Here is a 61,172-nt window from a genome sequence, read left to right as displayed (position 1 = left end):
ATATGACGTTGACAGCCTTTGCAGCTTCTTTTTCCCTTTCATGTTACCCGTCTGTATACGAACTATTTTGTACAGAAATTTAAAAAGGGAAATGCAGGTTTAGCTGATGTTTACCAAGCCTTGTATTGTCAACTGTTGTATATTTTGTATGTTAAAAGATTTTTTTTTTTTTTTTGTAATTTTTAAGACTGCAGTGCTTTTTGAAATTATTCAAAGGGAATAACTTGCATCATGCTGTAGGTTTTCAAAGTAGTAACTATCAATAAAATTAAAAAAAAAAAAAAAAGTTAGCCTTGTCTTTCTATTTCTTTCACTGACTTCCTCTCTTATTTCTATTTTTGAAATTACTGTTTAAACAATTTGATGGTCTGAGTCGTGTCACATGGGAGGAGTTACAATGCATGTGATTGGTCTGTGTGTTGCCTTTATATTTGCAAAATAAGTCCCCTGCTAATGGTGAGAATAGAAGAGTTTGTGCCTAAATTAAATATAGATTAAAATAATTATGAAATCTAAATAATTAAAATGCTAATAAATACTTTTCAGATATCAATTATAAATTATCTGCAATTTATATTCAGTTGAATTGGATTTTTTTATCATTGTGAACTATTAACCTTTAGTTGTGAAATATTGACAAGCGTTAATATATGTTTGTTATTTCAAATCAAAACTATTAGTCACATTGAACACATCTATATCCATTTTGTGCTGAGTATTTATGTATGCATCCCGCCCCCCCAAAAAAACGCCACACAAGAAAAATCAAGTTAAATTAAGACAATACCAGCTGATTTACACCCTGGACTGGTCGCCAGCCAGATGCTGAAATAAAATTACAAGATAGACGAACTTCTGAGATTATTTTAGCGTGCCACAAGACGCACTACACACCAAAATAGAAGCACGCACACACTCACTCAATCATCAATAACACTTTTTTATTGTTTACAGTCTTATTCACAATTCTAATATATATATGTATATATATATTTAGTTGACAAACAAAAAATGAAACAAAAACATATATCCTTGACTACTGGAGGTTTAACAATGGGAGCGCCAGTGCTGCTCTCTGGTTAATCTTGGCACATTTTGGGGGAAAGGGAACACAAAAAAAAAAAAAAAAAAAAAAAAAAAAAAAAAAAAAAAAAAAAAGAGAGAGAGAGATATACCCGTCAGTAGTTTTGTCACAGCAAGTCAATAAGTTGCCTTGTTGTCCTTAATGTTTTCATTGGAGTCGTAGAGTCCGAACGAAAAACAAAAGTTATCTGGAGATAAGGTCAAATGTATCCAATGACAGAAAAACGTGCGTTCAAAATTCCTTTCTCCTTCCATTTGAGTAATTCGATGGCGTTTAGCTGCCACTCTGCTCAAGATGGGTCAAAAGAATTATTGATTTGGACGAAAATTTAAAAATGAAACGTTCAAGTGCGGACAAATGCTTTGATAGGAAGGAAGCAGCCATGTACACGCGCTGGCCGTTTGGAGTCAGCCAGTCAGTTGCAGAAGGTCAAGTGGACCTGCTGGCCGTAGAAGACGTGGCTGGAGCGCTCGGCCACGGCCCGGCACGCCGCCTCCTCGCTGGGGAAGGTGACCAAGGCCTCGCCGCTGCACTGGCCGCTGAAGTTGTACAGGATGAGGACGGCGTCCGGCTGGAGCTGCACGGCGGAACAAAAAAAAACAAACAAAAAAAAAAAAAACACTCAAGAGAAAAGAAAAGAAAAAGGCTGCGTGTGCCTTGCCAGTGGGCTTCAATGTGCCAAACACCAGGAGACGCCCACGAGTCTAGGGAGAACAAGATCACACTGCTCTAGTCTAGATAAAGAAAGGAAGAAGGTGACAAGGTTAATATTTAAAAAGAAAAAAAAAAAAAAAAAAAAAAAGGAGGTCATTTTGATCCCAGAAGAACACAGATCTCATTGGTTGGTTAGTTTGGTTAGCTAGCTAGCTAGCATGCTGTCTGCAGCTGCGAAGAGGAAAAATGAAGCTGGAGAGGCGACAGGACACAAACTGCTTCAAAGTTGCTAAAAATTAGTGTAAGAGTGCTGAGTCATGACTAACATGCTGCCTTCTCCAACTTGGTAGGAAAAGGTAACTGGTATTATAAACTACCGGTACATATAATTATGCATGAAAATTGTAGTGACGTATTGAAATTTACTGAGAAAATAAATGCAGTGTTTGAGGTGAGGCATTGCCTCAAGTGATTCATTGTGACACGCCTCGTATTTCAAGACATTTGGTTGAATTTGTTGAAAACCTGCACCTGAATAAATTACACTGAAATAAAAGCAGAATATGTTTTTGGTCGTTTTTGTATAAGTTTCTGATTGACGCTTTTCTACCTGGAAACATTCCTTGCTGTATTAATGGCAGTTAATAATAATAATAATAATAATAATAATAATAATTAATGCAAACTGCATTCTTTCAAATGGCCAACAAGGGGCGACACCTGTTTGCAGTCGCATAGCATTGAATGGAAGGAAGGCTCCTGCTACTGAATCACCTCTTCAGCAATCAACACTCAGAATTCCTCTAAAAGGAAGCCAGGATTCATTTGGGGAACATGCAGGCCGAAAAGCCGAGTCAGACAGTGTGAAGAGCGAAGCAATGCGGCGTCTGCGTCCCGTCCCCAGGGGGTCGGCGGTGGGGCCCGGAGCAGCTTACCTTGGGGTCAGCCCCTACAGGCAGAGCCATTCTTTGGGCTGAATCAGACTCCTGGCCTGTTCGCTCATCTGAACCATGCTGCCGTACTCCTCGGGGGCGTACTACACATAGCATGATAACCAACATCGTCAGCCTGACACGGTTACATTTACTATTACACACACACACACACTATGTTCTCAGACACCATCACACTGAAAGAGGCCACCCAAATGAAGCAGACAATGCTAACGCAGTGTTAACTTGACTTACAAAGTGACTCAACTTAAGAGTTTGAACGATAGTGGACAATTCTTCAAAAACGAGGCCGAATGTTTGCGTCAAAGTGCGTCAAACAAACAAAACAACCCCTCCACCTAAGAATCCAGCCAACTCTCTCTAGCAGGTCACGTCAAGTCAAACCTCAGAGCTCCATCTCATTCGACCTGGCAGCAAATGATTATGGGAGGCAAAGAGCGACTTGAAATGAAGAGTGCAGCGACACGGCAAAAGGGCGCGTGGCCACTGTTCACACCAATCTCCCAGTGTCAGCATGAAAACATTTCTGGGGACTGAGACCCTCGCATCTCTTCAAAGCGAGCATACGCCTCCATGTGGTTGCGGCAGGTACTGACCTGGTAACCCTGGAAAAAGCTGAGGATGTCCTTGACGCCGGTGTTGTAGGGAAGGCCCTGCATCCGCACCAGAGCTCCGGGTTGGGGTAGCACCGGGGACGAGGCGGCGGCGGCTGCTGCAGCGGCGGCTGCGGCCGCATGGTGAGGCTGGGCCGCTACCGCCACCGAAGGTGGGGCTGCGAAGTAGCTCACCGTGGAGGGAGACACTGGGGGGCTGCGGAGGGAACCAGATAGGTGATGAGCTTGTTTTTAGAATTTGATTGAAATTGTTGTGATGGGCATAACGGTCCACCAAGAGCAATTTAGTCCATCAGGGATTCGTTCGTGTTGAACAAGTGGACAGTCCTTTTCGAGCTACCATAAAGCCTTTGGTGTCACTGTTCTGACAAAATTTCTTTCCCCTAGTGTTACTAAATTGTTCCAAAAATTATTTTTAAAACCTCATGTGCCTTTCATCAACTTGATCAATTTGTTTGGTGGCGTGCTGTGGATGTTTTCTAATGGAAAATAGTCACCTTCCTAAAATAATGGCCTAAAGATTTTTTTTCTGAAAACTGAATATAATTAATTAATTTATTTAAGGGGTAGAATTGCTTGTTCTGCTCATCTGACGATGTAGGTGATTTTCACAGTGGTGGCCTGAAAGGATTTCATGAAAATATATAATAATCATTTGTCGAACAATGACTACGGCCATTATCTGAGTCTCGACTCAAAAAAGCTTGGGAAACACTGGCGCGGTCAGTAAAACTCTTTTATAGCAAACAGTAGAGAATGCTGTTGATTGAGTCTCCATTGCTGGCCAAAGAGGTAATAAACTCACATTAAATTCAATATTTTTCATATAATGATGTCTTTGCGGTCAAAACACTTGCTTTGGTGAAATGAAATGACTAAAACAAGTCTTACTCTATTAAAATTCAACCAAACTAAAATGTATACGTTTTGCAATGACAGTCCAAGAAAATTGAGTCATAATTGAGCAAACAGGTGATGTGCATACCTGGGATAATAAGCTGTGTAGTTCATGTTCATGTAGAGATGAGGTTGAGGGGGGTAGTAGGCCAAGGCCGGGCTGTGTGTGGCCTGATGAGGTCTGGGAGCGGCCAGTAGGGGGGGCTGGTAGAGGGCAGCCTCTGACAAGATGGCGGGTGGGGTAGGGAAGGCGTAAGCTGTCGGGGGAGATAAACCTAAAAGGGAGGGACGAACGTCATTAGAGCGCACATCAAACAGACAGCAAATGTAAAGTATATCTTTAGTGAAAAACAATTGATCATTTCGTTTCACTTTCAAAATGTGACAGTCGATTTGAGCATGGCAGGTCTTTTATTTACAAAGCTGACTTTGTTCGTGAGGCTCTCATTGTTACAAAATAAACAAAGCTAAATGGCAGCATGGACATATTTACATACAAACAGCCTGTATCGAGTCAGAGGCTGTGGGCACCTAAGCAGGGAACACAATGAAAGGACGCCAAAGAACTTTTTAGGAGAAAGATTGTTGAGGGGGGCGGGGGGGATTCGTAACTGGCTACCAATCTAATCTCTACTGATAGAAAGGAAAGCGCAAAGGGCGAAGTGCAGGTTCCCTGCATGCAGTCAAAAGTGGCATCCTCTCTTCAAACGCATTCATTCCGACAGTCGCAGCCAACGCGCACACAAAATCAGAGATGAATTATGAATCAGTTTAAGTATGCCCAAATGATTTCTGTTGTCAAGGAAACCGGTTGAATTTGTCCCAAGTAGACTCGACTTACAGGGGAGTTTGCAAGGTGGTGGCGAAAGGCCGCTGCGGTTCAAGGTCCCTCCCATCAGCACGATGCTCATCTCCTCCGTGGAGCACTGGAACACCTCCACGTAACGGTCCTTCATGGTCTTCTTGTGGCACTTCTGGGACACCATAAAAGCCTTGTCCGGGGACTTCATCTGGATGAAGGCGTCGCCCGAGGGTCGCCCCTGAAAAGGGAAGCAAGCAATCAGCTTGGTTCAGACGTTGTGGACGTATGCTGCCAAGGTCTGGCCGTGGTCTCGCCTGCTGGTTGAGGACCATGTGCACTCCGTGGGGCTTGATGTCAGCGGTGTGCTCGCCCATGAACTCCAGGATGTCTTCGATGCCGGCCGTGTAAGGCAGGCCACGGAGGCGGACGCAGTCGCGAGTGCTGCTGGCCGTCGGGAGGAAGGGAGGCGTGGCGAGGATGGGGACGATGGGCGAAGCGGGCAACGTGGATATCAGAGGAGTGGACAGGTAGCGAGTCAGCACCTGGGGAAAATGGCTTAAATCAGTCCTTCCAAAAACGTACCAATCTAATGTCTTCCGTGACCAAGTTTGGATGCATCTGACGATGAATCGGTAGTGGTGCTTGGTGGCTGCGTTTAGACCAGGGGTGGGCAATTCCGGTGCAACCCACCTGATTCAAATGATCAGGATCGTTATCCAGCTTCTGCAGACCTTGCTGATTATATGATCATTTGAAAGGAGAGATGGAAAACAGGCAGAGGGCCGGAATTGCCCACCCCTGGTTTAGACTGTCCCAACTGACCTGTTGCACCTCAGCCGCGGTGCTGCGAAAGAGCTCGATGTAGCGCTTGCCCAGGATCTGCCTGTGCTTCTTCATGGCGTTCTGGGCGTACTCGTCACAGGAGAAAAGCACAAAGGCATCGCCGGTGGGTCTTCCGTCCGGGTATTTGACAAACAGCAGTCCCTCTGCGCCATCTGTGACCGGGCTCTCGGGACCCAGGAAGTCCAGCACTTCCTGTGATGTGGCAGTGAACGGCAGACCCCGCATGCGGATGATCACCTGGTTCTCCTTGGACAGGAACTGTGTCACCTCGTTAGACGTGCCTGGTGTCAAAAGGGAGATGAAAACAAAACACAGAAGCATCTGGACTTAGCTCTCAGATTCACCATCTGAATGAGTCCAGAGAGTAGAATGCCCCTTTTTCCACTGTACATCAGCAGCTCAGCTGTACTTGGCGGCAGTTGCTTCTGTTTTACTTATCTGGTTTTACACTTCAATAATAGTACTGCTAAAGTAGTTCTTTTTTTTTTTTTAACATCTGTTTATAAAATGGAGTGCCTTAGTTTTGACTAGTACAGATGCTTTAAAACTGTCCGTTTACAAATGTGAAGACATAATAATGATGAGATGTATTTATTTATTTGGGAGGGGGGGCAGGCTAAGCCCCCACCCTCCCGCATACAAGTTGCCAGTCCACGAAAAGCATGTAATTGTATGAACTGGAAATTAGGGTGAAAAAAGATTGGGGACCTCTGGTTTATGTTAGCAATATAATATATGGTATCAAGTCAGGGCTCTTGGAATCTTGGCCGAACAGGTACAAAAAATTGTTTGTAGTCAGTACTGGGCAATGGAAAATGAGAACTAAAACAAAACTGGCAAAAACATTCAGTTGAGAGCAGATCGCAGCCAGTGAATAACATCAGATTTTTTTGCATGAGAACCAATATACAGTTATTTTTTAAACACGCACACACACTCACGCAAATAATGACAGTATACATAAATAATACAGTATATCCCTATCTGGTTGTTATTGTGAGATTTCTAAGTGTATCAATAGTATTTCGGTTTATGAATGATCTGGTGTGCTTGAACTATTTACTGAGAGGCCAATGTGTGTCAATCTGCATCGATCTGAGCTCATTCCGATTAAAGTCCACTGCGAATTTCTTTGTGTGCCTCCTGTGTAGTGTTACTGCTACTCTGTGCACCTGAGGCCCTCGGCCCCGGCTTTGTCTCCTCACACCCCCCTTTGTATCAGCACTGGGCTGCACTTTGCCGCCGTCGTCAGCCTGGCCCCCCCGAGGGGAGTGTGGACTTTGAGGCTGAGCAGAACAGGTGAGGGTAACATTTCTGTCCTACCAGTCTGCGAGGGGTGGGCTAGAGGGACGAAGAGGGGGGATGCTGTGGGGTGGGGGGTTAGCGCCTCACAAAGCATCTTTTATGAGTCCAAGATAAGAGGCTGGAGATCACTGGGATGAGGCAGGCACACAGGTAACAGGAGAGAGCAAAAGAAACCTTCCTTTACAGCCATTAAGGGTGGCTCTTTTAGAGATATGTGTGTGTGTGTGTGCGGGGGTGCATGTGGGGGTGTGTGTGTGCGTGCAGGGGGGGGGCTTTTTTTCCCCCTCAAAAAAAATAAATAAAAATAGGAAGCCTGCACAAAACAGAAAGATTTTCACAATGACTCCTCATGCACATCGTGCAAAGGGGAGAAAACTTAAAATCTGACCTCCGGCAATCTTGAGGAATTCCTCTCCGGTGGCCTTGTAGACCTGAAACAACAAGGAGGAAAAGTGGATTCAGCCATAAGCTGCCAGACTGAACATTCTCAGCATAAATTGGAGAGGTCTTATCATTGTTCCAAGAGAAAACGTATGCCGTAAATATTATCTCAGATATTAATTTTCTTATCCCTCGAGGTGGAGACAGTGTGGTTCCTCCCACAATATTTATTACACCACAAGTCCCAACAGGCAGCAGAGAAAGAACGACATAACTTCAACTAGGCAGAGGAGGGACCTCATGCTGCTCACCTCTCCTTACACAACTCAAATAATGTAGTGCGAACCAATCAGAGTTTAACATGTCAGTGAGCTTGGATAACAGAGGATGGCCAGCCAGGCTGCTTTTAATGACAGAGCAGAATGCAAACCTCGATGCATCTGCCGCGCATGTACACTATGACCACTGTGCATGCCTCTTTTTCAACAGAGGGCCAAGCTGACCTGTCACAATGCCTGAATGAATGAAACTTTGGGACATGACCGCAATTTGGGGAAAACTACAGCAAATTTGATGCTGTTTTTGCAGTATTTTTGAGATTTTGCTATTAACCATATTTATCTTCTTGTACACTTGTGTGCAGCAGTGCATTTTAAACAATGCTCGACACACATTTGCAGTCATTTACACGTTTGTCATTAATAGTTCAGGCTGGTTTAGTGTTTTGAACATTTTTCAATAGTGGTCAACTCTCTTTTGCCACTGTTAAAATGGTATTGAACAATACCTGTAGAGTAAAGGTATTATGGTGGTGACAGTTTGACGCTGGTTACGTTTGGGGATTTGGACCAGTCACTCTTTGGGGATATGCCACATCAGCATCTTGGGTGCGTGACACATACCGTAGCCCACTCAAATAAACAAGTATCTAATCTCCATTTTCTGCCTGGCATTTTGTACATTATGCAAAGGATAACTTCTCTTGGACCCCTAAGGTAACTCTTTGTCAGATATGTGACAGACACTAGCAAATCTAAAATACCCCCTGAAGGTAAAGCTTTGACACATCAAGCCTGAAAGAACCTATTACAAGCCTTCACCAAGACATTGATGACGTTTCACTTTTCACAGTGATGCAAGCCCTGCAGCAGAGGTTGAGGCTCGCTTAGTTTTTGACATAAGGCATTTCACAGCCTCCGACAGCTTATTACAGGACTGACACAAACACTAAGGTACACTAATATCACTGTCACAATTCCAGTGGAAAACATGTGCAAGCTGACCTCGATGTAGCGGCTGCCCATGTGGTGCTTGTGGCGCTCCAGTGCCAGGTCTCTGTGTTCTGAGTTGATGAAGCGAACCAAGGCCTCGCCATTCCTCCTGCCCTGAGCATTGAGGCATAAGGCCACGCCCCCTCTGAAACATATCACTCTCTTTAAGATCTGTTGAACTCATTACCAAAGTAATGCACCTTTAACGTAAAATAGAATCCATTTTAAAATCCATAGAGGCTAACTTACTTGGCTATATTGAGGCCTTTGAAAAAGCGAGCAATGTCTTGGTCTGACGACTGCCATGGAAGTCCTCGCGCCCTGATTATCGTCTCGTTGTCCACTGGCTCCGTCTTACTGCTGCAGAAAAACACAGCACTGGAACTTCAACTGCTATTAGATGTTAGACAAAGCAGCATTGCAGTAATTGACAACAAAGGATTTGCATCCAGGTATTCAAATGTATGGCTAAACTTGCTTTTAAATCAATTGTCAAAATACTTTATAAAAATGAAAGCTGAACGTCTACACTCGACTCAACTCAATTAGGGTTCCATTTAGGACCAGCCTCCCGCTATTATTCAAGTGTGAGGTCCCACTGAATTTATAATACTGTGTATAACCATCGAATCTATTGTTAGTTGTAGTATGCTGATAGGAGACTAAAATATTGCTGTCATTAGGCCAATAAGTGGGAAAAAAAAAACTGTAATGGTAAAATTTTGCACATCACAAGGCCAATTTCAATTTATACATGTACCTTTCAATCAAAAAGACTGGCGACTGACAAAGTGAATTTAAATGTCACTGTGGCGTATGACAGATGGGTAAGCACTTGACAGTTAAGTTTTAAGTGCTGTAATAATACAAGTGTGCTACTGTTTCCACTGAAAATTAACAGTCTATGCCCCACAGCCTGGCTGAAGGGTTTAAAACAGCAACAAGATGTCTGTGTGTCCAAAGGATTACACTTACCATGTGCCAGAATCAAATTTGTACTTCACCGTCTCCACAAGGGAAAAATTGTGATCTAAATGAGGAAGAAATGAAGCAAATCTATCAAGACGACAACACATAGCTAAAGTTTACTTATCAACAAACAAGTGTACATTCTTCACCTTGACATTCAAGTCAGACTAGTTCTGCTAAAACAAGCAAGACAGGTTGTGCGCCAAAAGTGACAATTACATGAAAATCAGGTCGTCAAAGTCGGTTATCAGCTATTTGCTAGCAGCCAATAGCCCTTCAATTACGTGTGCCTTTCAGCAAATGTATGGGTTGCTTGTGGATCACCAGAGGCTTGTAACTTAAAAGGAAGCATCTCAAATGACTAATGGTGATGCCAAGAGTACTTACTATAAGGCTCAGCCAGGATGCGCAGGATCAGCTGCACCATGCTCCTCACTTCCCTCACTCCCATCAGCTGCTCTGATACTGCAGCTAGACCCACATCTGCACGCCCAGTTAAAGACATGCTACGGCTTTTCTCTGCTTTAATTTACTCACAGATCTCAAAAATGACCAAACTCACTCAGCACAGGAACAAATATTTGCTAGAGAATTACAATTTTGCCCCATTTAATTATTATCCATGTCACTTGACCAAAACAAAAAACAAAAAAGATACGTTCTAACATGGAGGGAAGCTCCAGCTTGTTTGCAGGGATGGCGCCGGGGCAGCATTTCTCAAACTCTTTTCTCAAGTCCACAAATGAGAAGAAACACTCTGGAAGGACGAGATTCTGTGAACCAAGATATCACAAGGATATGCTCAGGCACGAGACAGTCTGTCATATCAAGCAACAGGAGTCAAATAAATACATGACAGGAGTTCTAAATCATAACAACGGAACAATGTGGGGGGTTTTTTGTTTTGTTTTTTTAAATTCACTTAATATGAGATCACTTGTGTCAGAACTGTTATGGTTTTGCGGAATGGTTTTACTGCTACAAGGCAGTGCAACAAGGCTCTCCTGATGCAAAAAGAAAAAAAAAAAGTTCAGTATTTGCCTAAGGAGCTACTATCACGAGAGCTTTTTCTGTATACAATATCACACACTAACTTACAGTAATGTTTTATATCGCTATACCCTAAATCAAATGTGTACGTTTAACGATTACACTTGAAGTCTAGTTAAAGGCTGCAGCTCATTTGCTACTAGGGCACAGGAAAAAAAAGAAAAAAAAGAAAAAACATAGTCATCCAGTGAATTTTATCTAGAAAAATAATCAGCTCGCATCTCTTTCCGGCACATTGTCTTTTGCTTCGATTTCATGAACCAGGTAGGACACAAAGTAAAACAGCTGATGATCATTTTGTTACGGAGTGGAAACCCATTTACCTTTTTAGAAGCCTCGGGGTGAAGAGCCTGTCGGATGACAAGGTGACTGTTGACACAAAGAGTGTAAGAGTTCCTGTCGAGACACTTCAATTCCGATGTCACAGACTGCTGAAACTGCAAAAAACAAGCACAAATATGTATACTGTTATTTCTCAGATAATGTTAGAACATTACTTGTAGTCACTCTAAATAAAGCTAATTATTTTTGATAAAAGAACATTTGCATACAGCTCGGGATCGCAGAGTATGCAGTGGACTATATATTGTGCCTAGTGGAAATGGGTTGACTTTTGTAACATTAATATAGGGATTGAGTAGTGTGCAAACAACAGTGACAGAGTAAAAGTGAGCATTTACTAAGATTGAGGGGCAGAGAGACAAGTGAAGATTGAGCTATGTTTGATGCTTGGGATAGCGTGCGTTTGGCGTCGCAAACAAGGCTCGTCTGACAGGTTTGACCGTTTGTCGAGTGTGGGAGGGGAGCGATCGCACTTGTCAAGAGGCCATACGGGTCTAACTCGCCTTGTTTAACCCTCCTCTTGTCCTCATTGTCGGTATACGCCCTGTGTCCTCCGGGTCAAAATGACCCGTCTTCGCTAAGCCCCCAGCATAAGCAGCTTGATTGAATTCAAACAGCAAATTTCATATTGATTGAAGAAACAACTTGTCCTTCGTCACAATATTTGTGAATACCTGAGTTTCCCCACTTGCATTTCTATATATTCTTCTAAGAAAAGAAAACTGTGCAAAAAGGAGTTCAGAATGCATTTCATTCATCCCAGTGACTAGTTTTTCTTTTTTTCCTCCATTGAACAATTTAAGACAATGGACAGTACAAAAAATATGAAAACGAACAAAACCCATTCAACTAATGAGCACATGTAGGCACAGTATGCAAGTGCTATTTCTTATATTTCTTATGCCTGCAGCATACAGTATGCATTTTAAAGTCCTTCTTTTGAGGGCACTACTGAAATCTCTTCCTCTTACTTGGCCTAGTTGGTGAAGTGGCTGTGGTAGCTGGATCCTCAGGTTGGTCTGCTGCTGAGGTTTCTGTGCAGGCGACATGCTTGTGTGCCTTTCCTAGCTGCTCCAGGAACATCCTCCTCTTGTTCTGCTTACGAGACCTCCAGGTTGGGTTCATCTCTCTCCGACTCACAAAGAGATCGTAGGAGGAAACGTCAATAATGTTGTGGAAGATGACAAGGGGCCAGCGGGCATGCAGTCATCCTGCTGCAGCTGTATGTTGCAATCACCTTGTCGGTTGTCCACACCTCCTTTGTTGCGATTGTAGTCTAGGATGATGACTGGATTTCTGTGCTCACGATCGCTAATGTCACCGTCTGTGTGCAGTGTGCTCAGGAGAACTACATTCTTGTTTTTCTTTGGGAGGTAAGAAACTAGAGTGGTCGTGGGTGTGAAGGCACACTTTGACAAAGACCTCTCTCTCCTTTGACCCAAGCAGTGCAGGTGGGAGCTCTGGCTTGTTCTTTCGATCTGTACCAACCACTGTGATCTTCCTTCCTTCCTTAAGAGCTGCTATCCGAGTTCATAAGAGGTGTCTGCCGTGTTGGTCATATACAATGTTATTTTGCCATTTTTTTTGAAAGGAAAGTCTCTCTTTCAACTTCAGGGTTTTCTTCTTCTTCTGATGATGATGATTCATCATGCTCTTGGTTGTATTCCTCCCTATCTTCTTTTGATACATCTTCCATTTCCTCATCTGAATCAGAGATGTCTTGTTGGACATAAAAAATAAATAATTAAAAATTAAAAAAAACAGCTCTAGTGCCCTTCAAAATCATAACGCACACTCAAAGCTTCAGCACAGAGAGAATTCGGGGTCCTGTCCTCTGCAGCACCTTTATAATTTCTTTATAGAACTACTAATTGATCTGAGATTGATCAAAGGCACAGTAGTCTGCGAGAAGACCACCTGATTTGTCTTTTTTACTTCTGCTACTGACTGATCTAAGACAATTAAAACATTGTAACATTCCGTGGTGGGTAAATAACTCTGTGACCTTGATTTCAACTCTAGTTGTTGCACCATCTTTGTATAGTTTACATGGAAATATGAATAAAAGCAACACTTCCCTTTTTCTACTGTTGGGGCCAAGCGAGGAAAAGTCATAAAATTACAAGTTAAAAAAATATTTTTAGGGGATTTTTTTTTTTTTTTTTTTTTTTTTTAAACACAGTGGTGGGTCATTTTGACCCGAGGACAACAGGAGGGTTAAGTGATGCTAACACACACTCCTTAACACCAGCATCCCACATAAGTGTGTTTGTTTTATTTAAAATCAGACACACACAAATATTGTGTTGTGTCAACCTGATGCTATTTACTGGTACCAAGATGAAAGATACGCGTAACATCCTGCATCATACCAACGGCTGTTTCTAATATTTTGGCTACATTTTTGAGGCCATATAAAACTAACTCACACTACGAAAATAACAAAAATATAACATTATTAACTGACAGTGTTTATAAAACATTATCTTTGTAAAGACGTTTTTTTTTTCTTTTTTGTTTTTAAACGGATCTTCACTTTGCCATTTCCAAATTTCCTATTTGGTCTAAAGATGACAAAGTTTGTGAAACCCTGGCAGGGATATTCTCTACCGCCTGAATCCCAACAGCTGCCATAGGTGACAACATAAATTAGAACCAGTGGAATTAGCTGACAGCCAGGATTCTCACATGGCCGCAGGCTACATATGACTGATAATCAGACAGAGTGTTACAGGTGCCTGTTTGGACCCGTTTCTCAGCGTAGAAAATGCAGGGCCACGAGTCAATGGCAAGCATATGCTAACAAACAAGGAGAGCAATAAAGGAAAAAAACTGAAACCATTTCACTAATGATACAGAATCATACAGTTGTCAAAAGAATCCAATGAGTATTTTGTTTTGTCTGATTTTATGAGCCAAGTTCAGTCACAACATTGAGTGCAAAGTTTGACTGAGTACGTCCTTGTGTTCTCATGATCGGGTTGGTGATCAATCATCAGATTTTACATTGGGCAAATGCAAGGGACACAGATGTTACAAATAGGTTATTGTTTAATTAGCATAAGTGACAAGACTTTCACACGTACGATGACACCCAGACAAAGACTTCCGCATACCAGGGCAAGGCTTGCCAAATAATTAAGCAGGCTGGCAGACGCAAGTTCTCGACCCAGCAGAGACACACCCTGACTTTTTCCAGTCAAACTGAATGAATGTGTCCAAATCTTGAACTAACAGCAGCATGAGTGAGATACACAAGGATACAGCACACAAGTCAACCGCTACAATATGCGTAAACATTTCAATAAGATTTCACTAACTGGAATTTAAGACTTTCTAAAAATGATATGTATGCCTTTATAGTCACAAAACGTTGTGCACCGAAATCTTATGGCTTTTTTTGCAACACTCCAAAAGAAGGGCCGCCAGGTTGGATTGCAGCACATCACACAAGAACTAAGTGTACCAGAGGAGAGCCCTGTTCAGTGAGCGTCAAGATTTACTCTTTACACACTTTCCCTCCCTGTCTCACCAAGGATTGTTGAGAAAAGAAGAATGTAAGAAGAGAAGTAGTAAGCTGCCCCAAACAATACACACAGATTTTCACTCCAACATGCTTCAACCAACTACAAGATATTTTCACAATTGAGGGGGAGGAAACGGCCTTTGAACGTGGTCCTATCAGAGGTCTCTCGCCAGTGGAGTGTTTTCCTGCAGAGGTGAGAGGAAGGGTGTTGCTGCTGGTGGCTGCAACAAACTCCGATAAGAGCGTCAAGGTGTGTCATGCAAGTCCTAAATTGTCCAAGGATATCGAAAGCAGTGTTTTTCAAACACTGTGACGTGGCACACCAGTGTGCCGCGAGATATTGTCAGGTGTGCCGTGGGAAATTATCTAATTTGTGTGCCTGCGCGGTCTAGAGCCTGGCAGCGTAATCATGTAGTTACTACATTGTAGTACTCTTCCATACCAGTAGGTAGCAGCAGCAGAAGGTAGCTAATTGTCTGTTTAGAGACAAGCGAATTAGTGTTTATCCAAACATGCCCATGTTTCACACTAAGTATCAATATGAAACATTATATAAGACTTTTTTCTTTCTGTGTATTTAATTCCTATTCAAGATGTTATAAAATAGCGTCATTCTTCAATGTTAAAAAAATGCTTATATAAACAATATAATACTTATATTGTTAAAATAAGCTCTTTTTTCACAATTTCAGCTGGTGGTGTGCCACGGAATTTTTTCAATGAAAGAAATGTGCCTTGACTTAAAGTTTGAAAAAACACTGGTCTAAAGAACCGCCACAAAGAACTAGCATTTAATATTGTCTCTACTTTTGAACTCAAACCTTGGTTGCAAATTAACAATATGCTCGGAGTACGTACAAACAGAAGAGAATTTAGTAGCAAAGCCTACCCTAGCCTTTTTTTTGTACTTTTAGGTGAACAACTATTATTTAAAAGTTGGTTTTGATCCAAGTGTACAGTACATATATGCATGACACAACTTTGTCTGCTTAAAACTGCTTCAAAGAATGCATTTAAGCTACAGTGTCCTATGTATATTGTATGTACAGGGCATGAATCCTCTTGTGAATAACATTGCATTAATCTTCAATATACCGTAGTCAAGAGTAAATACGTTACATGAGATATGAATGTTTACACTCAAGCAAGTGTCTTTGAACTTTACACATTGTGGCCTGAACGCAAGCAAATGTAAAGAGTAAATTTAACATCCAAAGGTGTTTAACGCTGCAACACTTTTTTTGGTGTACATTTTATGACACACCCATGTGTGAGATGATACACTGTTTGACTTTGGCTTTGTCTCTATTTGCCTTTTGATTTAGCCTCATAATCCCTCTAGAGTCAGGGTAAGCTTTACCAACGCGCAAAACAAGGTTGTTATATTTATTGAAAGGCGGTGGAATGATTCAGTTTCACCCTAAGAATTAAGGTGCATGCATCACTATTCAGGCTGTGACACGTAAATGCGCCAAACAAAAAAACAACTTTAGGCCACGTCACTGCAGGCATGTTTCTAAAATGACAATAGATAAAGCTGTGACGTCTGAATACACATGTAATTGGCATATTTCAACACTAGCACAGCTTGTGCCAGCAGAACAGGTTTTAACATTTCATATGCTTGCTGTCAATGACAATCTTGTGAGTTCAGTTCATAACAAGTTGGACTTAATTATATTCTCAGCGCCCTCTCAAGTACTGTTACATACGTAGCGAAACCTATTTGTTGAGTAGAACAAAGTTGCCCAGAGCGCAAGCCCTAGTATGGATGTAGTTCAACTTCCAATAGTACCAGAGATGTCGTGTTAGTTCGACTGCAAAGTATTTGAGGTTGAATGAACAGCATCTCTGCTGGTTGCAGCCAAGTGGTACAGAATCATATATTATGCCCGTTCCTCGTCATAACTCAGTCAACACGAGAACCCATCTTAGTGTGTTTTGATAAACTAAGAGCCAAGAACGTTGGGTGAAGAATGTAATGTTGGGGGAAGATGGCCGAGCGACAATAATTAGATTTCCACTGAACAGTATGAGATAAATGTATGCAAAACAAAAACAACAAGCAAAATTAAACAAAACCAATAATTACATTCTAAGTATCCATTTCTCTCATTACTGTATATTCATTTTAGACACAGATTTAAAGGACAGGTCCTCTTAAGTATTCTAAAAAGTTGAAGCAAATGTCTAGAAAAGGTCATTTGCCATGTTGTTATGAAATGTTTTGTTGAATATACCCCCCCCCACTCGCCCCCATAAAAATATCACTACAGTGTAGCGGCTCACTTGCTCAAAAGGCCCCGCTAACAGGCAGCTACACAATCACTGTATAAACTACACTAGTCACTGCATTAACAAACTCAATTGCAGCCGAAATGAATCAATTACATTCCATTTTGTCTTCCCTTGGTGAAAGAGGGTAAAAGAAAAAGAAAAAAAGCTAATGAAGGGATAAATAGCAAGGGATTAATGGGTGACACAAAGGAATGAAAAGAGCAAAGTGATTGCTTGGGTTAATATTTGAAGGTTCAGCACACAAACTAACCGAAGGTAACCAGCCCTGTTTGAAACGTTAACCGTTCTTATGCATTCCACTCTGAGCAAGAATACAAAGCAATGTTAGCATTAAGCCCATGACAACAGGACCATGACAGACTTTCAAGAAATACTGTACTGGCAGGGGTGGAGAAAGGAGCACCCGGTGCAAACAAACACTATTGCAAGGTTGTTAAAAAAAAACATGTTTGACAACATAAGCACTATTGGCTAAACACACATACTGACAGGGGGCAACGCAAGAAAATTGTATCTTTAAACGCCCTATTTCAGACCCCCCACCAACCACTGTCCCCTCCCTTCCCCTCTGTCTGTCCTCCAGCTAAGAGAGGTGCGGTCACAGGTAAACAACCCACCTTCCAGATGTCTGCAGCATGCATCAAGCCAAGACAAGACTGGACCTGCGACTACTCTTAATCTCCAACAACCTCGGGCGACACGAGCCCCTGAACTTCTACACAGTGTCGGAACACCAACCCACCTCCGTAAAAGGCCATCAGGGAGATTTGCAGTTCTTGTATTACAGTTTAAACAGATCTGGGCACATGCACAACAAGATCCTCAAATTCTAATAATGTAAAGTGGATGCTGTAAATGTAAACACAAAGTTCATACAATTGGGGGGGGGGGGGGGATTTGCATCATATGAAACTTGCCTGTGAGGGGATAATAGGCTATAGCTGCTATTCAAGCTAATCAAGAATTTTATTGATTTAACAATTCTACATTACATCAGTCCATTAACAAAATATTTAAAGGGGAAGCCAGCCAAAACATTTCTTTTTTTTTTCCAAGAATATGTTCTATGCAAGCCCACTAGTTGAAACAAGGCGTTGTGATAAACATTGCATTTGTGGAATAAGAGTTAATCCACCCGTTTTAGCCATCTCTGGGGGCGGCCATTTTGTCACTTCTGTCGACTGAAAATGACCTCACAACTACTCAGGGCTCAGGTAACGACCAATCGCGGCTGACCCGTTTTCTGAAACTGAGCCATGATTGGTCGTTACCTGAGCAGTTGTGATGTCATTTTCAGTCGAGAGAAGTGACAAAATGGCCGCCCTTTGAGATGGCTAAAAACAGGTGAATTTCGTGCTTAACTCATATTCCACAAACACAATATTAATCAGAGTGCCGTGTTTCAACGTGTGGGCCTGCTGGAAACTTGGTCTTTGAAAAAATGTGTTTGGGTTGATTCCGTCTTTTAAAGTGGGGTTTATGCCCTTTTATTACTAAAGCTTCCATTTCCTATTTGTTTCTGTACAAACTGCTTTTGGCTTCTGAGATCATTTCAGAGATGCAACAGAGGCGGTATGGCACCTGCATAGAAGAGGAATAATGGAATAATAGAACAAGGGTGAAAAGTTTGACACTCATCTTCTACCCTGTTGTGCTGAATGGCTGCTGTCAAGCAAGTTTTGTATTCATCACAGTTCTGCATTCCAGGGTGCAATGTGGAAGTGCATAGTATTAAAAGCTCTGAAAATGTTATTTTGCAGGGTGTCTCGTTTTATCTATTCTATATAAAATGTTTGTCCTCATTAGGGTTGTGGGCGAATTGGAGAGTCTATGCCAGCTGATTTTAGGTAAGAGGGGGTGACACAACTAGGTCCGGTCGCCAGGCAATCTCGGTTCACAGATAGATAACCATTCACACTCACAGACAATTTAGAGTATTTAATTAACCTAACAGCCATGTTTTCATTATGTAGAAGGAAGCCCGAGTATCAGGAGAAAACTCACACAGGGACAGGAAGAACATGCAAACTCCACACCAGAAGAGCAGAGCCAAGATTCTTTTTACATGTTCCAAGTAAACACTTCTACATCTTTAAAATTATAGATTTAAATTCAAGAACTGAGTGTTTTATCGATTTTATACATTAACGTCTGACTAGTTTTTCCAAATAACACTGGGGTCTTGGAAAAGATTGTGTTTGACTGAAATGTCCCACTGCATCGCTGAGGATGTGCTACCAGAGTCAGCAGTCATTTTAAAGATGCTCAAAAGTCTTCCAGACTCACCTGTTGCAAAACTTTATCCAAGGGCTCAGCATTAACAATGTCGTCCAAACTGAGGCCTGTCTCCTCTTTGCACTGATCTGCAAGCTCCAAAGTGTCTGGCTTGACAAGACATCTGTTAAGTTTGCCCACCTGAATGGAACAAACCTTTAGCATGTCATTTCTCGGTAACAAGAGACAAGCTACTTAACAGGCTGGCCTCCCATACAGGAAATGGACAATTAAGAAATAAAAATGACAACGTGGTTGCAAAGGAGAATTTATAGTCAAGGGCTGGATTGACATGGCAAATCAAAAAGGTGTGTTTTTCCAATTAGGTAAAACCCAAGAAAAAGAAGAGAGGGTGGAAAAAACAAAAAAGTAAACTCCCTCGTTTGCCGGTTGCATTTGAGCTGCACACCTGAACAGAAGGTGAGTTAAAGAGCTAGCATTAGCACACACCGTGTTGATTTATGTCAAACAACAGCCGTTAAAGACACGATACCGAATGAAAATACACACACTCGAGTACAAGAAACCGGACGAACGAACGGGCCGTACCTTTTTCTCACGTAGGTCCAAAATTTGCCACACCAAGAGAATTATTTCCCTCTCATCCGAACCCAGTTTACCCCCATTTGCACCAGCTGTTGCCCCAAAGAACACCACCAGAGTATCACTGTGCGAAGCCATCAGGGACCACAAGGGTAAAAACTACAATTAAAGCAAAGATTAAACTAAAAACAACACGAGGGTTCACCTTTTTCCAAGTGATAAGAGGAGCGACCAAAAGGGTCTGGAAACTCAATTGAGGTAAGGGGAGAGAGAGAAAAAAAGAGGGGAGATTATTTTCAGAGGGAGCCACGAAAGAGTTTGCGGCCAGTCACTCTACCTGTTGCTGTACTTGAGAGTGTTCTATCCAGTGATACTGGTTTGACTGGTAAAGAAGGGTGGAAATCCGTGTTTCGTTCACACGAACTCCATAACAAGCCTTGGAGGGGGGTTTTTTTTTTCAGTTTTTTTTCTTAGTTACCTGTGTGTGTCTCAACCCTTTTGCCAGACAAGTCCCGCAGGTGTCTTCTTATTGGCTGCTTCACAAAGGTGAGGGCGGAACAGTGGGGCGTATTACGCTATCTGATTGGTCAGTGGCGTTTAACCAGGAAGCAGCCTGACAAAATAAGGCTGCAGTAGAAGCCTCCATGAGGCATTCCCGTGGAATGTCAAGATTAGCGACTGAGAAACGCGCGCGCGCACACACACACACACACACACACAAACACCTGCTGTCACCGAAAAGTCATCTTTAGATGGTTATAGGTTAAAAATGAGCGGAACTACTGGCTATGCAAATTTACATCTAATAGATATTGACATACTTGAGGCCCACTAGTTTAAAAAAAAGAGTCAGAGTTTTTTAAGGACATAGCAAATATATTAAACATACTCTACACACCAAAAGTTAAGGATGCGGTATTCGGTATTGGGGTGAAATTTCAGGATGAACCTAAAATGCTCTACCTTCACAGGTGAACTGAATTGGCCTTTGAATGCACAAGTCCAAATGTGTAATGTTTTCATAGTTTTTGCCCAACTTGCTCTAGCTGAACAGCAAAATTCACAGCAGGTGTTTAATCCATGAATCAACCAATATATTTGGATATCCTATTGAGCCTTTCTGTGGCACAACACTGTAGCAATTGCTTGTTCTACATTATGAGCATTTGAGGGTTAATTGTCTGGCGGACTTTATAGGATTTCTTCAGAGGTTTTCATTGTTTCCTGAAGGGTCCAAAGGCTGTCAGTTCCCCACGTCTCTGAAATTGTCATTTTTACTGGCATTTTAGATTAAAGGTACTGATTATGGCAATGTGCTTGGTCGTTTCTTGAATATTATTGTACACTACCACTAAAAAGTGGAGTAATTGAGTGTATACATCTATGGATGTAACATGTTACAGTTGAGAATGTTCAGTAAGCATGAAAGTCTTCATTGGCCTTGCCAAGATCCTCAAATTCCATGTTTTGTTACCTCTGACACACCCATCTCTTTGAGGATTACCCTTTCTTTAATGGTCTTTTGAATGATCAAACTCCACCTTTTTTTTGTCCTAGATGAACCAGTCTGAGTAGTTAAGCGACAATTAGGGAGCTGAAATCCATGAAGCATGAATGCATATTCCATCATGACAGTGGAGAAAATCTATTGAATGGCATGTTTATACATGTTTGAAACCCTCCTTTCAGCAGGTGCTTCTACAGACATGTACTTCAACATAAATCCGACACATACACACCCTCATTCCTCTACCGCTAATGTGCACAAATGATGCTCAGTATTAACAATGTAATAAGGCAATTGTGCCTTTTGTCCGAACACACTGTGCTGTACACTATAGCATATCATAGCAACTAGTACTACAATGCAAATACAGTCTGCACACCACAGGTTGTATGTGAGCTAAACAGGGATGCCATCTGGAGCTTCAGATTGAATTTACCTTTGTCAGATGATCAAAATACTTACTATGACATAACATAACTGTCACACCATTGCTTTTCTGTCCATATTCTTCTCAGAATATATCCAGCATTTGGGTGATTGATCTGAGAAAATTAGTAGCTAAACCCCCAAAAATAGGACATTTCATTCACTTTATTACTTGGGTCTTTATTTTATTTTTTTATTTAAAGAGGAAGTCAAGCCAACAGTGTTCTTTACAATAATATGTTCAATGTGCCTTCACTAGTCCAAACACACCATTCTGATTAATATTGTGTTTGTGGGATATGAGTTAAGCAGCAAAATCCTCCAATTTTTATCCATCTCAGGGGGTGGCCATTTTGTCACTTTCTGTCAACTGAAAATGACATCTCTGCTGCTCAGGGCTCAGGTAACGACCAATAACGGATAAATAAATAAATCAACTGTTTTGACAAAATGGCTGCCCCCTGAGATGGACAAAAATGGGTGGATTTCAATGCTTAACTCATTTTCCACAAACACAATATTAATCAGAATGCTGTGTTTAAACTAGTGGGACTGCATAGAACATTTTCTTATAAAGAAAATTTGGGGGTTGACGTCCTGTTTGATTGACAAATTGCAAGAATATTTATGCTTTTCAAACCTTTACCAATGTTTGTTAAATGTTTTCTTGTCATAATGGAATACATATATATAGCATTTATAAAACATTAACATTGGTAATGGCACATTTTTTATTCAACTTTTGTATTGAGTAGATGTTGGCCTACATTATATACCTGTTATGACACTATCAATAAGTGCGTCATCTTCATGTCTACAATACCGTAATCCAAAAACAGTAGTGCTTACAGTGCCATCTACTGGTCGTGTGACTGATGTGAATGTATTGACACGATCTTAATTTTTGCAATCTTTATTAACTGGATTGGCTGATGGAAAAATGGTATGTGTAATGTGCTATAAGACTTTGCCAAAGCAACTACAACAACAACAACCTTTATTCCGCATTTTGTATAACAACATATGGAAAATGCAACTTTTTATTTTGCAATCTTGTCATGGAGAGGAAGTAATGAGGCCATAGTCTGGCAGTAGTGTGCTGCAAGATTCAAGGAGAAGTCACACGTGTCAAAAACATTTTATATTTTTTTAACAGTTCATAGCATTGCATTAGGCTCTGTTAATTAAAAGTTAACTGTAAACTAAAGGTGACAGAGCAAGAAATTACATTCTAAAACTGAGGACAAGAGTATAAAAGTACAGTAGAATGATTAACTCTAGAAGGAGATGGATGGACGGATGGATGGATGGATAGATAGATAGATAAACCCTTACTGACCATAACATTATCCATCTTTTCTATACCGCATATCTTCATGAGGGTCGCTGGTTAGCTGGAGCCTATCCCAGCTGATTTTGGGTGAAAGGTGAGGTACACCTTGAACAGGTCACCATTCACCAGCCATTCACAGCGTAAATGTAGTAGACAAACCACCATTCACACTCACAGTCATGCTTCAGGACGATTTAGGGTCTTTCAATTAACCTGCCATGCATGTTTTCAGAATGTTGGAAGAAACCAGAGTATACCCGGAGAAGCCCCACGCAAGCGGGGAGAACATGCAAACCCCGCACAGATTGCCAGAGCCCGGATTTGAACCCCAACCAGAGAACTCCGAAACTGATGAGTTTTTCCGACCCTGTAATATTACAACCACTTATAATACGAAAAAACTTTTTTTTACTAAAATAAGGCTGTTTTTTTTTATTGACACTCTCAAATAGGTATTCATTCAATTTATTTGTAATTATTTATTATTGAGGTTGTGGTTTTAAGTGGTTACACTGAGAGCTGAATATTTTGGTGACAATAAAAATATTTGAAGATTTACATACTTGATTGTACTTCTTTCTATGCTTATAAATGTACATGTAAATAGTTACATTTCAGATACACTAAACCAAACACAGGAAACTGCTGTCCATACATGCAATTTTACACCATTGGCTCACATTGCTAGGATGGGTTGTTTCCACAAATGTCAATTTGCTCCTTTGACTCAGAGTTACAATGAGAGCTGCTGGTCTGATTGTTTTGTCTCTTGGACACAAAGGAGAACTCTCTGTTGCCCTCACCTGGAGAGGTGCTGGAGATGTGCTGGAAGAGCTTCCCGATGCCCGTGTCCCGCAAAGAGCTGCGGAAGGAACGGGCGGCAAACATGTAGAGAACGGGGTTGATGGTGCTGCTGATGAAGACCATGGCTCCACTGATGTAGGTCATATTGTTGCGCACATCCTCTAAATTATTTCCGATGTGTGGGAAGGACGTCTCCGTGGCGAGGATAACTAGCGAGAGTATGTTCCCTATGTGATATGGCGTCCAGCAAATGGCGAACACAACCACCACACTGGCGATAAGAACAGTAGACTTGCGCTTGGACTTGAAGGTCATTTGCGTAATGCGGGTGCACAGGCAGCCATAGCACACTACCAGGATGGAGAACGGCAATACGTAGCCCACCAGAGTCTCCAGCAGCACACATACCAGCTCCTGAGTGACTGAAGTGTACTGGTTGTACAAACAGTGCTCCTCTCCCAAATCATCACCAACAACCCTCGTGAGGAGGGCGGGAACGCTGAACAAGAAGGCCGCAGCCCACAGAAAGAACAAAGCTTTATTTAGGGCCTTTTGCCTCTTCCATCCAGCCGAGGCGAAGGGATAGCGCACGGCCAAAAAACGCTCCACGCTCATAAGAGTGATGAGGAAAACACTGCCATACATGCAGGCGTTGATCATAAAGCCCATGACTTTGCAGGAAACCTCTCCGAACACCCAAGAGTGGACCAAAGAGTAGATCCACAAGGGCAGGGTGATGAGCACCAGCAGGTCGGCGGCCGCCAGGTGAAGGATTAGCACCACCGTGTGCGAGCGGTGCTTGACGTGGCGCAGGATGGTCCAGATCACCAGAAGGTTGCCAGGGGTCCCGACCAAAAAGGACAGGCCCAGGATCACGCAGACTGCTACCATTCCACCGCCAAATTCCTCGGGGGCCATCTCATATGGAGGAGAGAGCTCGCTTAAATGTGAGGTGCTGACAGTGGTGTCTGAGTAAAAACCAAAAACAAAGTGCAGCACCAGCAAGGCCTCACTTCCTCTTTTTTTCTCATGAAAAAGTAGGCAATTTCCTGTGAGGAGTGACTCATGGTTTCACCACAAGAGCAACATTTACCTTGGAATATGCATTCATGTGCGTCAACTCAATTACGAAGTGATCGAAAAATGACAGTTTTGCATGGGTAGTACAAAATAATCTGATGTTGCATTGTTACCTCTCATGGTATACTACTGATATGCCAACATCAGATAATCAGACACAAGAACTTTTTCTGATAATGATTTAAGAAAATTGACTTTTGTAGTATGTTTATCCATCAGTAACGCAAAGAACATGCACACTCCAAATAACAAAAAGTCCAGTGTCGAATTGACTCACACAAAGTTGATTTGAACACTTTTTCAGAGTTTATATATACACTGGGCGGCACGGTGGTCGACTGGTTAGCACGTCCGCCTCACAGTTCAGAGGTCGTGGGTTCGATCCCGGCTCCGGCCTCCCTGTGTGGAGTTTGCATGTTCTCCCCGTGCCTGCGTGGGTTTTCTCCGGGTACTCCGGTTTCCTCCCACATTCCAAAAACATGCATGGTAAGTTGATTGGATACTCTAAATTGCCCCTAGGTGTGATTGTGAGTGCGGATGTTTGTCTCCTGCGATTGGCTGGCAACCAATTCAGGGTGTCCCCCGCCTACTGCCCAAAGACAGCTGGGATAGGCTCCAGCACGCCCCGCGACCCTTGTGAGGATAAGCGGTACAGATAATGGATGGATGGATATATACACTGTAGCTCTACACTCTTCAGAGTTAAATCAACACTTTTAAATGGTTAAGTATTTAACACTGGGAGAGAGTTTCATACAGTGGTACAGTGTTCTCTTCATGCATACCTTATATATGTTTTTGTATCTATTAATATAGAGCTCATGTGACTTATCAAAAAGCTCCAGCTTGTGTCAACATCCCAAAAGATTTTTTCTCACAAGCTTTTTGGCTTCTCAAAATGCTTTTTTCGCAAGTTATCCCAATGACTATTGTGGGGTGTTTTTACTTTAACGGAAGGGTACCAGCAATTGTTGCCTGTGCCTTGTGTGTGCAAAGAAAAGAACACCTAACTGTGAAACATGGAGGACGCTCGTTTATGTTTTGGGGATGATTAATTTGATATACCCAGCACTAGAGCCAAGAGTCGAACCCAGAACCTCAGAATGTAGACCTGCAAACCAGTATTTCATCATTCTGCCCTACAATCCAGAAAGTTATTAATATGATACACACCATTATTCATATAATTGGTTGAATACATTTCTGTATCAAATAGCTGTTTTGTCGAATTTATATGTGGGCAAGTAGGACCTAGTGTATATTTTTAATCCAGTTGAAAATGTTTTAGAAGTTTCCCACCTGCAACACACCTGATTCAATGATCAGTTCATCAGCAAGTCCTGCAGGGGCCTGATACCGATCCCGATCATTTGAATCGGTGTGTTGCAGTAGGAAACCTCTAAAACATGCAGGAAAGCGGCCGTCGAGGACCAGAGATTGAGACTCCTGCTGTAGATGTTCATACAAGGAAATAGAAATAGTAAAAGTATGGCATTAAGCGTACGGAAACAATTAAAACGACTTCGATAATATATGTAATTATATAATTATAAGTCTTCGTAAGTAGTATGAATAGTACACAGACACGAAAAAGTACGGAAGGTATTACATTTCGAGAATTAATAGAGGGGACGTCGATCTCTTATGATGAAGTAGTGACAAGTCGCGCGAGACAGGATCCTCCCCCCAGCTTAGCTGCGGCTCGGCGAAATAAACATGACGACGTTGACCGTTACGATGTTTTAAATGGAGCACTCCTAAAAAACGCGGCGTTCGATTCAACGCGTAGGTTGGATATTGTATGTGGGATTCCGGGGAGCTGTAAGTGAAAGTTTAATACGTGTTCAATGCTTCGTGTTGAAGCATAGAATGATTAGCAAAGTAGCTAATGTTAGCCAACTTGGAAGCTAGTGTTAGCTAATGTTAGCCATGCCAATAGCTCGAATTCAGTTACGGATTCAATATCGTTTAGTTTGGAGCTTGGAAACTCACTTGTTTTATTTTAAGTAAATGTAAATAAATGAGCTAAATATATTTCGAAGTGGAGGGAATTTGTGGGCTTGATGCATAGATAAACATGTCAGGTTAAATCGTCGTGCTAACAGGTAAACGTCTCACCTGTTTAACGTCATTCTCAACATTCCTAGCCCAATACGTACATGGTTATTAGAATGAGCTTTTCGTCATTGTAGCAACTAATTTCAGCGCATTTCACGTAACTGCTGAGCGTGACTACTCTTAACTAACGAACTTGTGCTCTTTAAAGGTCTTGAACGGAGACAAAGCACAGTTTTAACGAGTGGAGAGAACGCTCGCAGCAGAAATGCCTCTTCTATTTCTGGAGAGGTTCCCTTGGCCCAGTCTGCAGACCTACACTGCGTTGACGCTGGTTCTGCTGGCTGGCAGCATCTTCAGCGCCTACACCACTGTGACCGATCCTGGCTTTGGGTCTTTGGAGGCGGATGAGTCCCCAACGCCAACGGACGTAGATCTAGAACCCTTGAATAATGATATTAGTAACACAGAACTGGCAACCACTGTCTTGTGGTATCTGGTTACAGACAGCCTCTTTGTATGGGTGAGCTCTTTTTGTAAAAAGATGGGAAGGATCGGGGTGTGGCAAATTGTTTTCGTCGCGGGTTACAATGTAGTTATGAATATAATTCCTGGCACTGAAGCCATGCCATGGCAAAACCCCAAACATCGGTAAAATCAATGGAATAATAGCTGACGAAAACAACTCTACTTTTAATAATTCTGTATATGGCTGCAACTAACGATTATTTTAATAATTAATAGTTGATTGTTTTTTCAATTCATTGATGAATCAAATTTTAAAAAAGTTTTAGGTTCCACAACTTCCTTAAAAAAATGGACATTATTTCAAATTAACTGTGCAGAAAACATGAATTAATTATAATTCAGTTAGTGGTTTGGTCCATAACATGGGCGAAAATGTTGATTTCTCTGTCTTGTAGCTATGATGAAAAAGGCACCACCCACTCTTGCCTCTTAAGTTGCAGAGCTCTGTTACTGCATTAAAATAATAATAATAATAATGATAATTCTTAATGTTTTCTTCCCAGAAGTGTTCGCTTACAGTCTAGACGTGGTTAGAGCGTGAGCCACTTCCACTTCATGTCCTTTACCTAATATGTGATGTGCGGGAACCCTTATAGTTGCCCCATCATATTACACAATTGCTCCTGAATTTGGTTAATATTTTTATGACTATTTTGGACCAGAACTCTAGGAAAAATGTTGCAAGCTATATAAAATGTTGTGGAGGGTTGGATCAGGCCCACAGACATTTAGTACAACACCTGTGATATAACGAAGAGTTGTTTTAAAAGGCTAATGTGTTTTTTTTTTTTTTCCTCCTTGTAGGTGCTAGTGAACACAGTCTGCTGCGCTTTAATGTTAATTGCAAAAATGATCCAGTATATGGTGTTTGGCCCTCTCAGAGTCAGTGAGAAACAGGTGAGTTTGGCTTATGAATACCCAAAAATAAGAGCCAACATAAGTGTTGTTTCTAATTATCTCTTAACTTGAACTCCACCAGCACCTAAAAGACAAGTTCTGGAACTTCATCTTCTACAAGTTCATATTCATCTTTGGTGTGCTGAATGTACAGACAGTGGAGGAGGTGGTCATGTGGTGTCTGTGGTTCTCTGCACTAGTCTTTCTTCACCTCATGGTGCAGCTCTGCAAGGACCGGTTTGAATATGTAAGTTTTTTTTCATTGCACGCTTCATTTTTTTTTAGACTTAGTTGTACCACAGCAACCAAAGGCAAAACCAAGGTTTTCTGACAAATATGTAAACCAAAGTTCAGTGTATTGTACAAATACCAGCAAAGGTCAAATGAACAGCTCTGTGGGACAAGTACATTGACAAACTGATAAATACAGTAGAGTAAGTTAAAGTAGACGGAAACAAAATCCAATTGAGATATATTACGTTGGTAATAATTTGTTTCAAGGGCCAAGTTATCTCCATCATAAACCTTTATTAACTGTACAAGCAATGTTAGGCTTAACAATTTTTACTGTCATACAAGTACAAGCAGAAACTAACTAGTCTATGAATGCATCAGAAACAAAACTATACTTAAACACCCTCTTCACTTTTGGGACATTGCTGATACACTTCACATCTCATTGTAGCATAACTCACACGAACATAAAATAAAATCAACGTATGAATTAATGTGAAATGGTACAAAACATTCTACCTTTTGATCACAAGTGACAAGCATGTCAGCCAGACAGTTGACAAAACACACACACAGGTAATCCCTTTAGCTGAATAAAACGGTCTATTGAGATGTACTGACTGCATATTTTGATATACGTGATGTTCCACCATCCAGAATTTGTGCATCATTTTAAGGCATCGCTTTCTCTGAAACGTTTTAAAATCCAAATTTTATGAGCTCTAAAGTGTCTTTGGAGATTTCTCTGTATTCTAGGACACCTCAAGCTGAGCAAGGCTCCACAAGCATCATATGATACTTTGTTTTCCACCACAGGCACAACACCATCCGATACAGGAGTGCGTTACACTGTGGCAAGTTAAAACGTATCAGTGATCTCACAGGCTGTGACATTTGGGTGCCATTAATAGTGCTGAAGGGGGTCCATCTCAAGACTTACAGGGACCTCTGTATATCTATTAGATAAAAATCCTTGTCTGTAATACTTCTCTTCCGGCATCTTCAAACAGCGGTCGGCACTTGTGCCGTTCCGTCCTTTTCAGTAACAAGGAAGCTGCAGATAATTGATTGCGTGGTGCCATCATGTTGTACTTTTAAAGACAGGACAAGCTCTGTGTAAGTCAATATACGTTTTCACACTTCTGACATGTTGTGCGAACAAAGCCACTTCTGTAAAGGGGAAGTCAACCCCCCAAAAATGTTGGCAATGTTCTCTGCGTCTTAACATTGCATTCTGATTGATATTGCATTTGTGGAATATGAGTTAAAAAAGGAAGTCAACCTAGACATATTTTTTGAAGAATATGTTCTATGCAGGCCCACTAGTTGAAACACGGCATTCTGGTTAATATTGAGTTAAGCAGCAAAATCCACCCATTTTTAGCTATCTCAGGCGGCGGCCATTTTTTCATTTCTGTCGACCGAAAATGACATCACAAATGCTCAGGGCTCAGAGAATGACCAATCATGGCTCAGCCTCAGAAAACAGGTGAGCTGTGATTGGTCATTACCTTACCCACCATTACCATTGCTGTTTGCTTCGTAGTGAACTCGGGTGCAGTCCGGTTCACTCGAGCTCCAAGTAGTCTGTCTACTTGCATATGAACTCAGGTGGGGTTTTGTTTACTTGAGTTGAAGCGTGAACACTGCGCACACCACAGACCAGCTTTAAATTAGCAGTAAAGCAGAGCGAAATCACAAATGTACGAAAAATGGGGCAGAATTGTCATCATCATCATGTTCTCGGACACCTTGTAAATTTAGCACAATAAATTGCACAGTATGAAATAACAAAATGTATGTAAGCTAACGGACAGTATTTTGGGGGGGCGGGCGGGGAGAGTTTTTTCAAACAAAGCATCACAAACACAGTCCACCCGGGTTGTTTTTGTTATTGTTATACAGCAGAGGTACTCAAGATCCTGGAGGGCCACAAATAAATTTTTCAATGAGTCAAAGGAACATTTATAGAGGTCACTCTGGTCACATGCGATAATACTGTAATAGTCAAAACAAAATGTCCTTTTTAACAACAACAAAAGAATGACCTGAAATAAAATGTCACCTCCATTTTCAAGATAAATGCATATTACAAACAAGCACTTCAGAAATATGCGCCCTTGCTCACTTTGTCACAAAGCCGAATGAAATTTATAATAGAGTACACAGACGCTACTGACTGAGTTGCATGGTCTGTTTTAGACCACCCCAACGCTGCAGCTCTAGCACAAGCCACATTAATTGGTCCACTCGATTAAGAGATTACCACACAAGTAATAAACTCATAAGGTACCTGCATTATAGAGTTGAACATCTTTTGTCTCTGAAGTCATGACTTTGTGGCCATTTCAGAAAGCTGTCTCTGTATCTTTGCCATGGAGTCTCGGTCTAGAGGTGATGACCCTTCCAAAACAATATTCAATTAGGGCACGCCTGGTTTGTTTTAGCCGCTCACATACACAATGAATGGGCTGGTCGACCTCGCACTGAGATGTGCGAAGTGAAGTGTGGCTTGCGCCCGCACTGCGATGAGAACGCCCGTCTTGTCTGATCTTAGCTTGGGAGCCAAAATTCAAAACCCGAATCTCAGTATTGCGAGGGAAATGTATTCCACAATCATACACCATTATGTGAATCACAGTGATATTTAAAATGGCTACTTGTGTACTTTTTTTTTTGAGTTACGCTACAAGAGAACATGAATACTTTTATTTGCTTGATTAAAAAAAAAAAATGCTATTCCGGTATAGCAAGGGCCAGTCCACCTTTAACTCTCCTTGTCATTGTTTGTTGGTACAGCTGTCTTTCTCGCCCTCCACTCCCATGAACAACCACGTGCGTGTCATGTGTCTGCTGGTCTCCCTCCTGCTGGACTGCTGTGGGCTGGCAGTGGTCTGTGGTCTTCTGGGGGCATCCCATGGAATGCACACCCTGTCTTTCATGGCCGCAGAGGTAAAAATGTAGCTTGTTTTTGAACTTGTATGGAGCAGACTGATACGTTTATCTGTACACTTTTGCCTCCAGTGCCTGATGGTGACTGTTCGCACAGGACACGTCATCATGCGGTAAGTCCCTTTTAAAGCCTCCTTAAGGCAGGCATGCACATGCGCGCACCAGTTGAGCATGCAACGATATTACCTCTGCAGATTTACATTAGGGTTGGCCGAGGTTAATCTAAGCAAGAGGAATAGTTTTCCTTTCATTTTAATCAAAGCCTTTTTATTCCACAGAGGCCGGTTACATATAAATAAGTAGAAAAGCCCGAAAGTGGTCAGACGGAGAAGCTTTTTTAAGTATTAAGCGGACACTTAGATAATTTCTTTGCATTGCAAGCCAAAATTTAAGTTACGGGTAAAATGCAGGTACACCGCCGCTTGAGTAAAGTCAAACAAAAGGGAAGCCGAAGTCACTGATGCACTTTCTGCTGTTCATTGAATAAAATAGATTAAAAAAAAAAAACAGAAACACTCACAAGGACCAACTATAGGCCAAAACTCACACACGAGACAAAAAAAAATCTGATATTACTGACTAGGCAACGCGCCTTAAAGGCACACATAGAACCCTACAATTATGACTCGCGGTCTGATCGAACATTATTGCAATTTATGTTCTGTTATCATTTTGTAAAAATAAAATGCTATTTTTCTTTGTTAAAATTAATTTCACTGGGGAATATTTAATGTATGTGTAAATCATCTTAAAAGCTTTTTCACCTGTTAATTTGGATGTGTCAAATTAAGAGTGGACATCATGCCCGGATTTAATTTGACTGGCCTGTATTGACGATGAGTCGCGTAACTTGTCATGTTTCTCTGTAGGTACTCCATCCACCTGTGGGACCTGAACCACCCAGGAACATGGGAGAGTAAAGGAACCTATGTCTATTACACAGACTTCATCATGGAGTTGGCAATGCTCTTTCTAGACCTCATGCATCACATTCATATGCTGGTGAGACATTGAGTGCAAATAAATAAGCACGTCTGCTTTTACCTCATCCTCCTGTAATGTTCTACCTTTTCTTTGATATATGTCCAATCAGCTTTTCGGTAACATCTGGCTGTCCATGGCAAGCTTGGTCATCTTCATGCAGCTCCGATACCTCTTCCACGAGGTGCAGCGGCGCATCCGCAGACACAAGAACTACCTTCGCGTCATCAACAACATGGAGGCCAGGTGAAAATGAATAAATATTGATAAAAGTATCATTTGATATTTTCATTTGATATGTTTTCTATTTGTCATTAATATGCTCATAATTTTGTATCCACTCTGATACAGATTTGCAGTCGCCACTGCCGAAGAGCTGGCAGCGAATGATGACGACTGTGCCATTTGTTGGGATGCCATGCTGACAGCACGAAAGCTTCCCTGTGGTCATCTTTTCCACAAGTGAGATTGATTTTTCAATGTTCCTACTGTTGATCCTAACCTGACTTTCCTCCAAACGCGTGTTTTTGTGACCTATGGACAAATGGCCTAGCTGAATTTTTTTGTGTGTGTGTGTGTGTGTTCTTTTTGTGTTGCAGCTCTTGCTTGCGCTCTTGGCTGGAGCAGGACACTTCGTGCCCCACTTGCCGCACGTCCCTCAACATCAACGGGGAAGGCGAGCAGGCGACAGGCCAACAGCAGGGCGCCCGCATGGAGGACAACGCCGGTCCCGCCGGAGCCGCTGCAGATCCAAGACCGCACATCAATCAGCACAATCACTTCTTCCACTTCGATGGTCTGTCTTGCACGCACAAACAAACATGCAGTTTTGGCATAGTGCGCTAGCTAGCCACATTAATTGGGCGTTTTGTCACAGGCTCACGTATTGCCAGCTGGTTGCCCAGTTTCTCGGTAGAAGTGATGCACACCACCAACATCTTAGGGATTGCTCAGGCTAACAACTCTCAGCTGACAGCCATGGTAAGTTTCGCATTAGAAAGGTAATAATCAATTCATCAATAAATAAATGAAATAAATAAGAGTGGATAGTGTCAGAGGCATAACAAAGACTCAGTGCTGCCTGTGTATGAGGGTATTCCATTACGCCAAGATGAGGTGTGAAATTTAACTGTTGCTTCTCCCGCATGTTGTGTTGAAAGCAATAACCGCTGCCTGACATGTGTTGCACCAGATGCTGATGCTGAGTTAGTCACTTAATTATCTAATTGCAGGATGCTGGCCTCTGTGTAAAAGGGACAGGTGAATAAATGCCAGTGGTTAGGGTTAGCGGTAGCTAGTGTAGTTTTTATATATTTGCGTATACTTCACAAGTAGTCCGTTTCGATTCCTTCTGTGGTCTCTTTTTCTGTCCCTATTATGTGATTGTTGTGGTACCTGCGTGTTGCCAGGCCCATCAGATCCAGGAGATGTTCCCTCAGGTGCCCACCTACCTGGTTATGCAAGACCTTCAGCTAACCCGCTCTGTGGAGGTCACCACCGACAACATCCTGGAGGGACGCATCCAGGTGCCTTTCCCTCCGCCCGCACAGGTCCGTCAGCTGTCAAATTTGAAGTATTTTCACTTAGCACATGCATGCTATGTCTGTCGGTACTCGGAAACCTCTGCTTTCCCATGATGGCTTCATTTGGTGCTAACTTTAATGCATGCAGCTTTAAAATGCAAAAAAGGCAGTAGTCTCTTTGATTTTATATATGCTGTAGGCCAGGGGTGCCTGTATGTTTGTCAAATTATCAGGATCGGTTTGAGGCTTCTGCAAAGCCCACTGATGAGCTGATCATTTGAATCAGCTGTGTTGAAACATGTAAAACAGGCTGGATCGGGGCTCTCGAAAACCGGACCTGGGCCCCCCTCCTTTAGACATATTACTCTATCAATCAATCAATCAATCACATTTTATTTATATAGCACTTTTCATACATAGTCTATACACATGGGAAAGTGCAATTTTACAGTGCTCTGAAAAAAACATTTCTCAATTTCTTACTTGTTTGCATAGTTTCCCCACTTAACACTGAAGCTCATCAAACAAATGTAAATATCAGATAACGATAACCCAAGTAAACATAAAATGCAGTTTTTAAATGGTGATTTCTATTTATAAAGGGGGTGGCCTATTCAAAGATACCTGGCCCTGTGTGGAGAGAAAAAAATATCTTAAAAGTTATATTGGGGAAACGATGTGAGAAGTCAATAGTTTTTCACAGCACTATCTACAGTATATGTAAACATATGTTGATCTTCACCATATGATTATCTGCACGCGTATAGAGGGGCCTATTTTGTCTTTCGTTTGGGATATGCTCTATGAATAAATTATTAGTGTATTAACATAAAATCAGTGAAAATATACAGAGAACAAGGGAGTAGGACTAGATACATTTTTCTAATTCTACTTTCTAAATTTACTTCCTTTGAACATGTAAACTATGCTTAACGATGACTATTGATGTTTATTTTCTTTTAAATCTTTTTTTTCCCTATTACAACGTCTTCTGATACTAGTTTATATGTTCAATAAAAACAATCAAGCTATAACATTTATACCATGAGCGGGCAAAGTTTTGTGCTGAAGGGCTACATTGGATTTTTAAAATGGACAGATGGGCCACATGCGAGAGATTAGTCAAGTGTATGTATTCAAACAATAAAACAGTAATTTGCTCTTCATTATAATTAAATAAATACAAAATGTTCAACTTTATATTGTTAGCCTAACGATTGTTAGCCTAATTGCCCAAGTCTTTTTCTTAAAAACATTTTTGGAAGAATAAAAAAAAACACAACAAATAAGCAGTCCAGTTGTCTCGATTCAGCCTTTGTGAATGACCATGACCTGGATGACCGAGAAGCTACTGTCATACTGAAAAAACTCATTTTAGCAACCAGATTGGTATTTGTTATTGCTGTTATGTAAGTTAAAAATGACATGAGCAACTAGAGAGAGTTATATTTGTCATTGCACAGTGTATGTACAATGAAAATCGCTTATTTTACTCATAGGTTTTGTGCCGATTCATCTAGTTAATCTTTTAGCCATGGGACAAATGAATATAAAATAATGCAAAATTAATAAATACATTCTACACAAAACATAAAATTGTTTCTCTTAAAACAGTTAATTCTCATTAATTCATTGTTGTATTTATAATTTTCATTTTAATTAGTTAACCATTTCACAAGATAAATACAACATTGTGAAATGAATATTTATTTTATCTTTATTTTATTACTTAATTATATAAATTATATATAAAAAATAACCATTGTGAAATCAATATTTGTTTACTTTACATCTATTTAATTACTTAATTGTATAAATTATATATAAAAACTAAAAAAAAATAATGAATACACTTTAATTAACCAATTTTGGGAATAAAACTCTTACAAGACTCTTGATAATGTAAATACTCAGTTGGCCATATTTAAGAATATATGTAGCCTGCTTGCCATACTTTGACCAACACTGATTTGTCATGTAATTGCTTGAGGTTGATGATGAAAAGTGTGAATATGGTTGCAGGCCATTGAGCGCGGTGCGTTGCAGGTGAGTCCTGCACCCGATGAGCAGGCGGGGCCCAGTGGAACCGCCGCCGCTGCCGAGGGCCCCAGCGAGCCCGACAACATGGAAGCCCGAGGTGGTCGCTTCTCTAAATCGGCTGAGGAGAGGCAGACCATGTTAAAGCAGCGGAAAGAGGAGCTGATCCAGCAGGCGCGCAGGTACAGTGGAAATCTAAGACAGGGGCGGGCGAATTTATATGCTCAAGGGCCATATTTGATTTTTAAACAGATCATTCATAGACAATGTGTGAGGTTAAAATCATTAGCCTAATTGCATAATTCATTTTTCAGTTTACCATGGTATCATAACTGTCCACAGACATAAGGACAAAAAAATAATTTTAAACAAGCGTGTTGTTTTTAATTTTTTAATTTTTTTTTATTTATCCATGATTGCATTACTTGCAGGAGATACCTGACCAAGAGCCCAGAGGAGCGGGACGATGATGTTCCCGGCCTGGAGGACGAGGAGGAAGACTCTTTCTCAGTTGCAGACTCAACAACGCTGAGGCGTCGATCCATGGCGGAGAGACGCATGCACCGGGACACCGAGCCCTGAAAACCCAGCTTCAAACTTCAGCATCCACCGCAAAGGCATGACATGACGACAGTGTTTTGAACTCCTCGCCCCTCATGATGTACAGTACAGTCGCTGGCCGCCGTCACTTATTCTTAACTCCGAACTATTGGAACGGGCCTTGGTGTCACCAACTGCAGCTAAACTACTGGGAGCATTGTGTCTATACTGATGCTCTTTGTGTATGTGCCATACATTGTAAGCAGCAGCTTCAGCAGGAAGGAAGCTACAATGTAGTTGGGCTGCCGGCTGAGAAAATATAAGAGCATGCGTTGCATTCAGAGAAACCAAGTCTTTGAACAGCTGTTTGCTTTGGCTTCTTGTTTTTCCTTTTAGGATTCTTATGTTCTGTTTTTTTTTTTTTTTTTTTGGGGGGGGGGGGGGGGGGGGGGGGGGGATCTGATGTATGAGTGTGTTATTTTATGGCTTTCAACTGTGAACTGCAGTAAATGTAGGCAAAATACTTTTTTTTTTGTTCTCTTCTTACCCTGGCGTAAGAGAATGTCACTTTAGTATTTCAGTCATGACATGAATGTTTTTAATGCTGCAAACAGAAGTATTGACGTGTCGGCAGTATCATTTCCATCCGTTACTTTACCAGCAAGGGGAGTATATAGGCATGTACATAGTTTTGGTTTCTAATATTCTTCTCTTGTAAGCAACAAAGGGGAAGTATTGTTTTGTATAAGTGCAATGGGTTTCCTTCCTTAAACTACTCTCTCAGTTGATAAATTATTTTCCAACGAGTATTTGGCATCTCATGTCTGTTTCTATCATATTCGAATTTGAAAAGGGCGTATGTAAATGTTTTGCCTTCGTCTATTCAAATGGTGGGGGAGGGGGGGTGAGTCTGACATACCAGCAAGGAACATAATCACAATATATTTTTAATGTGGAGTTTATTTTTCATTTGTTTTTAATGTTTACTTCCATTCATTAGAGTACAACAAGATGGATGCATGATCCAGGCAAGAGTAAGTTAGATGTTTTGAATAGTTTTATAACGGTTCCTCTGAGGATATATTTGTTTTTGGAATTGCACAGTGGGCTGTGTATGACCCACGTGCTCCAGGTTCACCACCCTGCTATAATTGCTGACATGGGATACTGTTTGCTCACTATTTGAGGGGATGTTTGCGGTGTGATTTGGATTGGTGAAAGCAAAGCATTTGTATTTTATTTACAGTTTCTGAACACTTAATTTCTAACAATTTTGTGAATTTACATAGAATTTATCAAAGTTGAGACATTTTTGGACTGAACGTTACCAGTGTAAATGTGCCTACGAAATAAGCTGGTTCTCACATGGGTCATTTGTGTAAATCTATTTTTTTTTGTAAATGATATACAGAATACATACTGTACTCAATAAAAAAGAGTGGCTGCAGCCTTTTTAGCAAACATAATGTAACTGTTCCGCTTTCTGAATAGTATTTACAATACTGTTTGATTACAGAATTTAATGCAGTTCAATATGAAACGTTAACCATGTATGTGTATTTATTGTCTGAAGTTTGCAGTTAACTACCTTTATCTTATTGTGAGCTTTCCTCATTGGGCTCCGGGTACTACGAAATCCCCACTAAGCAGCAGAAAAAAACATTGTTAAATTAATATAACCCACTGACAGCGTCAATGCCATTAGTTTTTTGCCAAGAATTAGACGGTCTTCATGATCGAAAACTTCCCCGACGTGCGACATTCTACAAACAATTATTACAAATATTTATATTCATGGAAGACACGCATTTTTTCCATATAAATGTTTATTTAATGTAGGTAAGTGATAAACTACGGTGCCTTCCGCCTTAGGCAAACAGTAGTACAAGACTTTGCGGCTCCGCTGTGTACATAATGATTTGTCCATCAGACATCTGTTTTGTGAACCGCATATAGTTTTAATAATTGGAACTATTCGGAGTCATTCAGCTCGAGTACTGAAAGTTTCCGTTGTAATTACTTTGACGTGCGTATCATAAATCATAGAACTGTTTAAAAAAACAGTAACGTGGAGATCCGGTGTGACTGCTATCGAAAGCACACAAGGAACCGACGGTAGTCCATGACGTCATCGGGGTGCGCCCCCTACCACCGGGAACTTTGCCACGTCATCGAGTGTCAGACGCAAACACCCACCGTGGTGGTGTGGCTGAGGCCATTCAAAAATGCTTCATTTCGAAATCGTATTATGTTGCTCGACCTACTGGACAACTTGTAGAAGAGTTTAACTACGAAGCTACCTTAATTCAGCGCGGAAATTCCACCCTGTCGTCTGTTCTTGCTTGCTGTTGACCGGTAAGTATTTTAACTAGCCTTTTAGCATGCAATATCCAGTCTGTTCAACTGGAGTGAATACAGTTTTACTTTTTTATAACTACGATTTAGCGTCTAACTAGGACTCGTTTCATGGTTTCTTATTAACCTTCTGAAAAGAAAGTTGTGCTTCTATTTAATGTCAAACTAGAACGCATTTTATGGTTTCATATTACACGTTTGGAAATATTTTTGATTGAACAAACACGGGCTATACTTTTAAGCCATTTCGGCAAGGGAAACAAAATGAACTTTGAACACATTTAACGTTTAAACAACTCTGTAATAAAAATAAAACCCATCCCTCCTGACAATTTTATTGTTCAGGTTTTATTGAATGTATTTGACAGGTGTAGATTACATCCAGTACCACCTACTCATAAATATCAGCTTTTGAGGATGATTTATTGCAGGACTGCTTGTATTTTATCATATTGGTCTTGTTGGGTTGTAACTAATGACTAGTTGCAGTCTGTGGAATAGTCATGTAACCAAAGAACGAAAACACTGCGCTAAAGTATGTAGCTATAGCAACTTTAGTCAATGGGTGAGTGTTTCCTGATGTTGGTTGTGTTGAATGAGCCCTTTGTGGAATGGGCTCATATCCCGGTTGGTGTCCTGTTCTGGGACCTGGTCCAGATCCTTTGAAGACAAATAGGATTTTATGACTCATAATAGTTAATTGTAGAGCACTCAAGATTGTAAAGCACTGTAGTGTCACTTTTCCAACAGGAAACAATGGAAATATTAGGAATCATCTGTTCCAGAGACATTCTACTGGTTCACAAAAGGTTACATTCTTTTGAGGGGGATAAAGTGTTTGAAATTGCCTTACACAGAAATCCAATACAGTAGTTGTAAAATGCTAAACCGGGGTCGTTTGTTTACAATGATTTTGACATATGACGTTTCAAGATTATGAACGGCGCATTAGTTTGTACAGCGGTGTAAGAATACATCATACACAAGAATTGACAATAAATAAGAACACGCTCATTTACCATTGTACGTAGTGTGTTTGATTTGATTGTACAGTATTATATTAACAGCCTAACCTGTTTTTTAGTACAAATATTTACTTTAATTATGACTTAAGTACTCTGGTGACCAATGTGGCTGCCCGAGTGGAGTTCATGATCCATTTTGTAGAGAAAAATTTGCAATTGGCTAACAAAATGTTGTCATCTGTGTTTACCTTGAAGTATCGCCACACTTTTAGCATGGCTCCTACTTGGATAGTATATCTCAGGTTCTTGTCAGAGTAGGGGTACTAGTAGCAAAGCTTTTTTACAAGTCCGAGTGTGAGTACAGACATACTGTACAGTATAGGCATCCTTGATTGTATGGTGACAGGTCTGAATGGGTGAGGAGAACCAATTCCTTCCATTGATCACTATGGTGAATGTGAGGTTACTCGTCAACGGACAAACTAATGGCTGTTTGAAAACTACAGTTGTTTGTTTCCATTTAGCTCTTAGCTGCTACCGTTCTGAGTGATGGCATGCAAGCTCTGAAGAATGTAAGAAGAGAAGAAGATACACATGAAATTATGTGATGTATCCGACGCCAAGGTCACCATTAAAAAGGTTATTTGCTCATCAAAGTTAAAGTAAATATGCCCCCCCGCAAGATTTAAAACAATTCCTGTGTTGCATAATAATTTTCTGTGACATACTTAAATCTTAGGGTTCTCCATATTGGTAATCTTGTACCATTGTTTTGGTTATAGCATACTACCTAGTCTTTTGTTTCTGTAAATTTGTCATATACAAGAGCTGTAAGGTGACCACAAATGATTGAATTCAACCTCGGTAGAAAGGTGTATGAACCTTAAATAGGCAGAGAATTTGTGTTTGACAGGTCAAGGTTCTTCATGAAGTAAAACAAACATACTGTTGCTTTGTCAAAACCTAATGTGGTTTTGGTGTTTTTTTTTAAGTCTGTCATCCTTTTTATGCGTGCGCACACACACACTCACACACACACAAATGCATGGGTGTATTCCCTGTGTGAGCTCATTTATATTCTTGTGGGTTTCCCAGGTCGAGGTTGTGGAATGTTGCTGGACGAGACTCCCCTGTTCGATCCTTCTCTGCTTCGGGAGTTAGACTGGAGTGACAACAGTGTGTCCTTCTCCCCCCTCATCTCCCCCTCCAGCCCGGGCGAAGGCCTGGTGCTCAGGCCCCTCTGCACTGCCGACTTCAACAGGGGTGAGTGGCATACTTTGAACCATCTGCTTATGTCCAAAATGTCACACAAATTTGAGGTCTGTACGCAGTTCAACACAAGCTAACCCAGGAGGATATTCAACCTCAGTTTCAACCATTTAAAAAAAAAAAAAGAAACAGTCTAATTGGCTTGAAACTGCTGTACAGGTAAAGTGTTCCCCTGCACATGTGCGAATTACAAATTTGCCTATTCTGGTTTTGTGCTCAGGTTAAAGCTGTGTCTGATATAAAAGTATAGTTTTGCACCATCTTGTGGCATCTAGGTGCCAAGGAACTATGTTGAAGTGAGGGAAAGAGTTTCCATTTAATCAGACCATAGCCCTGTCTAGTAGAAAACTGGTGCTTTACTGCCATCATGTGCTATAGAGGCATTTATCAACCTTTTCTTGGGAGCAGTCAATATAGACAATACATACGTGTGTATATATATCACAAAGATCTTTTTTTTTTGCACAAGATGGCGGCTATTAAAAATAGTGTACAAGGAATAAGAGTGTAAAGTAACCAACAAGTTTCCCATTTTTGTCTTTCAGGGTTCTTTAAAGTTCTATCTCAATTAACCGAGACAGGTGATGTCACAGCAGACCAGTTTCTAAGTAAGTCCGAGTTACTTGACTGATGTAACGGCATCACGGTACGCCGATCTCAATTAATGCATTATTTCTTTTAACGTTCAGAAAAGTTTGAGCACATGAAAAAAACAGGCGACTACTATGTGGTGGTGGTGGAGGACACCAACCTTGGACAAATTGTGGCCACGGCCACTTTAATCACAGAGCACAAATTCATTCATTCATGTGCAAAGGTAAGTTTGTGTCTCGAGGTGACTGAGGTGCCAATGCTGCATATGAATGGACTGTTGAGCTTGAATGAGAACTCCACCTGTGGGGGTTTGTTTGCAGAGAGGCCGAGTGGAGGAGGTAGTCGTGAGTGACATGTGCAGAGGCAAACAGCTGGGAAAACTGTGAGTACAACTCTGCTTGTCAGACACTTGTGTTACCTCCGCCCAAAAAGGATGCGTTATCTTTATAGAAATTGTAGTAGTGCCTTTGGAACGTGAGTAAATTATTCAATTCCATTTTGGTGACTAACTGCATATTGTATTTCCTCAAACAGTTGCCTCCACTCTTAGTCGACGCTGTGCTCCAATTAATCAGTGTGCGTCACCGCTCAAATAAGTGCACCCTCTTTCTCTTCTGTTTGCGTCATCCCCATCCCCAAAAAATAAGCGCAGCACCTTAAATAAATGCGTCCTTTTGATTCTTCAGGAGAAAAAATAACCTGTACTATGATTGATACAACGTTGCTATGTCTTTACTACAAATACACACGTCTCAATTAAATGCATCCTTTTAACCTTTGCGTTGTCTTTGTGAGCAAATAAGTGCCATACCCCAAAAAAGTCATCCTTTCCCCCTTTATTTTGCACCATCCCGTTGAATAAATGAGCCACACCTCAGAGCCATCCCTTTTGCATTATCTCCCTGAACCAATGAGCACCACTCATCAAATAAAGTAATTCTTTTTTTTCCTTCATTTTGCGTTGTCCACTTAAATGAGTGCCACACCTCCTTTCTCGTTTGCTTGGCATAATCTCCTTGAACAAATAAACACACCTCAAAACCGATATCCCTTTTCCACTATCGTTTGAGTCAAATGCTTGTGACAGTGCCGCACCTCAAATAAATGCATGTTTTTCCCTTATTTTGCATCACCTCCTTGAACTAATAAGCACCGCACCTCAAAACTGATGTATCCATTTTTTTTTCCCACTTCCTTTTTCAACTTTTTGGACCAGTGCCGCACCTCAAATAAATACATATTTTTTTCCTTCATTTTGCATCATCTACTGGGAAAATATGCACCATGCCACAAATAAATACATCAATTTTTTTGGCGTCAGTAAATTTTGCCAGTCTGTCATGGTCAGTCCTTATTTCAAGCTGACCAAATCTTGTCATCGCTAGTCCGTCACTCCGTCATCATTATTATAACTTTGCTTACGCCATTGCTAAATGACAGTTGATCATTGCTACTTTCGGACTGACAGCCAGTCCGTCATTGTTATTTTAACCATGATTCTGTCATTGCTAAGGGTAGGTAGGTTTCCTCCCCTCTTTTTAAAAAATGCTTTACTAAACAAAGTATTACTGTTCGTCACCATTGTTTTAGGACCGTCAGATCTTCTTGGGCGGCATCAGTCAATCGGCATCGCAAATGTACTTAGGTCCCATGCATGCGCAGCACAAGCACCGCGTGGTGAAATAAAAGCAATACGAGACATCATCATTGCAGCCTGTGGGGTCAAGAGGTATACAACACGGCCAGCTTCCTTTGCTGGCCGGGACCCAGACATAAAAGGGGCAAGCTTGGAAAATGGCACGAGAAAGTTGACATAACTGGTAAATGGATTGACTTGTTTACAGCTGTTGAATTGTCAACCACAATTGCATTTAGTCGCCAACATTGCATTCTGTCACCAGATTGACTAGCAATGTTCAACCTTTTTTTTTTTTTTTGTCTGTCGGAGGAGCACCTCCTCTTCTCCGCTCGAGGCAACTTGTAGAATTCTGTCAGTGATGGACTGAGGTCGGTCGGTGCTTAGTGGGTCATTTTATTTTTTTCAGTTTACCGTTTGCAGCAAAACGGGCATCCTTCAGTGACGGATGGAGAGATTTTCCCTCAGTAATGACGGAATGCCCACGTCTGTAAATGTCCTTCTGTGTTGCCCTCCTAAAAAGGACCACACCTAAACTAAATGCATCCATCTGGAGAAAAAATACTTTTGCGATCAGTGCTACCAGGTGTTGTTGTGGATTTTTACCACAACACACTTCTATGACATCTGTAAAGCTGATGGTCGTGTTCGAAGAGGAAGTGTTGCTCTATACACAGCCCGAGCGGTCATTGTCATGTCAAGTGACAAATGCCTATCAAGTGTTTTTCATTTTGTACTCTTGAAAGTGTTTGTTTATGGAAAGAGGACTTGGTTTGGCTTCCTTCTTACATTTTCCCCATGTCTCTCTTTTTTCTCCCACAGGTTAATGTCCACACTTACGCTTCTCAGTAAAAAACTAAATTGTTATAAAATCACACTGGAATGTGCACCCAAAAATGTGGCTTTCTACCAAAAGTTTGGTTACGCTGCTTCCGACGAGACTTACATGCAGTGTCGCTTTTCCCACTGAGGAACTCTGGGCCTGGAATGCAACGCTTCACGCCGCCCTCTGACGTCAGCAGTGGAGAACATTGTGGTTTGGAGTGTGTCATTTAGAAACTGTGAGTTGTCCCGGGTGTCATCATGACCTCAGAGCTGAAGTAAACCAAAACACATTGAAGCCCGCACCCCACCACCTTTTGTTTTGGTAACCATGGCTACCTCACAGCAGCAGCACTCTGACGAAGGCATCATCAGTTGCTGTCAATGTCTTATTTTGTTACAGTGGTGACAGAAAATTGTAATGGTGGAATTAGCCAGGAATGCTGTGAAAACTTATGTCCTTCAAACATCTAATAATTCATCAATAAATGATTGTCAAGTGACCAAAGAACAAGTCATAGAACACTAAGCGATCAGCTCATCAGCAAGATCTTCAGAAACCTGATAATGATCCTGATCATCTGAATCAGCTGTGTTGGAGGAGGGAGACATCTAAAATATGCAGGATATGGGCTCTCAAGGACCGGGATTGGTGAGCCCTGCCTCACAGTAATCTTGGTGAGGGTATAAATCTTACAGGAATTAAAGTGAGTATAAGTAAGCCAACAGATGTTTATGTGTATGAAAGTCGTTAACATTTTATGTTTGGAATGTGGAAATGATCACATTTTGTGATGGGTGGTATGGATACAAATGTGTATATATATAAATTCATATTTAAGTGACTTTTCTAGTTGGGCAGTGGGAACGTATTTAATGTAATTTATTGCCAAATATGTACAAAAGTAAATAAAATAGCAGAATATACATCACCCTGTCTGATTTCTTGCGCTTTTGGGACTTGAAGTGGGCAGCACATTTGCTTCCTAGTTCTGAAGCTCAGGGTTAAAATCTCCTGCTTTGCATGCTCTCGCCATGCTTTTGGTGTATCCTGTCTCTTCCAAAATTAGCTAGGATAGGCTCCAGCTCACCCCGCTGGGACCCAAATGAACAAAAGATGAAGGCTGTAGAAAATGGATGATGTACTACTACCACAACTTGATATCTTTTGAATTTTAATTTTCCAAATAGAATTGTAACCTGTCCAGTGCAATTCAATAGAATAAAATTACCAGTTGTCCTTGATCATTACTTCTTGGATAAAATGGAACAAACAATTTCAAATAGATTCAGTCAGAACTTTTATTATAAGAATTTCACCTTATCCAACATTAAGTCTGCTATTAGTTGTTAATCCTATGACACCAAAATAAAGGCATTAACTATCCCTCTTCATTAAGTCCTGCGATGGGCGACGTCCTGGCCACTTTCCCTTTTCCCGCCTGCCCCCCTTCTGGTCGTCTACACAAATTCAAGTATCAAAAGTGCATCATTGCAATACTGTCCCGCTGCAAATGCAAAAATGCTTTAAATACTATAAAACTGCAAAACGTTTCTCATCAGTGCATACAGCTCAAGAAACAACAAAAAAAAAGTTATCAAATGTACTCATTCCCATCAGACCTCCATGTCTCAGACATGAGTGCCCCCACCCCCCCTTAGAAAAAGGTTCAAATGATTACATTTTTAATCCCATTAAAAATGTAAAAAAAAAAAAGAAAAAAAAAAAAGAGTGCAACGTGCCATGTGGCTAAATGTAAGCAAGGCTCATCCGTTTTGTGCTGCTGTGACCTGCATTGCTCCAAAGTCGTCATCTTCCTCCAGGCTGCGCTTACGGCTTCCTGTTCCAAGACAGGTCAGCATATCTTAGTTGAACCAATGTCAAAGACCATTTTGACAATGACATTCAGTGAGGCTGTGTCCAGACCTGGCATGCCCGCTTGTAAGAAGGAGCGGCCCAGCTGCATTGGTGACATCATCTTAACGGTCAGTTTGGCGAGGTAGATTGCTTCATATTCCTGCAAAACAAAACGTGCATCAGCACATTTCGGGAGACTCCACAAATGGGATATTTTTGGGATCCAAAAATGGGCAATTATGATAAGCAAAGGACCAGGAATGGTCATCTTGCACATCCTTGTCCTGGCTACTAAGTACAATACGGCCAGGGTGACAAAAAGTCACCTCCAGGGGGGACAAGCATGCTATCTTTCTCTGTATGCTCACCACAAAATTGAGTGCACAATTTGTCAACATGTGCATCATACAGTTAGATTTTTCTGTTTGACATCAGTCCCTTGACCTCAAAATTCAAATTTATTGGGCTTCACCTGTGTATTGACAAGTCTTGTTTAAGGTTGAAGCTCACCTGAAGCTGATGCACAAATCCCATGTTGGGGTTAACGCAGAATCTCCTCTCCTGGATGTGGCTGAATGCATCCCTGGAGTGAACACACAGGTTAGAACAGGGGTCACACCAGCATGGGACACCAGCTAGCCGCCTAGGACCACATGAATAGCCGCAGGCCTGTTAAAACAGCTCATCAGTGATGGGACATCGTGATTTCCTCGGAATGTTGTAGGGAGTGATGATTTGAAAATGATTTTCCCAGTGTCCACAACATTAAGTAAACGTCCGCAATCTTACAATATGCCCATTAGCATCTTAAGAAGAATTTCCAAATGCTAAAGAGTTTACGAAAAACAAAACAGTTTGAGGGAGGATGCTAAAATGGAGGATGAAGACTCACCTGTATTTCATTCCAAATGTTTCCATTAGGTAGGCAATCACTAAGGCAGCACTGAAAGTGAAAAAAAAAAAAGACACATTCCTCCAGGATTAATTATCCATACCCAGAAGGGTGTTTTGTGACATTATTTATTCCGGTTCAAAGTTAGAAACATTTCAAAGCTAATTTTCCAGTAAGTAACTGAAAAAATGTCTAATTCACAACTGTACAACCTTAGGGGCATACAACATTCGACGTTCTGCTCTATTGTACGGTAATTCATGTCGAATAACAAACCATATATAACTTCATGCTGTCTAATGAGGTTACAAAAGAATGCAAAATTCAAAGGAAAAAAACTCAATACCTTCTTGAGATCCCTGCATTACCATGAACCAGTACCTTACCTAAAACAGAAAGGAAAAAAAAAACCCTTAATCTTTTCAGGTTGTACTGTGACTCGCGAATGTGATCTCACCTCCAGTTGCTAAACAGCCATCAATAAATTCTTTAGTCTGTTGACAGAAAACAAGAACCGAGTATTACTTAAATATGTCATGCCGTGGAAATGTTGTCATGAGGACATGAATAGCATTCAAACTCACCGTGGGAAAAAATCTTATGATATTTTCCACTGGATTGTCTGCAATATCTAACACAAGGTATCTGCAAAAACAAAAACAAAAAAACTCAGACAGGGACAACAACACCCCTGGAATGGATGAATTCACAATTCTTACCTAAATGTATGAGGGAAGTTAGGTTTGATAAAATTGGCTTCGATGTCTTGGCGCACACACACGACATGCGTGATGCCCTGTCTCTCCAGAGCCTGCAGCTACCACCACCAAACAGCATATTATTAATACATGCATTTCAGCAATATATGATATGCCGCGGCGCTGTGTAATAAATAAATACCTTGCTTTTCATGGCAGCAGAATAAGGACCTAAAAACAGTCCAGGTAATATTTCCTATCAAAACAAGCAAGAGAGACAGGGGCACCATTTTGTGAATAGTGTCAGCATACTGTACTGGCCCTCGCTTGATTGTGCAGGTGTACCGAATGAAGCATCCAGTGACAGATGACGGATATTGGGCATTCAGGTGAATTTTTTTCAGGATGAACCTAAAATGCAGTCTACCCTTTAAAGATGGCCTTTGAAACTTTTGAACGTACATGTCCAACCTTTCAATGTTTTGGGAGTTTTCTGCTCAACTTGCTGTTCTCTAACAAGGAGCTGAATGACAACAGTAAGGACATCCACTCATATGCCATTCTAAATATATTTATTTATTTGATAAATATATTTATCACCATGTCAAAAAGATAATATTGCTAAGGGAAAATAAATAACAGAAAATTGTGCAGGTTGCAAAGTTGTGACATACACGTCATCAACCTTGCAGTTGCACTCCGTAAAATCAAATAATCTGTCATGGGTTCAGATTCCGGGCCCCAGCCTTCCTGTGTGGAGTTTGAATGCATGTTCTCCCCGTGCCTGCGAGGGTTTTCTCCAGGTAGACCGGTTTCCTCCCACCTACTGCCCTAAGTTAGATGAGATAGGCTCCAGCACGCCTGCGACCCTCGTGAGCATAAAGCAGTTCAGATAAAGGATCGGTGGTAATGTTGCAAGATGGGTTTCAGGTAATTATGTATAATTTTAAATAAGTAGGGGGTTCGTTCACAAATTATTGTAAATGAATCAGGTCATGTTTCCTAAAGGCATGGACTCACTGTATTATAACAGCGCCAAATGATGGCCACTGGAATTAGTTCAATTCCCATTGTTTCCCTTGTGAACATTAGCTTCCAAATCCAACTTAGAGAATCCACTGCAAATAAAACCTACTTGCTGAATCACGTTGAATCATATAGTCATGAGATAGTCGGCATATATGTTGAGAAACAGCTAGCTGGCTGCTGTCAAATACCATTACCACCATGTAATGTAATACTCCATTTGAATAGTTAGTCCTTTAGAAAATAAATAAATCTGCCAACACCATTGGTGACAGTTAATGCTGAACATACCTGCATTTCTCGTCTCATTGGATAAGCCCAGTCCTGTAAAAACATGAAATTTAAAATGAAAACGGTGACGATAAGAGTCTGTCTCAATGGAAACTGCATGAACTCCTACATGACGTGGTTAATGCTAACAGGCTAGGCGTGTTGTTGTTAACTCAGCGTTGAAATAATGTTAATTTGCCAAAAAAATCACTTTGCCTTAGGCAATATACTACTCCTGTAACACAGCTAAAATGAGATTGTTGCGAAAAAAATGATGCATTTGCATACACGATGCATATTTGGGTTGTATTTAGCGACGGCTAGCTGAGGTTAATTCGCCGTCCAGAACTAACCAGAAGCTCCTCCTTGGTAGTGGGCAGAGACGGGAACTGGAGCTTCGTCTCCTCGTCCATACCGCTGAGGCGTTCGGCCACGTTCACTGGACCCGGCTCGACGCGACCCGATTTGGCTCTTGTTTCTCGGGCAGGGTTAGCTGGACAGTCGATGGTATTCGTCGCCAGCCTGCACATGCATGTCCGCCATGCTGTTCCCCTCTGACACTCCGGGCGTCACGTGATCACGCGGCAGACGGCGGCTATGGCGTGTGTGGTGAGAGAGGGGAAGAAAAACAACAACAGCGACATCTGAAGGAAAATGTTGGAGATGCATTGGGGCGACACCCAATTCGAAAATTGCCGAGGACGTAAAATATTAATAATAATTTCATGAAAAACAAAACTGTCCTATTATGTCAGTTGAAAAACGTAAAACATCCTCATGTCAAAAGAACAAATTTTGAACAAATTTGAAGGAAGAAAAAAGCAGAAAAGGTCATTTTAATATGAGTATAATTTTACAAAGTATGGGAGGAAAAAATAATCTTAACAAATAAAGTTGCACTTTTAAGAGAAAAAAATCATAATATCCTGATCATAAACAAAAGCAGCCATGTCTGATATCAAAATTTTGTGCCATCTTGGTAACAAGGAACTATGTTGAAGTGAAGGCAAACAGCTTCGTTAAGTCAGGGCATATTTTTGTCTAATAGAAAAAAATTCTCTGACACTGTTTTTTGGCGTTGACACAGGCAATTACAAACCTTTTTGTGTGGGCCTCAGTTACTCGCAGATTTTTGCTATTTGCAGAAGGGTATTAGATTATGCGTAAAACGATACATCTGAGGAGGTTGGTGCTTATTTTTAATTGGAGGGATGAAATAATGTTACTCTGATACATGGGCCCTTAATTGTGTTTACCGCTCTATTTTTTGGGGAGGGCATCCGTCCCCTGGCTGCTCGTGAGGAGGCACGCCATAAATCCTGCCTCATTAAGGACGCAGACTATTGAACGTCAGACCACTTATGAATCAGTTCTCTTCAGAAGAATACACCCAGGAAAGAAATTATGACTAACTTGATTGATTTATGGTTTTTTCTTCTTCTTCTTCTTCTTCCTTTTTTAATCACCACATGCCCATCTCCCTTAGCGTCTGTTCACTTGCACACGAAGAGCAGCAGAATTGCTCAGATTCTTCCTCCTGGTCATCAAATATGATTGTGTTGCCTGGCAGAGTTGATGGTTTATTTTGATGTAACTTTACCCCTGAAATTCAATTGACACTATCTATCGGGAACACAAATGTGGAGAGACTGAATTGCTCCTGGTCATGTAATACTCTTGTGTGGCCCTTTATTGCCAGGCAGAGTCCATTTGCATTGTAATTTCACACATAAAACACAATGAGAATAGGTACAGTACATTGATTGTATTGATTCTTTATTCTGGTTATTGCTAGGCAGAGCTCATCGGGCTCACTCATACAGGTTAATGATAAATAGTGGATGGCTATTTGCTAGCCATCCTTATGTTGTTACAATAGGAAATAGCAGGAACCTCTTTCAATCTATCTATCTATCTATCTATCTATCTATCTATCTATCTATCTATCTATCTATCTATCTATCTATCTATCTATCTATCTATCTATCTATCTATCTATCTATCTATCTATCTATCTATCTATCCATCTATCTATCTATCTATTTATCTATCTATCTATCTATCTATCTATCTATCTATCTATCTATCTATCTATCTATCTATCTATCTATCTATCTATCTATCTATCTATCTATCTATCTATCTATCAATCTATCTAACTATCTATCTATCTATCTATCTATCTATCTATCTATCTATCCATCCATCTATCTATTTATCTATCTATCTATCTATCTATCTATCTATCTATCTATCTATCTATCTATCTATCTATCTATCTATCTATCTATCTATCTATCTATCTATCTATCTATCTATTCATCCATCCATCCATCCATCCATCTATTGACGGACAGATGGACCGACGGACCGGTCCGTCAGTCAGACGGAATGCCAACCTCTGGAAATCATTTTGCACAAACAGATGAATTCTTTACATTCCATTTAATGATGATATAATTCTGTTTTAATTTAATTAAATTAAATTACATAAGGCGGCACGGTGGTCGACTGGTTAGCACGTCTGCCTCACAGTTCAGAGGTCGTGGGTTCGATCCCGGCTCCGGCCTCCCTGTGTGGAGTTTGCATGTTCTCCCCGTGCCTGCGTGGGTTTTCTCCGGGTACTCCGGTTTCCTCCCACATTCCAAAAACATGCATGGTAAGTTGATTGGACGGTCTAAACTGCCCCTAGGTGTGATTGTGAGTGCGGATGTTTGTCTCTGTGTGCCCTGCGATTGGCTGGCAACCAATTCAGGGTGTCCCCCGCCCACTGCCCAAAGACAGCTGGGATAGGCTCCAGCACGCCCTTGTGAGGATAAGCGGTATGGATAATGAATGAATGAATGAATGAATAAATTACATAACTTTTATTTTTATTTTTGGAATGGTATGCCAGAACACATTAATGGCATTTCTACTCATTTCAATGATGAATCGTATATTTGCTATTATAAATCATCACTGTTTTTGAAGTGAATCACGACTCTGTATTATATATAACACATGAATTGGAAAGAAAAAAGAGGCAATATCTGGATTTGGTGGAACACTTTCCCCCAGCCAAATTCCAAGAAATCACAACTGGATATACTTGCCTTTGATAAATATACGAGTCATTACAGATGCTATATTCTCCAGTTTACTTTCGCTTCACTCTTTTCAAATATTATAAACGTCTCTCCTCCCAAAAAATGTCAACCGGTGATATAAATTGCCTTGTAAACAAACAATACGTGAACCAACATATGATCAATCTTGACTTGCCATGGAAAAGGCAACGTTTTGGGAATGGAAAGTCACTCTTTGATCCCTCCACACTGCTGCCCAAAAACCAAAGCAGGCATGGGGAGATCACTCAAGCTCCTCGCAGTCAGCTCCCAGTGGGCTGCTAAGTTCAAATCCAGATCAAACCCACAACTTTTCTGGAGGTGATATAACACGCTCATCTTCGCACCACCAAAGATGCGTTCATTTAATCATGACACATACTCCCCGTGAATAGTTTGTAGCAGTGCCAACCAAGGCGATCTCTATGGTTTGGAAGTCTATGTTTGGGAAAATTGCATACAATTGGAAATATATTTGAAAGCTTTTAAAGGTTAGTATTTTTTTTGTAAATATCATACAATTGAATACTTTCTTTCTTTCTTTCTTTCTTTATTTATCTATGTTTCTCTCTTTCAATGTATATATGTTTTATGTAATCAGGTGTGGTGCTTCCCCAATGGTTATTTTATACTTAATACAGAGTAATGATAAATTTCTTGCTTTGCCATATTGATATTGGCGTAATATATTACAACATTTTCTTTCCTTCTAATATACAGTATATTCTTTATGTCATATGAATTGCTGTTTTTTTTCATTATTCATAATATTTGTTTTATAATTAATACAGAGTAATGCCCGTTTTCTGCCTTACCATTTTTATTTTGTAAGGTGGGATAAAGTAGTACTGTTCTGTATCTTAAACAATATCTATTTCATATTTAATATAGAGCGGTGCAGTTTTCCTTCATTCCGCAAGTGGTGCTAATTAATTTTTTTACGATTGCATTTTCACAAAGATTATTGCAGTTTTTCTTTCTTCACAATAGTTTTAATATTTAATACAGATTAGTGTTATTTTTATTCACAATCTACAAAAATATGTAATAAAAATAGTCACTGATAGTGTAGTGGTACACGCGCTTGAGTTGTGTGCGGGTGTCCCGAGTCTATTCCCGCTCAGTGTTTGTGTTTGTGTCCTGCTAATAGGGTTGCGTCAGGAAGGGCATCCGGCATAAAATGATTTGCCAAATCAATGATGCGAATCGAGCGTGCACTTGACTCGCTGTGGCGACCACTGAGGGGGAAAGCCGAAAGGATAACAACAACAAAAATATATACCGGTAATAAATACTACTTTTTTCTTTTTTTTTTTCAACTATATATAAAAAACATTAAATACAGATTAATGATGTTTTCCTTTCCAATATTTATTTTATACTTAATACAGAGATGTGATGTTTTCATTGTTCGCAATGTTTTTTGAATTAATTTTTTTATTTTCAGTCCACCTATCCCAATATCTATTTATAACTAATACAGAGTAGTGCCATTTTCTGTCTTCCCTATATTTCTTGGGATTTATTAATACTGTCTTGTGCTTATTTTTGTTCTTTCAGGTATTTGTTTTTCATTTCATTTAATTAATACAGAATGTTTTCTCCCCAATATGTATTTTATATTTAATGAATATTGCCATTTTTTATTATTATTGGGGCGTACGCTATATGATTGAGCACAAGGAAGTCTGCATAGCAACAAATGACCAAACAATGTGATGAGGACATTGATATACATTTGGATTGTTTCAATTATTGTGGAGAGAAAACATTGAAGATTGAACAAATCCTTTTCAACAACATTCTGCGTAATATGATTCAATTTCCACAACCTGGCATTTGATCAGAAACCCTGGTAATGAGCTTCAGCCAGACAGTAGACAGTCAATACATCAACATCATGCCAGATGTGGCAAAGCTTTAGCAATTTTAAGGATCTTTAATTAACATCGCACAGGATTTTTTTTTAAAACAAGCAATTCAACATAAAGTAATTAAGCGGAGCATTAATTGTCGCTCTTGTTGGAGCCTTTCATCTGGTTTCCATGGCAATTCCTCCTTCGCTGAGTAAAAGCTGTGCAGGAGTGTGTGAAGCTCATTTAGGATGCGAATTTAATGATGATTGGCATTGACCTTCAGTAGAACACAAACGTCCACAATGCTTTTCCAGTTTTCACTTGCAGGCCTCTCACATTTTTTAATTCGCCAGTCTGGAACGTGTGGCTTGCCCATGGAAACGCAACCCAAGGCGTGCATAAGGCAAGGCCAATCTAAATAAATTGGGATGGCTCAGCTCCCATCAAGTGCAGCTGCTCCACACTACAGTCTTTTTTTCTTCTCTCATTTCTGACCTATCGGGAGAGATGAAAAAGAGGGCTTCCAGTGACAACGGGCTGCAATGGCGTCGTTTAGGGATTTCTGTGTTCATGTAAACATAAACACACAACATAAAAATACATACATTGATTACATAAAAAAACAAAAAACATCATACATTGTAGTCTATATTTAAAACAGAATACATGTCAACAATTCTCCCATAGTTACTGGATGTAGGAGTAAACCTAAAATGTGGAACTACAAGCACTTTGCCTGATAATGCAGCACATTTTAGTTAGCCTGGTTTCTTAAAAATGGATCGGTAGAAACTGCAACTGTGTCAGACTTTTTTTTTTAAGCGTATTTAAGGGAAATCAACCCAAACATATTTTTTTTCAACAATATGTTCACAGCAGGGCCACTAGTTGAAACACGCCATTCTCATTAATATTACATTTGTGGAATATGAGTTAAGCAGCAAAACCCACCCCTTCTTAGCCATCTCAGGGGCCGGCCATTTTGGCATTTCTGTCGACTGAAAATGACCTCACAACTACTCAGTGGTCAGGTAACGACCAATCACGGCTCAGCTTCAGAAAACAGGTCCGCCGTAATTGGTCGTTACCTGAGCCCTGAGTAGTTGTGATGTTATTTTCATTCGACAGAAGTGACCCAGAGATGGCTAAAAGTGAGCGGATTAACTCTTATTCCACAAACGCAATATTTATCAGAATGCTTTGTACCAAATTCTTAAAAAATTGTGTTTGGGTTGACTTCCTGCTTCATTTGATTGACTTTCACTTTATTCCAACTGACATTGTATTGCACAGGGGTTACCAAGTCCGGTCCTCAAGGGCATCTATCCTGCATGTTTTCCATTTCTTCCCGCTGCAACACACCTGATTGAAATCATCAGCTCATCAGAAGCCTGATAACGATACAGATCATTTGAAAAAATCTTCAGTCTATTAAAAGATGAACTGTTTGTTTGTAATATTGCTGTTATATTCCCATAAAGTTGCATGTGTATCTTCTTTCAAACTTTATTCACATAAACTCCCATGACTTTAGTGCCATTTTGTTTGAACCATTTATCATCAAATTAATGAATGAATTCTCATAATTCTAAGACATATTTTTTCTTTTTAGTGTGTCCCTAAAACTACCTAAATACAGCTGGGCAAACACTGGCGTTAAAATACAGTATATATATTTTTCAAAGTAGCAAAGAGGAAGAATAAAATGTAAGAACAAAAGCCACAGTTATTGTGATTGCATTAATGTATTTTTACCTCCAACGCAACCTCTCCCTTTGTTCATTTGCTCTTTGCCTCACCTCTCTATTTGTGTCCAGGCAGACATTTTATTTGGTGGTCGCATACCATGCCTTTCCCCCCCTTTCCAATCCTCTGGAGGGCTTATTAACAGACACACACAGTCCTCATGTTTTATTGCCTATGATAAAGCCTTGCCTCTGATCTCTCATTAGTGAGCGGCTCTTCGGAAATGAGCCCTACAACATCAGATTAATATCGCCTGTAATGGGGCAAAAAGCTAAACGCAAAGTCGGAATACTTCAGGAATTGTGCCCTTTGCATGAATACGCCATTAGAGCCATCTAGGTTGGGGTGCATTGTGGGAAATTCAACATGGGAATGTCTGCGGAAACGGCACTTTCACACATTACAAGCCTTCCACGTGAAGACTTGTTCATGCACATGAATAAGCGCCGTCAAGATGCGATGCATTATTCATGCGTGTGCGTTACATGCGTTACATGTTTGGCTAAATGTCTTACAAGACAGATTTCGGTCACAGTCTGTCTTTTACGTCTCTAGGGTCCGACTAACATTCTTAGTCCCTGCAGGTCACTGGCTTTATAAAATACAGTCAGATATCCTCCAATGAGCTTTTAAGGTGCATTTCCACCCCCATGGATTTGCAATTTGTATGTTTGTTGGTCATACATAAAACAATATACCACTAAGTGATACACTTGGGTTTGCTTTTTCCATTTTAGGGTTTGGCTTGCCAAATGTGCAAAAACCATGCCTCATTTTGAACACATCACTCCGATTCACAGGTTATGACAAACAGCAATGGAAGAGAACACGGGACTCATGTATTTACACAGAGACACATTTTATCCAAGCGGAGACTTAGAGCAATGAGAAAAGGGGCCGCTACAGCACTGTGGAGCATAACACTGCAGGACAATTATGGCAAAATAATAATCGCGGTTATTTTGATTGAGATTGAAATCACGATTACGAGTTTGATTTCAAAGCTTAGTATTTTTTTCAACTACCACAACTCAACGACTCAAAACTATCATCATAGTCTCATGCCCATTCATCCTTGGACGTTGAACACTTCATTCTTGAACACTCTATTGTTATTGTCAAGTAAACATGACCTTGTAAATATGTGAAATTCAAGCCTCTTGCATTTTCATTCTGCTACATCCACATCTTTTATTATGCCTCGCATCTTTGTACACATTGAAGCCTTGAATAAGCATTACCCTTATCTCTTTGTAAAATTGATTTTATTTTATGTTAATTCCACAGGATTTGGGGTTTACTTTGCTGATCTGGGACCTTGGGGATTATGTTATGTCATGTGGAAATATGTGTTAGTACAACAACAAAAAAAGTCCTTGGATCTTTATGAATTTTGAGGAAGGAAAAAATCCTTGAATACTTGAAAAACCAACTTTAAATACAATTTAAAAGGACAATGAGAAAATAAGTAAGAAAGTAAGAATATATTAAAATAAGAGCAATTGAATAAACAATATAAACAAATAACGGCTGTTCTTGTGGGTTTTGGCCTCTTAGGGGCAGTGTGGTGCTGTGCATGAATGGACAAGATATTTATTAAACATTGTTTTTTGCGAGTATTCAATCATTTTGAATTTGATACCTGACCCTTTGTTTTAAAAACACTCAATAAGCATTTGGGAACTGAGCACACTAATTGTTGAAACTTTGCATGTGGGATTCTTTCTTATTCTTGAACAATTTCAGTTGCTCAACAGAGAGTCATTTTCCCCTTTGGCCTGGAAGACACACTGTCCATGATTTCACAAAACAATTCGAAATGTGGACTCGTCAGACCACAGCCCACTTTTTCCACTTAGCATCAATCCATCTCAGATGAGCTCAGGCTCAGAGAAGCTGGCGGCATTTGTGGGTGTTGTTGATATATGGCTGTCACATTGCATGGAGGAGTTATAACTTGCATTTGTAGATGTGGCGACAAACAGTGTTATCTGACAATGGTTTTCTGAAAAGTTCCTGAGCCCACGTGATTATATCCTTTACACAATGATGCTGATATTTAATGCAGATATCCTTGAGGGATCAAAGGCCTCTGGCGTTCAACATCGGTTTTCGGCCTTGCTACATATGTGCAGGCACTTCTCTAAATTCACTGAATATTTTGATTGTGTTATGGATGGACTCTAGATAATGAAATCCATAAATTTCTTGACATTATACATTGAAAAAATGTTGTTCTTCAACTGGTGGACTATTTGCTCAAGTAGCTGTTCTCAAAGCGTTGAACCTTGCCCCATCCTTGCTTGTGAACAACTCAGACTTTTGGGAATGGTTAATTTTACCCAATCCTAACGCTCACCTGTTTCCAATGAACCAAACAGTTCCAAACAGGTGCTTTTTTTGAGCGCTCCTCAACTTTCACAGTCTTTTGTTGCCTCTGTCCCAGCTTTTTGTAATCACATGTTGCAGGCATTAATAATTTGAAAAAAATAAAAAATAAAAAAAAAAAACAAAAAAACAACAACCCTACAACGTTTATCAGTTTGAACATTAAATATCTTGTTTTTGTAGCATATCCAATTGAATATAGGTTGAAAAGGATTTTCAGATAATTGTATTCAGGCTTTATTTACGTTTTACACAACATCCCCAACCTCATTGGAATTGGTGTCACTTTATGTTCCCCCACCTCGTTGACAAGCAGTCGGCAAATTGAAAATGTACTTCCAGGTTGGTTTCGTGTTTTGACACCCACACTTTTCCTGCTGTTATCTATGTTTGCTCCTTCTTCCTTACTCCATTGACAGCTATTTTCGAGCGGTCGATAACTCGAAAATGCTATGGTGCAAACAGCGGGGTCATGTGCTTTGACACATTTTACCCAGTGAAAGGTATACACACACAATTCACCTGCTGTTTTTGTGCAACGCACACTGTTTCGCAGCTTACTTTACCTCTGATGGTCATATTTGTAGCGCACATTCATACTCAAATCAAGCCTAGCTCAGAGACCCCAACCCACGTTGATCACCCCTGTTGATGTGCCGTCGTCTCCCCTCATTATCAGCCACTTGCCTGCGCAGCTGCTCCTCTTTTACTAATTAGCTTCTCAGCGTAAAGGGGGCACTTGGCTAACGGGCTCTGCCAAATTCTTGCTAAGTAACGATTAGAGCGTATCAAAGTCAACCTGTTGTAAGCGGCTGCAAATATTTGTGCAATTAGTTAAACTCATCGAGGAGTTTGAATTCTGCTTGGGTTTATTTACTCAAATGCCAATGGGTGAAGGTGTGTATAGATAGGCTGGAGGCCTTTATTTGGACAAAATGCATTTTTAAAATAGTATTACCAAGATTGCAGGTGCTGCCGCTTAACCCATCAAGGCCGCGAGCGCTGTTGCATTTTACTACCTTTAAAGCCAGGAGAGTGTATACATCTTTTTCTTTTTTTTTTTCAATCTAATTTTCTGTCTCTTAGCCAATGCAATGCATCAGAATATACATGTGACGGTGTCGTGAGACACATCAGAGGATATCCCGGAATTTTTTGGGGCATTATGGCGACGGGGGTGCTCTGAAATAAGTGACGGCAGTGAAAAAGATAATGCGCTTGGGCACTACCAGAGGAACCAGTCACATGTGATATATGGTTAAGATATATGTTTGTAGACAATGACAATAGCAATGTCTTTGTAACAGAATAGAGGACGGTAATCAAAACTTGATTTTTTTTTTTTAATTAATAGTACTTCTCTTGCACTGACACTTTATTTTTACATCTCTGATTGAAACAGTAAATAATAATAAACTCAGGGTTGTGTGATAGCCACATGACTAAGCTCTCAAATTCTTTTGGAATTATGTTCTGCTACAGGGGCTGAGATATTAATTATTTTGTAGGTGTTCAATTTCAGGGAGAAGGTTTTGGGGAGGTGTTGTGCCAGGTGCTTTAGGCCTTAATGGGTTAAGTTAGCGAATAAATGAGCACAAATGGCTCGAATGTCTCAATTTGTTGTTCAGTAAAAATCTTCTGAAAAAATATGTCTCAAAATTAAAACAAAACTTGGATTAAAGTAAGATGTCAGCAAATCTCATGAGATTTCAGATCACTTAGCATCAAAATAAGTAACACTAAGTGTGTTTTGCTTTTACTTTGACAGGCATGCATAAACGGTAGTTGATTCTAACAATCAATCAATCAATCTCCACCAAGTGCAGTAACGCTGCAACCCCTTGCTGTTCCCTCTCCGTTACATATCTGTCAGGTGTCTAAGATAAGGTTTCATGATGGTCACAATTCAATTATGCAGTGACAAACATTAATTACACTTGCAAGTTAGGGGTGCAAAATTCTGTCAAATTCTCCAAGTTGGAAACCTTCCACAGGAATTAAAGGAAAATTTATGGGAAGAAAGAGGAATGAACCAGGAATTTACCAAATGAAAGTTTGGGTGTGATATGAGTCAGCGACTGTAATATTTGTTTACGATTTTCCATTTCAGTCACATTTGACCACGTCACTCAGTGTACTAATGCCCTCACATATGGGCAAGGAGAACTTTCTATTTCGCTGGGCTAGCTGACAAACATGGTAAAAGGTGGTTGAATATCGGCGCTGTCCTATATGATTTTTTTTTTTTTTTACATTAATGAGCTTTCTGCATTACAGACATCCCATTAATCAGATTTTTTTACAGGGCAGCAACGATATGGACCTTTCCATTGAAGTAACCTAATTTTTTCAAATCTAATTCCCATGGGAAGGTTCCAATTCAGAAAATTTCCAAAATTCCTCATTTAACTTCCCATGGAAATTTACCGGAAATCTCACCCCCTTTTGCCACCCTAATCATAATTGGAAACGTCAAAATATAACTTTGCTCATACAGAGAATTTAGGTCTTTTAATGGAATAACTCATTTTCTATTTGTTGGGAATAATTGATAATTAGAATGTTTTGTCACAGAATGAATTGTCTGACTTGGGAGGTTCCATTGTAATTGGATTACAGTTGCGTAGTTGAGTGTTTAATATCCATGGACGGCTGTTTTATTCCACTGTTTGTTTCCCCCCTGCTCTGGCCTGCTGTCAGCCGGCAGCGAGCAAGCAGCGATGCAGCAAATCATTAACACGCTTTGACACACTGCTCTCGGCGAAGGCTCGCTTTCCAAGCTCTGACTGACAAGTGGAGCGTCGAGGTCTCAACTGGTGATGCTCCCGTCTTTTACTGCTCGTGTATCGCACGCTTTTGCTGTTTTGTTGTTGCTCAGCTTGGCCTCTGCTCCTGTTTTGCTTGAGCAGGACACCGCCAAAGAAAACACTGAGAGCTGTGAGCCCCCCTCTACAAACAAACCCACGCTCCCTCTGGCCCGCCCAGAC

At 40.6% G+C, this 61,172-nt stretch overlaps 5 protein-coding genes across 13 annotated transcripts; 2 read left to right on the top strand and 3 right to left on the bottom strand.

Annotated features, from left to right (window-relative positions):
• Positions 1-924: 924 nt before the first annotated feature.
• On the bottom strand, positions 925-20,312 carry esrp2 (epithelial splicing regulatory protein 2). Of its 6 annotated transcripts, none has more exons than XM_086025952.1 (17): positions 20,144-20,312; positions 19,813-19,965; positions 19,276-19,404; positions 11,147-11,260; positions 10,432-10,546; positions 10,161-10,256; positions 9,780-9,834; positions 9,054-9,164; positions 8,817-8,949; positions 7,541-7,583; positions 5,827-6,128; positions 5,319-5,546; positions 5,044-5,242; positions 4,291-4,477; positions 3,288-3,501; positions 2,674-2,774; positions 1,514-1,661 (listed from the first exon to the last, which is right to left on the bottom strand). In XM_086025952.1, the coding sequence occupies exons 2-16, from the start codon at positions 19,942-19,944 to the stop codon at positions 2,688-2,690; spliced, it is 2,145 nt and encodes a 714-aa protein (XP_085882078.1). In that variant the 5' UTR covers positions 19,945-19,965; positions 20,144-20,312; the 3' UTR covers positions 1,514-1,661; positions 2,674-2,687. The 6 variants fall into 6 exon arrangements, with proteins under 6 accessions (XP_085882083.1, XP_085882079.1, XP_085882078.1 ...); XM_086025954.1 differs by lacking the exon at positions 19,813-19,965 and adding an exon at positions 12,137-12,884 and having other exon boundaries at positions 20,012-20,307; XM_086025955.1 differs by lacking the exon at positions 19,813-19,965 and adding an exon at positions 12,137-12,884 and having other exon boundaries at positions 20,144-20,306.
• Positions 20,313-22,865: 2,553 nt separating this feature from the next.
• On the bottom strand, positions 22,866-24,920 carry LOC147150038 (leukotriene B4 receptor 1). The gene has a single exon (XM_086025838.1). The coding sequence runs from the start codon at positions 24,792-24,794 to the stop codon at positions 23,757-23,759; it is 1,038 nt and encodes a 345-aa protein (XP_085881964.1). The 5' UTR covers positions 24,795-24,920; the 3' UTR covers positions 22,866-23,756.
• Positions 24,921-26,617: 1,697 nt separating this feature from the next.
• On the top strand, positions 26,618-37,132 carry LOC147150037 (E3 ubiquitin-protein ligase AMFR-like). Of its 4 annotated transcripts, none has more exons than XM_086026381.1 (14): positions 26,618-26,777; positions 27,223-27,534; positions 28,344-28,436; positions 28,519-28,683; positions 31,470-31,622; positions 31,695-31,735; positions 32,492-32,624; positions 32,716-32,849; positions 32,955-33,065; positions 33,203-33,399; positions 33,481-33,584; positions 34,013-34,129; positions 36,173-36,345; positions 36,595-37,132. In XM_086026381.1, the coding sequence occupies exons 2-14, from the start codon at positions 27,280-27,282 to the stop codon at positions 36,743-36,745; spliced, it is 1,827 nt and encodes a 608-aa protein (XP_085882507.1). In that variant the 5' UTR covers positions 26,618-26,777; positions 27,223-27,279; the 3' UTR covers positions 36,746-37,132. The 4 variants fall into 4 exon arrangements, with proteins under 4 accessions (XP_085882507.1, XP_085882506.1, XP_085882505.1 ...); XM_086026380.1 differs by having other exon boundaries at positions 36,149-36,345; XM_086026379.1 differs by having other exon boundaries at positions 34,013-34,153.
• A 1,675-nt stretch (positions 37,133-38,807) lies between these two features.
• On the top strand, positions 38,808-45,276 carry gnpnat1 (glucosamine-phosphate N-acetyltransferase 1). Its single transcript, XM_086026260.1, has 6 exons — positions 38,808-39,058; positions 41,119-41,286; positions 41,838-41,900; positions 41,982-42,109; positions 42,207-42,268; positions 44,345-45,276. The coding sequence occupies exons 2-6, from the start codon at positions 41,133-41,135 to the stop codon at positions 44,490-44,492; spliced, it is 555 nt and encodes a 184-aa protein (XP_085882386.1). The 5' UTR covers positions 38,808-39,058; positions 41,119-41,132; the 3' UTR covers positions 44,493-45,276.
• A 352-nt stretch (positions 45,277-45,628) lies between these two features.
• On the bottom strand, positions 45,629-49,709 carry styx (serine/threonine/tyrosine interacting protein). The gene is made up of 11 exons (XM_086026259.1): positions 49,442-49,709; positions 49,110-49,142; positions 47,995-48,048; positions 47,814-47,911; positions 47,679-47,739; positions 47,552-47,588; positions 47,441-47,480; positions 47,095-47,145; positions 46,713-46,785; positions 46,272-46,362; positions 45,629-46,185 (listed from the first exon to the last, which is right to left on the bottom strand). The coding sequence occupies exons 1-11, from the start codon at positions 49,616-49,618 to the stop codon at positions 46,112-46,114; spliced, it is 789 nt and encodes a 262-aa protein (XP_085882385.1). The 5' UTR covers positions 49,619-49,709; the 3' UTR covers positions 45,629-46,111.
• Between the last annotated feature and the right edge of the window lie 11,463 nt (positions 49,710-61,172).

The sequence above is a fragment of the Filicampus tigris genome, chromosome 3, assembly GCF_054856515.1.
Source record: "Filicampus tigris isolate MCC_2025a chromosome 3, RoL_Ftig_1.0, whole genome shotgun sequence".
NCBI lineage: Eukaryota > Metazoa > Chordata > Actinopteri > Syngnathiformes > Syngnathidae > Filicampus > Filicampus tigris.
Note: the sequence above shows the minus strand (reverse complement) of the source record. Positions and strands in the feature narration are given on the sequence as shown.

Coding starts and splice junctions, on each gene's coding strand:
- esrp2 (XM_086025957.1), bottom strand. CDS start 19,944: ATGGCTTCGCACAGTGATACTCTGGTGGTGTTCTTTGGGGCAACAGCT. Junction 9,165..9,779: donor AAATTTGATTCTGGCACATG/GTAAGTGTAATC, acceptor GTTTTTCTGCAG/CAGTAAGACGGAGCCAGTGG. Junction 4,478..5,043: donor ACCACCTTGCAAACTCCCCT/GTAAGTCGAGTC, acceptor CCTCCCTTTTAG/GTTTATCTCCCCCGACAGCT.
- LOC147150038 (XM_086025838.1), bottom strand. CDS start 24,794: ATGGCCCCCGAGGAATTTGGCGGTGGAATGGTAGCAGTCTGCGTGATC.
- LOC147150037 (XM_086026378.1), top strand. CDS start 27,280: ATGCCTCTTCTATTTCTGGAGAGGTTCCCTTGGCCCAGTCTGCAGACC. Junction 27,535..28,343: donor CAGACAGCCTCTTTGTATGG/GTGAGCTCTTTT, acceptor TCCTCCTTGTAG/GTGCTAGTGAACACAGTCTG. Junction 28,437..28,518: donor TCAGAGTCAGTGAGAAACAG/GTGAGTTTGGCT, acceptor GAACTCCACCAG/CACCTAAAAGACAAGTTCTG.
- gnpnat1 (XM_086026260.1), top strand. CDS start 41,133: ATGTTGCTGGACGAGACTCCCCTGTTCGATCCTTCTCTGCTTCGGGAG. Junction 41,901..41,981: donor CACAGCAGACCAGTTTCTAA/GTAAGTCCGAGT, acceptor TTTAACGTTCAG/AAAAGTTTGAGCACATGAAA. Junction 42,269..44,344: donor GGCAAACAGCTGGGAAAACT/GTGAGTACAACT, acceptor TTTCTCCCACAG/GTTAATGTCCACACTTACGC.
- styx (XM_086026259.1), bottom strand. CDS start 49,618: ATGTGCAGGCTGGCGACGAATACCATCGACTGTCCAGCTAACCCTGCC. Junction 49,143..49,441: donor CTACCAAGGAGGAGCTTCTG/GTTAGTTCTGGA, acceptor ATGTTTTTACAG/GACTGGGCTTATCCAATGAG. Junction 47,912..47,994: donor CTGCTGCCATGAAAAGCAAG/GTATTTATTTAT, acceptor TGGTGGTGGTAG/CTGCAGGCTCTGGAGAGACA.